The 61,606-nt window shown below is 28.2% G+C and overlaps 3 protein-coding genes across 8 annotated transcripts in view; all 3 read right to left on the bottom strand.

The window, feature by feature from the left end:
* LOC100164424 (cuticle protein 7-like) overlaps positions 1-1,620 on the bottom strand; it is a 10,676-nt gene extending 9,056 nt beyond the window's left edge. For both annotated transcript variants that reach the window (XM_008180865.3, XM_016801530.2), the window contains exon 1: positions 1,406-1,620. The gene's annotated coding sequence lies outside the window, so the exon portion shown is untranslated. The remainder of the gene's footprint in view (positions 1-1,405) is intronic.
* Positions 719-3,873, bottom strand: LOC107882621. Its single transcript, XM_016801231.2, has 5 exons — positions 2,826-3,873; positions 2,486-2,739; positions 2,104-2,387; positions 1,406-1,449; positions 719-829 (listed from the first exon to the last, which is right to left on the bottom strand). Exons 1-5 carry the CDS (start codon positions 3,684-3,686, stop codon positions 719-721), a joined length of 1,554 nt encoding a protein of 517 aa, XP_016656720.2. The 5' UTR covers positions 3,687-3,873.
* A 9,616-nt stretch (positions 3,874-13,489) lies between these two features.
* LOC100167991 (zinc transporter 2) lies at positions 13,490-55,969 on the bottom strand. Of its 5 annotated transcripts, none has more exons than XM_016801537.2 (7): positions 55,454-55,969; positions 23,843-24,078; positions 19,609-19,722; positions 19,147-19,447; positions 17,933-18,113; positions 16,244-16,484; positions 13,490-14,753 (listed from the first exon to the last, which is right to left on the bottom strand). In XM_016801537.2, the coding sequence occupies exons 1-7, from the start codon at positions 55,780-55,782 to the stop codon at positions 14,608-14,610; spliced, it is 1,548 nt and encodes a 515-aa protein (XP_016657026.1). In that variant the 5' UTR covers positions 55,783-55,969; the 3' UTR covers positions 13,490-14,607. The 5 variants fall into 5 exon arrangements, with proteins under 5 accessions (XP_016657026.1, XP_016657024.1, XP_016657031.1 ...); XM_016801535.1 differs by having other exon boundaries at positions 17,933-18,119; positions 55,454-55,966; XM_016801542.1 differs by lacking the exon at positions 55,454-55,969 and adding an exon at positions 32,121-32,137 and having other exon boundaries at positions 17,933-18,119.
* Between the last annotated feature and the right edge of the window lie 5,637 nt (positions 55,970-61,606).

Genomic DNA, 61,606 nt, shown 5'->3' with positions numbered 1-61,606 from the left:
ATCTGCCTTTGAAACAATATACTAGGAGCCTTCTATTAAATTTTCAAGCTTTTTTATCCAACAAATAAAATTTTATTGATATTTTTAGAAAAAAAACTAAAAAAAAATGGAAAATAAAAATGTCCGTAAAGAGCTCAAAATACATCAAAATATTTTGAAAATGTTATGGTGTATAGAAGATGCTAAGATAAACATTCAGTCAAAATTTCATGTATCTACGGTAATTTTTTTTAAAGTTACACCAAAAACCAAATTCAATTTTGTGAAAAATCGATTTTGCGTAAAAATTCCCGTTTTTCCTTAATTTTTCTTTTGTTTTTCCCGGCGCTTTTGAAAACCATTGGGAAATTTAAATTTTGACCTCCCCAATGCACCAACGATATTCACTTTCTGATCGAACAAGATACTGAAGTTGAAAATCGTAGCATTATTTCGACTACTTATCGTGTACACAGACACAAAAAAAATAAAAAAATAAAAAAATAAAAATACACACATCATTGTAAAATCAATACATTCATCGTTCCACTCAGAATCTAAAATGGTAGATATATATGCATACCTATACTGCCTATTAGGTAGATACTATATCGAGGCACCCACGAGTAACATTTTAACTCGATCTGGTACAGCGGCGTGGTGAAGTGAAATATTTTATCAGACAATTCATTTTTTGAATAACCTATCGCCCATTGACTACTTATTTTTGATTTTATTATCATTGTTTAATCCCATCATTTTCAGATGAAGTTAACTCGCTAAATCCTGCAGTACTCACCTCTTTAAAATCAACGAGCAACTGTCCTTCAAAATCACGGTCAATACGCCACTGTTATCAAACATGGTTACCAGTATTAGCCCGCATTAAATACCTATTCAATCGGTATACAATTATAAAATCTTTAAAATAATAAAACTAGTCTACTTTTAAGTTTTAACACTGGTTTTATGATTACCCATTATTGATGATTTTTCATTTTTCCGATAGGAATTTTCAATCTATAACTCACTACAAACATTACCTGAAATATTTTTTGATTGATGTGAATACACGGTGTGCGTGTGTGTATCCAGCAGGCATATCTCTGTCGGCTCGGCGAAAGTATTATTAGATATACAAAAATAAATGATAATAAAATTACAGTGGGTATTTTTTTTTAAATACATGAACGGTGAATAAACTATATCTTATTGTTTATACATTATTTAAATTCAAATTTGATCGATAAAAACCAACGAATGTTAATAGCGACTTTTTGTATACTAGATATTTAGCAATTACATTCTTATAAATAATTATAAACCTAGGTTACAACTTAATACCTATATTAATATATTATAAACTACAAATAAGTAAATCAATTTAATTTTGTCTAATTATAATTAACAATAATTATGAACTCACCGTAGAACTGTTGTAGAAGGCACTCAAGTTCTTCCTTCCACGGACTAATATAAAATGACTAAATATTGAAATAGGGGTATTCCTATAAATATGACGATTGACGGGAGTCTTTAGAATATAATAAATTTAGAATCCTATTTCCTAATTTTAACTTTAACATGCAGCTAATATTTAATAATACTAATCGATTTTCAAAACTGCTATGTTGATGGGTACAACACGATTGCGAACGTTTTACCTTTTTTATAACACGATTGCGAACGAATGGCGCTTATCAGAGAATTTGTTTTTTTAGCCGAAAAACGAACGATTGCGAACGTTTTTATAGACTACGTTGCCAAGTTTATATTTCTGAATATGTTTTGTTCGGGAGTTCAATTAAAACATTTTTTTTTTTTTAAATATAAACTATTGGTATTAATAATACAATTAAGACAACAACTCTTCGTTACAAACTAAAATAAAATTATACAAAATAATAAGTAATGTTTAAAATGTTGATTAATTAAAACTGTTTTCGTTGTATAAATATTAATAATACTGTTACAAAATGTACCTGTTCATTTTACGTTAGAAACTTAAAAATAAATAAAATAATACATACATACATAGATCTGAGTTCTGAATGAAAAAATAATATTATACATAATAATACACTCAAAATAATAGTTTTTAAAAAAAATTTTCTACATTTTTACTTTTTTTTAAATTTTTTCCCTGGTAGGAATTTCCAGTTTTTCTTAAATATAAAATTAGATCTTTGTGTACTTTATAATCATTATAATTTTGTAAAGTTGATTCACTTAAAAGTTTATCTTTTTTGGCCATAGGCTTATGTACATTGTTTTTAATAGAATTAATTATTGTCAAAGTTTGAGCTTGTGTTTCTTTTAAAACTGATATAACTACGTGTGTTGGAGGATGGGGGCAATAAAACTGACCATTGTACGTCCTGTGAAAGCTCTCTGGCCCATTAGTAGTTCTAAAAAATAATTATAAAAACTTAGAGATTTTGTATTAACTGGTAAAATTAAAGTAGGAAGGAACAAGAATTTAATTTAAAATTTTTTAAAATCATACCTTGGATTTACTGAGGGTTCTTGTGCCCAAAGATATGGGGGAAATAATGAATCAGGTGCAATATATGTTGATACTAAATAGTCTGTAAAAACATGACCTTCTTCTAGGCTGGGGCATTCGGCTATTAATGCTAAAAATGCATCTTCAATTTCGTCACTGGGTAAAAACGGTAAGCCAAAAAATAATTTTAGCCATTGACCTAATTCATTGTTGTTATCTTTGTATGCGTTTCTCAAATTTGAATCTCCATTAATCTGTAGATATTTTATTTTATTAAAAAAAATGTTTCAAAGTCGTAAAGAGTATTAATTTATAAATAAGATTAGATTTTAAATATTACCTTTCTCCACCAAGCTTGGCCTAAATGAAAACGGCATGTTACAATCATCACGTTCGGAAATATTTCTTTTGCAGCTTCATGAGCTCCAGATTCAAAATCCAAATGCAGTTTTTGAACATCGAAAGTTGAAGTAAAAAATCGTTGACATAGTTCCAAAAGATATTTCCACATATTCAAATAAGTTTCTTTTGTTTTATTTGCAAGAAAAAAATATACAATAGGCACATAAAAACCATTTGTGTAAGAATGTATGGTATAAAGTTGTAAAAAAAATTTTGGTGCGAAATCAAATGTACCATCTCCAAAAAACTCATTTTGTGTTGTCATAAATTTTAAATTTTCTTTTGTAGTTATACAAACAAATTCGTCATTTTCCGGAACAAAAACAAATTGATCTCCGTTAAATAAACAACAATTATTTTCCACCAGTTTTAGTTGAGAAATTGCTTCGTTTAATGATATGGGAAAAACAGGATACATTTTACGTCGCTTATCGTACATCGCTTTACGCACAGATTGTATATCACTATATATTATGTCAGTCGGCTTATTTTTAATTAATTCATTTCGTATAATTTTTAATGGCCTGGTAGAAATATTATCGTCGGCTTTTCTCTTACAATTCTCTCTCAAGATTTGTCGTTCAATTTTTTGTTGACTATTAACTAAATGTTTATGCTCACCAGTTGACTGATGTAGAGACTTCTTATCTGCAGTTGTTAGAATATTTGCAGTGCAATTTTTGTTTGTACAGATCCATTTAATATACCCATCTTTACGTTTTCTAACAAAACAGTATTTAAAATTATTTAAGAGAACCAACTCCTTGCCTTTTTCGGACATAATTATTTGAATTTCCATATTGAAGAGAACGAAACGAAACGATCACGATACGATTGAATTACAAATAATACTGCACGACTATCAGACTATACGAATTGAGCTGGTTTTCCATCAAATTAATAAAGATATTAATATTATAGAATATCTATAATATTATAGATATTCTACATCGTACCTATCTATCTTATCACCCGGCGTAATAGCAGAAAATCCTTATATTACTATATGATTATTTTTAAAATTATTATTTAAAAATTTGTTATTGGCACCAAATCTGACAACACCGCATGATTAAAGGCAGGTAAAAACGTTCGCAATCGTGTTACCGGAAAAGGTCCGTTCGCAATCGTTCCATTCGTATATTACCCTCGACGTGCGTGCCGAGATGGTGGTATAGCAGCAGTTTAAATAATTATCAACATCAATAAAAACACTATAATACCGGCTGGCGGCTACTAATTGTTCTTAATATCACTCGGGTACCCGGCGTAATATTACGTAATATTATAACGACATATTATTCTTAAACACTTGTAAATAATAATACACAATACCTACACTATAAAATAATATATAGTCACTATAGTGTATTTATAGTAGTAAAACTATTTTATGCATATTCTAGTAAAATGTAAATTATTAAGAATACCAATAATACCATATATATATATGGTATATTTTATTCTGGATTTCGCGCCGCTTTTTCGTTGCGCCCCTGGCTTGGGCCAGTCTCGCCAAGCCCTAGCTACAGCTCTAAGTATAGTGTTATTTTGTAGCCAGCATATAGTTACCAGCATAGTTACCTTGAAGCCAGCTAATAGTTTATTTTTTTAATTATTTATTATGAGATGTTCCTAGCCTAGGATATCTACTTATATGGATATATTAATATATTATTAAGTAAAGATTTGAGTTTTAACTATTTTAACATGATACAATAATATTAATGGTGTTTATACAATAATTATAGAAGATAATAATAGTAATTATATGTAAGTTGTAGTTCAGAATAAAGTAATAATATAAATGTCCGTTAATATAATATGTTGGATTTTTATCTATTTACGAATAGTTAACTAAGAAGGTCGTGAGGCCCCGTTTTAGTCGACGTTGGGGTAGTTCTGCGAGTAAGCTGTAGTATATTGAACTTGATGAACTGAGCAATGAGCTGTGGACATTTTTGGCTAGAGTTATGATGTAATCTTGAATTATGAAGTCTTTATGCAGGTTAGTATTTCTTATGAACCAAGGAGCATCTGCGATTATTCGGAGTAATTTTGGAAGATTTGTATTTTTTTTAAGTGGGAGGACGCTCGTTTACCCCAAATTGGGCAGGCGTAAACGAGTAGAGGGCGTAATATTTTTTTGATTATTAGAAGGGAGCATTTTCCGTGTTCTGTGGATTTTTCATTTATTATTGGGTATCGGTATACCATTGAAAAACGTTGGTAGGCTCAGGGGTTCAAACATGGTTCGTTATTTTTATTTTAACATACAATCATCAAAATCAGTATTATTATTTTGATTTGTTTTATAGGTAATCGTAATTAATTACTTCACAGTGACTTTTCTTACAAGTTACAAGATCATAAATTTGGATTATTTATTAGGTGGCTAAAGTATTAATGGTAAATTGGTAATTGGTATTCGATTTTTGACATTAATGTCTTAGGTATATGTATGGGGGTTAAAAAAATTGTGTAAAGTAAAAAGTGCAACGTTTTGTGGTGCTCTTCTCGCAGTGGGATAAACTTGAAATTTAAACCCTATATTGGTAGGTATCGCATGCAAAGTATGAATTAATAGGAGTTGAAATTCATAACTCTTCCTATTTTTTAGTTTTGAACATTTACATTTTATTTCGTTACGTAAATTACAATCATACTTTTCTTACAATATCATTAATTTGAATTCTTTATTAGGTGGCTAAGGACTAAGATAATACCTAATAGTATTTGATTCTTATTATAATAATATTGGAAATCTGTAATTAACTCAAATTAAAAGTATGCCTTAAATAGATACAAACCTATAATGAGATTAACAATTTATCAAAATATCTTGCAAATAGTTTATTTTAAATCATGATTATCAAATGATTCTTAAAGAATTTCAACTGTTAAATTCATACATTACAAACGATACCTACCAATATTGGAAACTTATGGTTCAAATGTCAAGTTTAAAAGTTAGTTCTAAGAAAAAATTATTTAGCTCTTGTAAATTAAACCAACATCAATAATTTCAATTAAAAGTATATTAATGCATATTTTACTAAACTTTAGACCATTGTTAATAAACTAGCGAACCAAAATTGATGATATGACTATCAACATTTTCAGAAAAAAATGCTTTACCAGAATCCATTAAAAAATATAGTAATTGACATTTGAAAAAATAAAGTTAATTTTGCTACTGGTACACCTGCATGTTTAAAAATTTTGAAATTGTTACAAAAAAAAGAAACACGTTTTTTGCGTTTTAACGAACTTCTATGTCATCGATCCATAATTGTTAAAAAACCCTGCGTACAATGACATAAGATACACCCTGTATAATAGTTCTTATATTAGCAATATAATATTTAAATCTATAGATTGAATTTGTTGTTGATTAAAAAAAAAAAAATAGTCGATAGGTAAAAGACTAGCTCCTTCAATTTTACATGACCCCCCCCCCCCCCCCAAATCAATTTTCTGAGCACGCCCCTGGGTAGGATTGTTGTAGTTTTGTCGAGATATGGCCATATGGGGCTTCCAAGTTAGTCTTTTATCTATCGTTACGCTGAGTTATTTGACTTTCGGCTGTCAAGGTATGTTTTCATTTTCAAATTTCTGTTGGGTGGGAGTACGGTAACGACGTAGACTGAATATAACGTCTGTACTTTTGGAAGCGGTTATTTTAATAATAGTAAATAGTTAAAATTAAATCATATAGTTTAACAATAATTTTGATGAATTAAACCTACGAATGTTCTTAAAATGATTCTCATTTCAGCGCAATCGGGATCATATCACATTGTGATACGATATAGTATGACACATTATTTAGATTAAATAATGAAGTCTAGATTTAAAATCAACAAACTTTTTTTCACAATTGCATTGATTATTTTTAAATTTAGAAGCATATTTACAAGATATTTTAATACAATATTGTTAATTTTAAGTAAATACGCACACATCAATTAATCATGTTGACGTGAAGTGGTAATTTTTAGTTGTAAAAAATATAATTGTCTAACCGTCGTATGACTTTTAAATTTAAAAACATTGGAAAAAATTGCAATTTGATATAATTTTGATATTCAAAAATACTTATTTATTAAAATTACTAAAATCTAAAAAAACATATTGAAAAATATTGATATAAGTAAGTGGCAAATGGCAATTATATCATGATATTGTTTATCAATGCAGTTCATAATATTGTTCATTAAATGAAGGTATTAAGTTTGCTTTTTAGCTATGATAGTTAATTAATAAAAGTAATCATTGTAATTGTGTTCATAAAAGTTTGTACCTATCATATATTTCAACTGAAGCCAAACATACAAAAGTAAAAGTAAGGCAGTAAACAAAAGTAGACAGTAGTTAAAAGTAGACAAATTTTATCTCAAGCAAAGTTGGCTATTATAAAAATTAATAGGTATAAGGATTCAAAAATTCTTTTTAACCGCAATTACGTTTTTTCTTGGAAACTAATAGAAAACAATAGTAGAAAAAATCATAACAGATCCAAACTAAAATTAAATATTTTCCAAACTAAGTATCTATACCTTAAAATAAATGTAAAATATTAAAATAATAATCAAAGAGTTGTAAAATATAAAAAAACTGGAAGTTATAATATGTAAAGTGAGTTGTAGATTTATCAATATAAAAATGTATAAAACTAATTTTATTCAATTTTCGTTTGTACATTCAAAAAATTATAAATTTATACAAAAATAATATTATTGGAAATGTATTTGAACATGTTATGTTGACCACTTCTAACCACCCTGGTAAACAACGGAAGAACATCGTGCTTGGCAGGATAGTTGCGCAACCATTTCCTTTAATGAGTTGTGATTTCGGACGGTTCTCGTCTCTCCAGATTCCAGAAGGTAAGTAAACACCTCGGGACGTAGCACCTTCTAATTCTAGTATAATATGAGACTATATAGATATTATAAATTATAATATAATGTTAATTAATAAATTAATAATAATTTATGAATTTAATTGTATAATAGATAATGTCGTCATATAAGGAATTCTATCAATACCTGAATAATTAATACAACATCAGCTGTTAAATATATATTAATTATTAAACTAATATGTAGGAATATGGAAAACAAAATAGTTTACAGTGCAATTAGAAAATAATATTACGTACCTACAATTACAATAAAAATCTGTTCCCTATATGTATTTTTTATTTGTGTAAACAATACATTTGAAGTATTGTACTTGAAGTAACTACTTGAGATTTTTAAGAAGATTTTACTTACGAAATTTAACAACGCTTTCGATGGAATATTTATTTCTGTAATTTAATTTTACACATCGATGTCCGAACGTTGATTAATCATAGCTTAAATTTCTTGTAAAACCATTTGTAATCGTGACTTATTACTATAATATTATATTTAATATGATAATTAATAATTAAAATACGTGTATTCAAATACCATAAGCGACAATACGGGATACTCGTCGTACTAAAATAGTGGCGAACAAATTGTTGTCATTTTCTCCCGATATTGTATATAATTTGCCTGTATTTTGCGATATTGTTCATGTGAATCTAAAGGAGTAAAATAGGCAACTATTATAACAATTTCGGAGGTAATTAATATTGTAATGTTTTTTTGATGTGAAACGGTTCGCCAGTTTTCATATGCAAATGTCCCGCATTATCATGTATACTATTTGATATACCTACTTATTTATATATAATCATTAAACGTACAGGATATGATGCTGTTAATATTTGTTATTATACCATAAAAAATCTACGTCCTACACGAGTAAAAACAATATTTTTCATTAGGCAGTTTTAATACTTAAAAAGTTATAGATATTTATTAATTTTAAATGGCTGTAAAGATTAGTGTAAGACACGCGTTCGACAACTGAAGTTTTGATATTTCAAATAATGCGTGTATATAATATCTCTCGTTTAGTTTCGAGTGCCATTAATTTAAACCTATTATGATGTTTCTCAAGTGTTTTCCAAATCGAATGACTACCTACATATTATTATACTGTGTAAACTCGATCCGATAAATATCATAGGTATAGGTACTTATAGTTTCCTCATATTATATAATATCGTCATATTTATACATACATAGGTATAATGTTTGATAATATTATTTATTTTCAATTAATAGATACTTAAATAAATGTTGAAGTTGTTAAATTGTTACTTCATATATTAAACGCAAAAAAACCTCGTGCGTGAAATGCATGAAATCATTAAATTATTCATGTAATCAGATTTAGGTTCCGAAATTATAGGAACGTCAGTTTTTTATAAATACTCAATATTTTATTATAATTACAATAATCCCCACAATATTTCTGGATATAATAAATAATTAAATCAACCGCTTAAATAATTTTATAAATAGCATAGCATCAAGTATGAAGTATTCCTAGTGGCTCATAAAATATAGAACTTAATAAAATATAAATGTATGGTATCGTGAGAAATTTTTAGAAATTTTTTTTAATTTGTATGTACCCAGAGGTTAAATTATGATGTATGTTGTAAGCGTTTAAATTATAATTTATAATTTTTACGGTTGTGATAAAAATGTAATGTTCTATAGGAAATGTATAGGTATGCGTATAGCCCTCAAATTGTATTAATTGTTTCAACGCTTAAATTGTAACAAATAAAATATTAAAAAATGGATTTTTTTTTTATAAATTTGAAAGTTTGATTCAAAAATGAAAACAAAATTTATTATTGATGGTGAGCCAATCTATATCGGTTCTTACAAACACATAAAAAGGTATTAGATTGTATTGGAGTACTGCTATCTTTCTGACATAGTTTTTATGGAAAACACTAACGAAAATATTGATAATGTTTGTTATTTTATTTTGCAGTCAATCACTTTTATTTGTCTTTACTCTTTCTGGTAAATAAATATACATATTGAAGTACTTATCCCGTTCGATCATTTGATATCGGTACAAAATAATATCGGTAAAGTGATCGAAACAAGTCGTGCATCATCTATCATTTATTTTACTTAGGAATTTAAAAGTATCAACGTTTGAAAATAATGAAAATAGGTATTGTATTATACATATATTGACAATTTATCGAATAAGGTACCTAAGCACTATTAAATGGATGATTAATATAAGTGAGTATTTTAATATGTATTAAATAATATATTATCTAAGGCTAAGGCTGGTTCTTACGACCTCCGTTTAAAGTTAACCGACACTTAACCGGCGGAATTCTGCCGGTAATAAAATCTGTTATCATCCGGTTAGCGTTAACCGACACTTTACCGGACATTGTAAGAACGGCCCTAAGTGTAACTTAAAACTGAAAACATTTTTTTTTTTAAATTGGTAATCAAAAATTAAGTGCTAAAATAAGTGTTTCAAGATAAATGTTGTGCAATCGTAACTAAAAAACTATAAAAAGAAAATATTTTTAAAAAATCATGTTCTTAAAAACTTATAATCGCGCTTACGAAACGAATTAGATTTAGATTATTTAATACAAAATGTTATAAGACATGTTCGTTAGATAAGTATAATACCTATACATATAATAAAATTAACTTAAATAGCTATGAAAATCTAAATTGAATAACTAATCAACGATTGGTGAACGTATGGTACACTGATACCTAACCGGTTGACCAGCCAGTTGTGACGGAAATCATAAAGAAAAAGTAATAAAAAACAGTTTGTTAATCAAACAAGTGCTCATATCTCACTTAAACTTTTTATTTTTATTTTTTGACAATGGCGAATAAGAGTGTTACTGCTTTAACAGTATTCTGATTGCTTACCATATTTGTATTAATAAATTAAAAAAACATAAATATTGTTATTAATAATAAATATTCAAATTTTAATAATTATACTCTTACTCTATTCAGGATAACCTTGCCCACTTTTGCGCTTTCAAGTGAGCCGCTTGAAGTGTTCGATTCCCTAGCGAGAATCAGCAATGGGTAGGTAACGGTAGGGGTTGACAACTTACAACCAATCACAGTGCACCTGAGTCATGACTATTGCCAGGGGAGTCGGACCCTTGTTGGGTGGCTCAGTTGAAAGTGCGAATGTGGGCAAGGGTATACAATAATTTTTTAATTTTTTTTTTAAAAAGTGAAATAATTACATGTTATAAGTTGATGTGTGACTACGTGAGTTTCTGAATTGGGCGGGTCACTATAAATTTCAAAGTACCTAATTACTAACCTATCAATTTGATTATAAAACATGTTAAAAACGGATGTTGTACGACAAATTCTACATTCATAATATAATAGATACGTACATTAAAAATCAAAAATAACTCGTGTACTTGTATACATAATTTTTTTACCTAAGATTTCAAAGTTGAAATATTTAATTGAGATTTTTCAACAGTATTATTGTTAAATTGATATAATAATTAGGTAATAAAACTTCCGCACAGAGATCACTCGTGTTTTCAGATTTGTCCTTAATATTCATTGTTCACAACACAAAAAACCAAGTTAATAACAATAATAAATTAGGTTAAAATAGTCTCAACGACTAAACAATAAATATATTATCTATAATATAATAATTTTTAAACGCAAATAATAAAAATCTAAATTTGAGAAAATTAAAATAATGTATCATATTATTTGAACAAAATTTCAACGACTTCAAAACGTATTCATTTTGGATGCTAAAATATGTAATAATAAATAATTATACGTTTTAAAGTACCTACCTATAATACTATATCGATACACTCTTATTATTCGGTGATTATACATACGCTATGGACAAAAGGCCAAAAATAATAGTGCCGTCCTATTAAAATGAGTAGGTACTCAGTACCTACCCACCTATACTGCTGATGGCCAACATTAATATTTACAACTAATACTCACACGCTGATTGTTTGTTTGTTTGTTTTATATAAATATAGAAAAACGAGTGTTTAGATATAATATATTATATTATATAATATGGGTGCGAATATTATTACAATGCGTCGCCGGACGTTGCGAAATGAAAACGAATCACTGCAGTTAGCGACTCGCCGCGGGTAAATACCATCGTAACCTGTAAAGGTCACGAAGCTCATTTTTTATTTCGAGTTTTTCGCCCGCCTTCCACGCGAAATCGTCCGGAACTAACCTGTCCTAGTCTGTCCTAACCTTCGTCTGTGTACAAACAGTTCCGATTAATACACGATAATACACGAGGCCTGCCCCGGGAAAATTGACGTCGACGTCAATAATAATATCACAGATGACGTCCGAACATTTGCAGCAAGTCGGCGGACCTTTGCAGCGGTGCCGTTGCGATTATCCGCAGCCACCGGACGCCGATCTCATAACGGTGGCGGCCGCAGTAGATTCCGCGGCGGAGGCGGAAGCGCAAAGGAAACGGCAGCAAAGGCACCGGAGGCGTGACGCGGAAGGAGAGGCGGCGCCGGAAAAGTCCTTTTGGAAACGGTGCACGACGGCTTTCGTGACGGATTGCGCGGCGCTCGTCAGACGCGGCGCCGCCCGTCTGTGTCCGACCTGTTGCGGCCGGTGAACAATATTATTCGTGTACAATATAATATTATACCCAGGTATAAATTATACGTTATTGTTTTAATTGCGGTATACCGCTCACGATTTATAAAATATTGTCACCTGCACTATTATACCGCGACAACCTGATTTTACTGTGCGTCTCTCATAACTGTATAGGTAATACGAGAAACGAACATTTTGCGATTTGTTAATTTCAAAATTGTTCTTATTTTAAGTAGGTGCATAATAATATGTACCTATAGTTATGAATTTATATGTGCTTACATTTGATACCCATAATTTAAAATTATTTTAAATTCTGAGTGGAGCGAGGAGTGTATTGGTTTTACAATGATGTAACCATTCCGAGTCAATTTTGTAAACTTTTGTTTTTTTATTAAATGCTAGTAGATAAGCCATTTCAAACAATAATAAATACATTATGCAATACGGACAGAAAAATAATATTATATCACATAATTGCATACGATTTTTGTCAAGTTTAAAAGTATAATATTCTAGATTTTAGCTATAGCAGCTCGCAAAGAAGCACCGATTGAGTATTTTTGGATTTTAAACACAATACTATAAAAAATAAATATTTTCTTTACTCCACTCAGTCATATTTAACATAAAAATGATCAGTTTAGTGTTTAATACTTACAACAGTATTTAAGTATATTATTTTTCGTTCATATCTTAATTATCTGTTATATACAACTTTAATATATATTATATATTTATAATAATTTTTAAACTGTATTTTATTTATTAATAGTTCTATTCCTCTAGAGACTAAAATTGAAATATTTAATTGCACTGCACGTATTATATTACGTGCGTATTAATGTGTATTGCTGTCATTAATACCTGAGCAAGCTTATTTTATTTTACACAATTATTAGATCCTAATTCTAAATTTTAACTTACAGTAATTCTATGTGTTAAGTTATAACTATCTACCTCATCACCACATGTTTATCTTAAAAGAGTAGGGGGTAATCTTTGTATATAATTTGTAAAGAAGAAAAATTAAATAAAATAAAAACAATTTTTTCACTAAAAAATTATCTTGTTTGTTTTATAATTTATATTTATATATTACAATAATACAGTACTAATTTTATTATTGAACACAGTGAATTTTTTTATATTAAATTATTAGTGAGTAATATGTATCATTATAAATAGTTTAAAATATAATATATTTAATACAATACAGTATTATTTTCTTTAAATTATTAATACAAATCGAATATTTATTTAATTAATTTGTACATGCACTAGGGTAGAAATAAACAAATTTGTTGGTATAAATTTAAGGATTAATCTATTTTTCAGTGCATTTTAATACCCAATGATTTTGTAAGGTCAATTTATATATTTATCATAATATGAAACTTTAAGAATAAAACGAGCGAATTTAAAATGTATTTAGGTACTTACTGGCTACTAAATAGGTTCATGACACGAGGATAAATTATTCACATTAATGTATTAGATTTTTTTAATTTAAATCTATTTAATATAGATATAATATTATTTAAGATTAAAAAAAAATAACTTAACATAATAGGTAGGTATTATGAAATAAACAATTTTTTAAATTCTATTATTTTAATTATTATTAAAAAGATATGGATTTGCTTATAAATTATATTTTACTAGATTTTTGAACTTGACAATTAGTTCTGATAAATATATTCATTATAGCATTGTTCGACGAATTTACAAGTCGCAAATTTATAATAAAAGTTAAGTATACAACCAAAACATTGAATTTGTCTAAAATTATAAATTTCAATCATAATTTTGTATAGTATTACTATTGATTATAAACACTAACTAAATAAAAATTATCGTTTAAAAATAACCAACATTTACTACGGTTTATGATCTATACTAATCGTATACGTCATATGATTTATATATAATATACATACACATAACCAGATAAAAATATGTATAACAATGTAATAATATATCATATATATATGGGTGATAAATACGTATAGGTATTTAGTATTCTCACGGTAGAGACACGATGGTTAAAATATATGTTTTATATACACAGTGTAATAAACAATAATAATATTATAATAGGAAATTATAATAAACACGTAAGGCGAAGATTTTTGGTTGGTGGAGGGAGGGTGTGAGGGATCCAGTTGTGGATGGGCAACCGTTTAATCAGCAAATGGGTGGCTGACATTGTTTGCAGTTCTCCATCTGAGTTTCGAACTCTTCGATTTGTAGCGTACAATCGAAGAAATTGTACTTTTTGTACATCCTGCGCGAAGCTTCTTTTAGTACTGTAGTAGTGTTCGCGCCGGGCCCTGTAAATAAATAACACACACACAGATGATTAATAAACTCATCCAGATGCGATTATAATACAGGGTGTTTCTGAAATGGATGAGGAAACTAGTATAGACGTACCCAGTGTGATGACCCAATAATGATATTTTTGAAATTTTTTTTTGTACCTTCAAAATCTGGGTTTTTTAAAATTATTTTTAGAACATTATCTTAAATGTGATAGTAAATACTCAATTTGTATCTTTTGTAAAATTCTCATACGAATCGAGGTATGTGTCGCATCATTTTTGAGTTTGTCACACGTTTTTCACGCTCGAATCGCCGGCTTAAAAAAAAAATGGTGTGGCACATCGATTGTATGAGAAAACTACAAGATAAACAATGGTGATAGTTATTTGTTGAAATTTAACATACATGATTAGTTAACACATTGTTTTACATTGTAAAATAATCATAATTAAATATTCTTTATTTTTAAAATCGACTTTAATCTACAAAAGTTGTTCAATGTTCACTTAAATACATTTTTCCATACGACGATGTAATGAAAGTTTTTTCTATCAAATTTGGTGTTTGGCGTATAATATAAGCTACATTATGTATTTAAAACTTTGTTAACCCTAATTTTGTTATTATTTTATCATTTTTATAAGTTGACAATGTAAAATAATGCGTTAATTAATCATGTATTTTAAATAACAACAAATAAATACCACCCGTGTTTATCTTGTAGTTTTCTCATATAAATCGATGTGCCAAACCATTTTTTTTTTTTAGTCGGCGATTCGAGCGTGAAAAACGCGCGACAAGCGCAAAAATGATGTGACACCTCGATTCGTACGAGAATTTTGCAAAAAAATACAACTAAACCATTTATTTTTACATTTAAGATAATGTTCTAATAATAATTAGTATAAACCAAGATTTTGAAGATAGAAAAAAAAAATTTAAAAAAATCTTCATTGGGCCATCACACTGAGTACGCCTATACTAGTTTCCTCATCCATTTCAGAAACCCCCAGTATATCATACTGATATATGGTAGGTATGTCGTGTACATAAGCTGTTCTCGACATTTTTGAGGCCACCACCCTCTATAATGTCACCAATACTATACTTTATTATGATATCATTAGTCATTAGAAAATATAAAGTGGATGTATTGGCGACCCCCAGTTTGAGAATCGCTGGACTGTATGTCCGTATATTATATTAGAACATAATATTATTCTTTGCAACGGTCACCGAGGAAATTATTAACCACATTAAGGGTCAGTTGCACCGTCTACGGTTAAACTTCGATTAAGCTTAATCAGCTGATAACAGATATTTAACCGGGCAAATTCGGCCGATTAAACTCCGGTTAACTTTAATCAGAGACGGTGCAACTGGCCCTAAAAGAAAAATCGAAAGTCTTCTCTCTATCTGCACCACGAGTGACCGTTACTAAACACTTATCTTATCACTACACGGTGTGCGCATAAACAACATCTATGATTATACTCACTGACTGCCAGATGAGCGGCCAAAGCAATTTTGTCTGGACTCAGAGCCCACACCCTGAGATTGTGCACCCTAACCACGCCGTCGATGCTCATGAATGTCTCCAGGACATCTGAGAAATTCACTCCTTTCGGCATGCCTTCCATCAACACTATCATGGTATCCCGGAGTATGTTGAACGTTGTGACCAACACTAATAATGAAAACAAGAACGTACATATTGGATCCACGATTTTCCAATCAGGCTGAAAAATTAAACAATTATTAGTATAGGTGTATAATATTTCTATAATATGTAATTTGCATATAATATTATATACTTATATTGTATATGCAATAATGAACATAGTTGGTGAGATGTGATTTAAAAATATAAAATATGTATTCTTAATTTAAAATATTTTAGTGTTCAAGTACTAAAAGTAGGGATGTACACTTTAAGGTAAAGATATGTTCGATACATTTGGTTACTTCTATTTTTATTAGGTACATAAATAAAAACCAATGAAAAGTTAAAGAATAGTGGATATCTATGATGTATTTTCCCTAAGAAAATTTAAAAAAATGCAAAAATGTAAAATATTTTTTAAATTCGGCGAGATGTGAAACGAACTTAGACGAACGAATAATGATCAAGGTGGTATCTAAGTTATAAGTAATGAAAAACCAAAATTCACAATGCAGAAAACAATAATTTAAGTCAACGATTGACAACTCCGTGAGTTATATATTAATATTTTACTGACGCAATACTATATTATATATTATACAATATACCTTAGCTCACGTACAAGGTTTAGGCGAACTGCGTGACGTATTAAACTATTCAAGTATACTGTATACATATTATTTACATTACAAACCCCGAAACGCACATAGGTACCTATACTCTTATATTATGCGTGAAATATATTGTGTAGTTAAATTAAGAGTTGGAAATTATAACGCTACCTGATATAGGTAAACGTTAAATGGGGAATACGAATGTATTACGAGTTCACTTTAATCAAATATATCGCAAACAAATCGTCCTTGTTGAATTAATTAAAAATTAATACGTTTGTCCATGTCGTCATGTCGATTCATACACGTTTCGTGCTAAACGCGGTATTAATGTCAATTTCTTGCTGCGGTTTACAAGAATGAGACTTACTAAACAACATTTTTTTAAAAACTTTTATCGCACAATACAATTGCGGGATGAATGGGTTAGGGGGGGGGATGAGTGTTTATCAAAAATAATATAATACAACTCTTTAACGTGACGAAGTATAATAATCGTTATTAGGCTTGTCGTACATTGCACAGGTATAGGTGTATTATATAGGTAGTTACGCATATCGCTTGGTATCTAATATTTTGTGGATCAGTAACATAAGACAAGTAGGTGCCTAGTACTTACAACATTACAAACGAATATAATTCAATATGGGTACAGATAGACTCAAAACTGTGCGCAAGCTGATAACAGTTTTTTTAACACTTTTACAAAATGCATGGTATAATTATCATTGTAATACTATCTGTATACAAAAATAGCCCAACGAGTTAGATAAGAGGATTAAAGAAAAAAAAAGAATCAAATACCGGCGAGGAATTTTATGTCCATTAAGTATTCAACGAGCGTTGAACATAAAACGTGCTGGGTGGCACGTTTTCGCTCTTAATATAATTTAGTTACCTATATACTTACTCTAAAGTAAACGATAACGGCGGCAATCAACACGCCAAGGCTCTGAATAATGTCTCCGAGGACATGTATATAGGCGGCCCTAACATTGATGTTGGAAGTGCTCCGGCCGGTCGCCTCGTCGTGGCTGTGCGACTCGATACTGCCGCCACCGTGAGAGTGCGAGTGCTGGTGAAGCGTCAAACCCATTCTGTAACAATATAAAACGAACGCAAACGTGCAAAAGCGACATTAAAATCGGATCACAGCTATTATAATATTGATATTATTATTATTACCTATACATTATCAATATTATCATATTCATACGTCATATTATGGCCGGGTCGAACGAACGATCAATAAAAATGTATTGAATCGATAGTGAGCTTAATGATATTCCCTTAGACATTATTTTTGGTAAATTATATTTGGAAAATTATACATTATTTTTTTACACGACTATATTTGTAGCATATTTAGTATATTTAGATTAAATACTGTAGGTAATAATAATGGTAAATATGCGTGAAATATCATCAGTGGCCATCTATTTGTTCAAATTATTTTTTTAAAAAAATTTTATTTTTCTTTACTTCTTAAATTAATATTTTTGAAATGTTGCTTGTGTAAATATTTTTCTATTTTTTTAAAATATAAATTGAAATTTATTATATATATTTTAAAGTAACTATCAGTTTTTAATACATGTCTTATATCAGAATATTATCTGCAGACAGTAGGAAAAGGAGATTAATAAACGCGTGCGCATACAAGGCCGAATCTATAATTTTTTTCAAGGTAGGTGTGGATAGTCTAGTCGAAGATATTTTTGACTATTTATTTCGTCATTATATAGATTGTCATCAAAATAAATCAAGGGGCTGATTCTCGTGGACCCCAGATAACATCTCTTCCTTGCACATTATATTTAATTATTTTATTCGATTGATCACACACGCGTGGAGAGCTACGGCATGAGACGTAACTCATACGACCGCTATGTGGCTAAAATATATTATCATATTATCGTATTGATCCCTTCTCTGACGATTGAACTACAATGTCTCTAAGCCCACGTGGCTACCGCAGCTACGATCATTCATATTTCAAAGATCACTTAGATCGCGATATATACAAGTCACGCGATAACGACAACGATAATAATTACTATAACATCGCATCGCCATCGCGTATATCGCGTATTGCACGTACGTATAATAATATTATATACTCACACCAAGTTGACGCACAGTCCGACGGCGGACGTGATGAGCATAATGTCGGCGTCGATGGTGTATGTCATGTCTCTGAGGCGTTCGACGGCCAAGTACAACAGCACGCCGGTGACCACCCAGATGAGGAGAACAGACGTGAGGGCGCCCAACACTTCGGCCCTGTACCATCCGAACGGCATCGACTGCGTGGCCGGCCTCGAGGCCACCCAAATGGCGCACAGCGATATCATGAAGCTGGCGAAGTCCGTGAGGAGATGTGACGCATCCGTCGCGATCGCCAAACTGCTCGACAAATACCCTCCTGTATGTTCACGAAATATTAATAATATTAGTAAATAATATTTAATATCGTACGATATGAATTAGTAAAATATCGGTGCAATAGTATATTATATGCACGCCGTATGCCTATATACACCATTCGTTATATATTAAGTATGAATAATTCCCGCCAAAATTTACCGACTCCCTCTCCGATCATGAACAGGAGACATAGTATGCTGGCAAATATGAGTTTTCGCCTGGCCTTCTGACTGCTCGACGTACTCTCTCGGTTCGGATGACAATGTTCATTGACTGCGAATTATAAAAATCGATTCGTTAGTTAGCGAAGTGTGTGGGCTCAATATAGGCCTATTATAATATAATATCGACTTACACTAATAATATTATATTCAAATAAATGTTTTCATTTCAAAATATCTCGTGAAACATAACATGGAAATAAGAGATCGTTTAATTTATGTATACACACCTATGTGTTATATTATATTTACTAGCAGATTAGGTATAATCTGTGGATATACAACGGGCTATACTTTGTGAGTGCAGTAATAATATAGCTTCGTGGGCAATAACACTTCATAGTGCCTAATTTAACCTGGTAGGTACTCGACCATGCAAATACATTTTTTTAATTTTTGGGGATACTTTTTATTTGATATCCAAAATTGGGAAAAATATAAAAAAAACAATATAAAGAAATATTACATATATAATATTTCTTTATATACAGAGCGATTCACCAAGTATGATCACTCCCCCTTTTCTTCAACAAAGCAGTTTTTAAAAATCTAATCTGATTTTTAAAATTTTAATAACTGAGAATCTACTCGTTTTAAAAAAAATATTCACTAAATAATTTACAGTAAACGAGGAAAAATTGAAAAAATTGAAAAAAAGAATAACAGAAGTTTTTTCTCCAAAAAGCATTCTTTATATAGTGCAAAGAATTTGAAAAATACCCTTAAGTATATATAAAAATTCTGATTATTTGATTAGAATTCATTACTAGACGATAAATGTGCGTGATGTGATCATTCTTGGTAAATCATCCTGTATTATATACAGGATTATAAATGTATTATAAATTATAATATTTCAAATAGTTTTTCAGCCTCAAGCCTTTAATGATAATTTACTTTTTCACAGGACTTCAATTTTAGATTCTGAGCGGAACGATATAATTAATGTATTGGTCTTATAATAATGTGTTTATTTTTAAATTTTTTTTTTTTATTTGTGTCTGGTCATCAGCTTTTAGGACAGTAAAAATGCTTAGATTTTCTTCAACAACGTCTTTTCTGATAGTAAAATTAATGTAGTTGGTACAGCAGAGCGAAATCCACTTATTTATTATTAGAGCTATATTATGTTGAAAATAAAATAAGTCTTCTTTATATGAAATAAAAATAAATAAACAAACAAATGTAATAGTGAAATTAATGTTTTGGCCGTTTATTATTATATTTTATTTCCATGCAAATTTTGCATGTTATTTATCATAATGACTGTCTAAACAGTTTAACTTCATTTGACTTGCTTGCGTGTTAATGTATAAAGCTGACTATTCTCCACGTAATAATGGATCGTCAACAAAAAGAATCACAAAATGCCTTTAAGCTAACAAAAATACAGTTGGAATTTCTAGGAATGGTAGCTAATACTGTACAGGCTGCAGCTATGCACAGAAATTCCATTGTGCTACCAAGAAAAATGAACGTCCCGGAATCTAATAAGACGAACAGGAAGTTGAGTGTTGGAGACAGTTCTGGACGACTAGTTCTGCAGCTACAAGTACCGAAAAGACGTAATGTTAGAGTGAAGTTGGCTGCAACACTGAGGTTGTCAGGAGCACTATCAACTGCTGAACTACGTCATACCTGTACGCTTTCCTAGACGTGTCGCAATAGATTTAATCGGAAAAAGGCGTTTTCGAAAAATTGCGATAACCGATGGTAGTTCGCCATGTTGCCGTCAGCCAGTCACTGCAGATATCGTACTGCAGGATTTACAACAGCTGCAGTCCACAGACTGTGTACAGTCTGCTGGCGTTGTAACGGTGGATATCCAACCTGTAGTCTTGCCTACAGTGATTTGTCCACGGAAAACCGATGACGATATTGTGAAAGATGAAAATGTAGACCGACCAGAAACAGCAATAGCTGTTCGTCGACGTAGGCCGATCTTATCAACTTTAGGGAGAAGACTCCTTAAAGTCGGTAAGATTTTATGTTGCTGGTGTACCTGCACAGTACCATCTAAGGGTACGGAATAGCTATGAGATAGCCTGCCTCTAGACGACGAGATATAGGTTAAGTTTTGACTGAAGGAAAATGTTCGGTTTTCATAATTATTATATTAACTATCCTGTGTTCCCCTATGTATATCTTGTGTATTACCTTTTATTTGTTATATATTGTGTTATTTATCAAGGTTATGACGTGTTATAATTATTATTTAAAAGATGTGTTAAATATTATGTTATTAACTGTATTCATTTTGCCATGTATTTTGTATATTGTTATCATAAAATTGTATATTGTTAATAAAAATTGCTTATTTACAGATCACTTATTAATTCAATTTACTAGTAGGGATATAAAATAAAAAAATTAATAACAAGTTGATTCTATAATAATGTAATTTACCAAAATGCAGATCTGTCGTATTGAAAATGTGCCGCAGTATTTTATCAAATTTTGAAAAAGTTTAGAATGATAATAAATAATATTGTGGTGTTATTTTTGACTTGAAAATCACACTAATAAAGTTAGCAGGACAACTATGACATACACAAATATGCAATACAACCAAGTATAACCTTAGTTATAAAATTTAACATTTTAACAACAAAATAATTGTCAAAGTTTGTTATTTTGACAGATATTTAAAATATCATAAGCTACCTTATGACAATAGTAAATTATAATAATACAATAATAAAATTACATTAAATTATTTGTATACAATTTATAATTTGATCTATAATCTTAAACATAATATTATAACATAATGGCAGATATGCATGGTTCAACTTTAAATAAATATGGTTCTAAAATTCTAAATGAATGCACAAAACAAATCAATATCATTTTATACAAAATACCTAAGTAGATTATTTAATATCTGTGTAATAACTATGAATATACATTATACGTATATAATATTATCTGTTATACAACAATATTGGAGAATAATATTTATACATTAATACATTACGAAATATAACGTTATAACGATTACTACTTAAGACTTACCATAGGTGGAGATCGAGGCTTAGCCCCAAATAATTTATTCGAGGCCAAAGATCCTCCAAAAATAAAAATAGTTATTTTGGAAAACTATCGATAATTGGACTACCTATTTTTTTTTTTATTTTTTTTTCTATAAAATATGTCAACTACATTTTATTCGTTGAGTCAAAAATGTTGAAAATTGAATACAAGACTCATAATATATTCTTATAATGGCATTTGATAAATATTAAATATACATATACACAATTTTTTTTGTGCTATACACGATACTCACACGACACACACACACACACACACACACACACAATACTATAATTTGTATATAAGATTTAGTTTGGCTTAGTTATACTCATAATAATATAATATATAATTTTTTAGTTCTCTATAATATATTATTATGTAGGCTTTTTATTCATTATAAAAATGGTGTTTCAATGAAAAATCTTATCACAAAAAAAAAAAAAAAAACAGATATAATATTACACTGTATTATCATTAATTTTGTTACATTCGTTTAATCTAATCTTTTTGTGTAACTGTATATTATATTAAAATTATACAGTAACCGCTATATTTTTAACAAAACGTTCAATAGTTTAAAGTGTTATTCAGAATACAACTCAATGTTATATTGGTATTTTTGCTACCGTAAAACATACATAAATTTGTTCACATAAAAATACACCACTTATTATCAGTGTAGGCAGTTACTGTAATATGCCTAAATTGAAGTATACATGTATATATATATTATATATATACATATATACATATATATATATATATATAGGTGATAGGACAATAAACGTTAAAACATCAACACTTAACGTGTTCACGTTTTAACGCACTTTCTACGTAGAAACAGTTTTTTTTATGTATTCATTATTCATACCATTTTGTTATAATATTATGATCAATTAAAAACAGTTTATTTCTATGAAACCAAAATTATAGTAATTATTATTATAATACTTAAGTGAAGAAATTTAATAAAATCGCGTCTCCGCGTAGTTTATCGATTTCTCATTTTTAATAAGACTGCAGTAGACGTTATTATATACTATATCCATCTGCATGACGTATATCATAAAATATTAAAATATCTAAGTACCTATGTAATATTATGTTAAATAGGTAGACCGTGGACGGACACTTACAGATTGTGATGGGCGGTTTTGCGTCTACCGGGTCGGGGATTTCGTGGTTGGAATTGCTGTCCTCGGTCGACACCTGTAGAATGGCGCAACAGCCGGACGGTTTGCCATGTATGCAGTACACTAATTTACCAGAACCGTTTGACGGTTGGCGCACAAAAGCTCCGGTCATCGTCGGTGTCGTGCTCATGAACACGACGTCTTCATTAACGGACCCGTACTTGGAACTTTCGCCTAACCTGCAAAAAAAAAAAAAAACAAAAAAAAAACGATAATTATTATTCTGCCACTGTTGACGCACATCGTAATATATCATCGTTTATATAACGATAGACATAAGTATAAGTAATTTTATAAAACGAAAATCCGTAAATATACAACAAACTTTGTTATAATAAATTACGATATATAAACAAGACAAACTCGTGTGCATAAAACGTATGCATAAAACGCAAACGGAAAATAATATTAAATATTAAAGCGCTCGCAGTCGTTCCTTACAGTGGAATAAATTCGTTTTCCATGGTGCATTAGGATCGACAATTCACTGTGTAAAACTTCAGCGAAACCGCTATATATTATAATAATTATGTTATTATTATATTATATTATTACAGCCAAGACCGAAGAACATCGATATACAACGATAGAACGAAACACTATGCGCACAATCGCACTGCTAATATAGCGTAGCAGTCATATCTACGTCATGCAACAATCGAAATTTAAAATATAATATTCGTTTCGAGACAAGAAAATACGTTCAACAAGTCCCATTTTTCAGTAACGACTATAATATTTACCGATGGAATTGGTCCGATAAGCACTCTAATATTGAACATATTATAATAAAGTGGAAAAAAAATATATTGAAATTGTTTTCCATGTTGTTATCTACACTAATTATGATGACACAACCCTGGAGGGGGTTTCGCTTCCACCCAACAACTACGTTGCCATTGCGCTCGAGATTTGAGATTAAAACGCACCTGCAGTATTATGGTATTATTACTATATTTGTTCTGTATTATTTGAGATTATTTTCATTCAGATCCGTATAAGTATAACAGCAAATAAATCTTTACAGTGGCACTCAGACATGCTTTTCTTGATGTAATATTTTAAGTAAACGCGGCAACGCATCACGTATTTTTATAATAATCCATACATGAAAACGGCGACACGAATAACCTTTGACTTTCATTATCAACACTGTTAACAATGATTATCTTAAAATGTAATGTATATAGAGGTACCTATTTAGTTTCTGTTTTTCATGTATATTATAAATTAAACAAATTCAAATAATATGATGTAGGTACCTATCTAACTATATAAATGTGAAATGAAAATCTCTGTACAGACTAAACTCTGGAACTACTTATCAGATCTTCTTGATTTTTTTTTAAATAAAAGAGTATTTCACGGAGAAAGTTTCTATGAAAGAAAATGTTAGGAAAATCCACCATAAAAGTAGGAAATCTGGATTCCAGAAAAAAATAAACTAAATAATAAAATAAAAATTTAGTTTATTGTTGCAGATTAAAATAATAATAGTGTATAATATATTGGTTGCTATTGGTTAATTGGGCATGTTTGTAACTTTTGTCAATATATATATATAAATGAATGTTTGTGGGTAAATTAGACCTCTGGGAAAAGAAGATAAGCTAATTTAATGAAAGGTTCAATTTGGTTATTTTTATTCATCGGATTTTAGTAACCTTAATTAGGTTAGGATAGGATTTTGTATTAATTGATTATATTAATCTACCGTAGATGGAATTAAGTAAAAACGACAAACTTAGTATAACTTTGATATTTAAGAGTTAAATCATACACTTACGTACAAACAGCACGGGGTCCACCATTTACCGCAGGTAGATTACCTACCTGATAGCGTACTGCTGCGAATCAGAATTTTTATTCCGGGCAACAAAAAAGTTAAGATACATTTTGAACACCATACACCGAATAACCAATGAATTATAATTAAATAACCAACTGAACAAAGTTTGTCATATAGAGTTGGTAGATTTGACGGGCAACGAAGTGCACGGGATCAACTAGTAAAAAATACTATATATTTTATATACTAGTATATACTATGTATATTATGTACGATACCTACAAACAGATAAAATAATGTCTAGTAAAATAAATTGTATGATTAATTGTAATTACACTATTATCATAAATTGTTTAAGCACGAGAGAGTTAAAGGGTGACGACTATGTAGGTACCTAATGTTTGTTTATTTTAATGTTTGAATTATTAATAACAAACAAAAGCTAGGTGTGTGTGTCATTGGTTGACAATAATATTGTGTTCAGGGATAAATTATAATTTAATAATTATTCGTAACACAGAAACGATTAAAAAATAAAAAGTCGACAAATGTTTTGCAATTTGTGTTTGACTTTGACAATGTCATAAATGTTATTATTGTATGTTACTAATAAAACGAACCAAAAACTCTAAAAATGTTTAAATAAAATAAAAATTATTAAATACGAATATTGAAGCACTTATTGAGTTATAAAGTATATTTAGCTTTTAGTATTTGAATGAACTTATTAAAATTATAACTAAACTGATTATAAAAAACAAAAATAACATATCCATATTCAAGATTTATGATACTATACAATATTATATATCTAAATAATACTTGTACAGTAAGTTGCACATCCTAAACAACTTAAGCCACCCCACGAAGACGGAGGAAGAGTTAGGTGAAATCACCACAGATGCTATTTATAAGTTTTACAACGCCTCTAGACTTATAAACCTATATTTCAAATAAACATTTAAAATTTAAATAATATGTATATGTATTATATACATTTGAACTCTAATTCGCTATTACGAACATTATGTAAAACGATATATTAAATTTAAATCAATGTAAAACTTTGTAGGCTAATTACCCTAATTTGTTAAGCCTATATTCCAAATAAAAAAAATAATATTTGTGTAAGGTATTTTATTTGGTACAGTGTTTTCTAAATTGTATAAATATAGTATTTAAAAAATAATTGAACTTTAAACTCCATCACAATGTATAAGTATACCTATCTATGCATTTCTAAAAAAAAAATAAAACTTCTAATTACTTATAACTATAACTTATAAGTTATAATTAAACATATAATTATTTAATAACTTTATTAGCAATCACCTAGTATAATATAGCAACAAATATTTAAATTATGGACTATGGTATAAGCTATTAAGTAGGTAAGTAATATTATAGATTAACATTATAATAAATCATCTTTATGGTATGCACAATGCACATACTTCTCTAATAAAAAAAAAATATCAGGTGTACAATAGAGAAATTATATGAATAAAAGTATTTGATTGGTATTATAGATGTATCAAATCGATACTTAAAGCCATACAAAAAATATTTTAGAGAAAAGTAAACGTTTTCATTTAAACTAACAATAGAGACCAGACATCCGTTTTTTGAAAATTGATACAAAGTAATGGGTAAGTAGGTATCTGACAACAATTATAAGGACCATAAATTTAAAATTAAAAAAACCATAATATAAATTACGCGTATCAGTGGGCCAGTAAATAAAAGTAGAAAAGCTCTCTGTAAAGCTAAGGCTTCAAACTAAGCTGTTAAATAAGTAGTTCGTAATCAAACAATTCGGAATCGATTAGTTCAATGATTAGATCGTGACACAGTGTATTCAGAATTTATTGTATTCGACATTGGATTTAATAGTCCATGATCAAACATTTCGACAGATATTTTTAAATTAACATCAGTCACTAACCTTGCCAGGAAACGTCAACGTTACGCTAATAATTTTCATTCGCTTAAAGATTTTCAAAGGATTTTTGACCACCTATAAAATATAAATAATGACACTAAAAATAATTTTAGTTTAATATGAAACTACAGGCTCAAGGGATAATAAGATGAATTATTGTTGGTCTTGTAGTGTTGTATACTTGTATAATAATATTATAATATCTGCAAATGAATATTTTATGAACGTTTTGTATTGAAAGTATTGAAAATGAAAAAGATATTCAGATTTAAATGCCGTATGTAGTGTTTCAGAAATTATTACTAAACACTAACAAAATATTCAGTAAACTAGTTACCTATATAATTACAGTGAAACTTCCATACAACGAACTTCCATTTAAAAAAATGTTCCGTTGAACGAAATATTTTTGAGAATCAGACCAAATTAGAACCAAATTTATTCAATTGTATTCAACAAAATTCTCTATAATACGAATTTTTTTAATGACCCATGAGACTTCGTAATATAGAAGTTTCACTGTATTTCACCAAACATGGTTACCCCTTTTTTATTCGATAGTTAAGTTATTCAAAATCTGATTTTTGGAGTTTTTAATATACTTTAAAACCATATTTTCAATTTTTTGAGATTTTTCTTACTGCTTGAGGAGTGGAGGTACAAACTTCTGTTTTTTTTCAAATGAGAAAACCCCTTTTCAACAGTAAATTATATGGATAATTTTTCTGAAATTTTTGACTTATCAGAATCAAAATTCGTACGGGTAGTTTTAAAATTTTTCAACTTTGTGCTCTAAGGATAAAAGATCCATGGTAATTGCCATTTGGTTTATAAGATAAAGGAGCTATAGTGATTTAGAAATTGTAGTCATTAATATTAATCTATCAATATTTATAATTTGTAAAAATGGACCAAGTTTAATAAATACTAGATCCAGTTTTACGTCTATTTTATATTTATGTAAAACTATTTTTAAGGACTATTATTATTATTAAAAACATTTTAATAACTAAGAAACTACACATTCGAATTTTGAATGAGGCGTACATAACAATTTTCAAAAAAATCACCCTCTAAATAATTAACAGTAAAAAAGGGGGAAGGGGTTGTCATTTGAAAACAGAAGTTTCTATCGCCACAAAAGTATAGGACACTTCTTAAATAGTACAAAAAAATGGTCTTCGAGTATTTTTAAGAATTCCAAATATCTAAATTTGAATAAATTTATTTTTAAATGAAAAAAATCGGGGGTTGAGCATGCTTCGTGAATCACCCTGTATATATGTGATGCGAAACTTATATTTTAAATTTAATCACAACAATAAATAATAATAAATTAGTATAATATTTTAGCATGCATGCTCGATTGGGAGGATGCGCAGAGGGACTCTACTATTTTTATTTTTTTTTGCATTCCCCGACTTTTTTTTTACTTGGACAAAGAGAGGCATCACAAACTAATACCCAATATAATTTTTATAAAAATTGTGCTCCTCTACTTAATAATTTCAATTCGAGTACTGATAATATTTGTAAGGCAAATAGGCAATAATATAGGTACATAGACAATATACACATAGGTATAGGTATAAAATACTAAAAATAAACTTTGATAAGACTTGTTTAAATTAACTACTAATACAACTGTTCCATAACACTCCAAATAACAGCAATATGACCGATAGTCAATAGCCGGTTATTAATTTTGAATAAATTAGTACCTAATAAACAAGAGTTATTATAGGTAATAGTATATTCATATACAAATTATTATTATTATTATTAAATAATTTTTAAAACAAGACTTTGAAACAGACTTTTGTTATATTAAATGTTATATAAAAGTAATATCATAATAATTATAATTATCCCCTATTAATTATTTCATAATTTATATTTAATATGCTTAAACAATCGTAAAATTAATACTAACAATTGTGATATTAAAAATATAATAAGACTTTTGGCTACCTATACAATAGACAATAGTTTTAATAATATTGTTATAATCATATCTCATAAATCATAATACATATTACTACATTTTAAATCGTACATTTAAATTAGTTATTTGATACAAACGACTTACGTATCTACTTAATAAATGTATATTCAACAAAGATGAGGAGAATATATCTATTTATTCATATAACTGAAAGTGAATTTAGGGCAAGTCCGTCCAACTTCCTAGCTTATCTAATAACAATATTATTGTTTCAGAGTTAATATTACGTTTATGAAAATCAATTAACAGTAATTAACAAACTACTAATTTTCAACTCTTAATTGTCAAGCTAATGAATACTGTGAGTGAAAGCCTGCAGGCGAGCACGTGGTGGGGACGAGGATGACCTCCTCCCTGAGCCATGTGAAATGTAGTTCTTCAGTTACAAAATATCCATAATTCTGAAGTTCTCATTTGAAACTGTTTTATAAAATATATTAATATTTAAACATTTTATTCAAGTAACTTTTTTGTTGGTAACTCTTCGTATGTTGTATTTTCAGCTGTGTTCGAATAAAGTATATAACTTTATTCAAACTTTTTATAAAACTATATTTAGATAGGTATTTAAGTAACTAAATTACTTAACACCTAGCTTCTAATTATTTCTTTCGTGACTTAAGGTATTGCTTATTAGATTAAAAACCTAGTTTTGAATTAGAATGACTAATCATAGACTTACTGGATTGGCACTTTTAAATAAACAACACAGCAATGAACACATATTAACGTATATTGTATTATAAAATGTTTGATCGTTTTACTGCAAGAGTTATGGATTTTGTTATTTAGATATTTTCTAGTTTTATAATATTGTATGTACAATTTGTACATCAAATAAATTATAATTTTAAATTGTATTTTCAGCAAGACATTTTTAAAATGTTTAATGTTTCTAGCTAAAAAAAATCAAAACGATACCAAACATATGGTGCTCTTTCTTATCAGGATGTTGTTTTTCGTAAAAAAACAATAATTTTCTTTTATTCTTTGAGTCCCATAAAAGTAATTATATAAGTATACCTACTAAAAAGTGATTGAAAATGTCATTAGAATTTTTCTATTTTTCTAACTAAAGAAAACTAGCAGAAAACTGTGACAATATAAAAGATGTTTGCATTAAAAGAAGTATGGGTGACTGATCACCGGTTTACACTCGCAGTCACAAATTACCACAAATATCCAAACAGTGGTATCTAACCACAAGCTATAATTATGTAAAATTTATCATGATATGGATTTATTATAATCACTGTTTTATTTCTCTTTATAACACCAAAACTTAAAAAAGAAATTTTAATTTTAAATAAAAAGAAAAAACACTACTTTTATAACAACATAATATAAAGTCATCGTGAATACTACTTAAGTAATTACAATTAGATTAAGTACAATTTATTACCTTATTATTTACTAAAAATATCAAATTGTTTACCTTAAAATTAATGTCATGCATTTTACAAGTTTTTTATTAGCAAACAATTGTTTAAGTTATTAAACTAAATACATAATATGTAGCTACGCAATGTGATTTGTGAAAGTATTAATCTTATTTCAAGATCCATCCAATTTACAAGAGCTCTCTGTATATAATTGACGTTTATTATAATACAATCTATATACATAAATATAAATATTACCAAAAGTGCCACTTCCTCGAAGTGTTTAAAGACTACTTAACCTTCAATGAGAGTCAAGGATGAACAAGTTATTTTAAACTAGTCTTTTAAGTTAAGCTAGTTAAAAATAATAGGTAAAATTATTTTAAAAGTACCAATAACCCAAAGTGATAAAAAACCTTATATACAATTTTCACCTTTTCTTTTTTCGGTTAAAACAATTAATATTGAATACAATATTTTCAGTTTAGTTTAATATAGAAATTTTTATTGAAAATATATTTCTAGTAATATTATATACAGGTTTAAAGAAAAAAAACTATCAAGTTTGAAATACGATAAAAAGATTTATATTATTATTAATTTTTTTTTTCAGTTAATCGTATAAATATAATATAATATAATACTATCTGAAGGTACTAAAATATATGGTAGGTACACATTAGTTTATATATTATGTGTGTATAACAACTGCAGCTGTTGTAGTAACTAATGGTAATTTTATTGATCGTTATTTTGTTGTCTATATGAAAATAAGCAATAAAATCGGACAGCTACATCGATAACATAATAATTGTACATTATAATTATTAATTATTGATAGTCACATACACAATATTGTAATATTATCGATCAATAGTGATAAAATAAACAGTAAATTCAAAAAAACGTTAGAAATCGAGTAAATAAAAAATAAAAATAAGACTCCACCGTATATTTTTGCAGCCCTGCGATAAACACGATCTGCAGGTGCCTTATATGTAAAAAACGGACGATAGTAAATTAAAATATATGAATTGCCAGTGTTTGTTTTCGATTTTATAATATATTATTATATGTTTATACAACAGTTTCTGTTTACTTACATGGATCACAAGCGGGTCGTGTATTTTTCGAATAAAGTCATAGCGGTATTATGTCAAAAAAAAAAAAGAAGGTGTGTGTGTGTGCTGTGTTTCCGCGTACCTACACAGTACACACATTATAATATAATATAATATTAAAAATAAATTAAAGCACTTTCTGTGAGTGTGAGTGTATAGTCACGTATTAATAACACGATAGACTATACAGGTGCGATAAACAAGCGAAAATAGCCACCATACCGTATCCATGCATTTTATTATAATATATGTGTACATATTATTATAATATTTATTATCAGCAAACAGGCCTAGGTCCCACGAATTTATAGTAATAATGTACTCGAGAGATAGAAAAAAGAACCCGGCGGATGGCAACGACTGGAAACAATATTATAAAATTATTATATCATAAATCATATTAGTTTTGTTAATAATAATATAATATTATGATTTGCCGGTCGCCGCCAGACGCCAGTATTGTTGTCATCCATTTTTTTTTTTTTATTATGAAAACACTAGAACAGCTATTTATGAGACTAAAATTAAAATGTTTGCTTAAAATATTGAATAACAGTATAATTCTATAATAATATATTGTCCCGAAATACTACAAAACATACTTTTAAATAAATTAAATTAATAATTGTTGAATGGCTAATCTCTCTGTTTTATATATACAGAAACTGAGTAGGTATATATGATACTTAATTCTCCATCAAATGTATTAATGTTTGCTCGCTGTATACAAAATACAGATTATTTTAATAATATAATATTATGTTTAACAGATAGTATGATATAATATACTATATAAATATAAGAATGATATAATAATCACCATTGTAAGAAATGTTTGACTCGTTTAATCTACAATAGCCTATATAGGTATTAGTTCATCTTTTTTTTTACATTTATATACAAGGTGTAACAGAAAGGCCGGACAAATGTGAAATGAAAACCTAACTTTTGTTCTAATCAATATTTTAAAATTTGTTTTTTTCTAGCTTATAGATGCTCACATTACGGTATAATGAATGTGTTATTTGTATTTTGAGTCACTGAAAATAAAAAATTATATGGTTTATTAAATTTTGTTGGAAAAATTCAAAATATTCAATAATTTAATCTAATATTTAAAAAAAATGTATTTTATTTAAGTCAAATAGTTTATTTTTTACAACTTTTTCAAAAATCAATATTTATTAGTTTTAGTAAAGTAATTTGAAACTTAATAACTTTTTTCAAAATATAATTTTTGATAATTTTCAAACATAAGTAAATCTTAAATAATTTATCATCCATATAATAATAATATAATATAATTGTTCCATGCTTTAACTTGTATCAATTTTTTATTGTTGATTTTCAGTTTTTTCAGTTACACTCTGAATCTATCTACCGAGGTAATTAAAAATGAATTATCTTCATTTTGCTGTTACCTAATGTGTATAACAGAAAAACTTTTTGTAATTCGAATTTATTCCCGTAATTAAAAAATTATTATTATTATTTTACACAATATAATATAATAGGTAATATAATAATAAACAACAGTATATAGATATGTTCTCGCTACTAGCCAAAATTGGTCTATATAGTCATTTTCTCTAGGGTCTTACCTTAAATAACTTCCACCCTAGCTCACCAAAAAACCGTTTACAATTTATGGTCTTTGTTCAACCCATCTTATTTCACGAATAAAAATAATTTATTTTACAATGCATTTGATAAAAAATTAAAAATATCAATAAGTAGGTACCTAAATATGGGTACACCACACTGGATTTTTTGAGGTTATAAACTTATTATTATAAATTTATTATTATTAACTGTATTTATTTGTCATACAATATTATGTGTTATATTTATTGCACAATAGTCAATATAGGTATAATATCCATTGTAAAGGGAACAACGTTATTCAAATATATTCATAGAGAAGGAGTACTATAGTAGCCACTATAGTGGCTATGTGAATTTGCTTGAAAATTTAAATTTATAAAATGTACTGCCTTTAGAAATTAAGCCTCCCCCGAAATTCATATTTAAATCTCCGTCTATAAATGCTCATCACGCCCCTCCATACGTGTCCGCATTATGGTGGCCTGTAAATTATATATCGCAACGTCATTCCCACTAATAGAGACGCTAGAGAGTATAGGTATAGGTACCTACGTAAAGAAATCTTTTTGGGAATTCGGCCGAAGCCATTATTATTTGGTCAGTATATTATTTTGTATAATGGACACTGCGTCTGATCTAGTTACCACGACCGGATAACCCGTCGTCGTCGACGTCTCTGAACACATAAACGGTAAAAAATAAAATATAAATATGAACTAAAGACGAAAGTACATTATATATGTATATTATATAAATATAATATATACAAATACGTATATACATATAATAGTGTACATTGGCGTTTGATTAGACGCGGTTTTCGGACGGTGGTGGACCTGGCGTTATACAAACATGTAAGCAAATTAAACGGAATTATAGGCGTATTCAAACGATACGGAAAAAAAATGAGGCAAGTGGGTTAATAATACAAAATTATCGGACGTCGCAAATTCGAGCGCTGTCCGGATAATGAAATATTATCGTGATTTATAGATAAGTAATAAATTGACCGGGGAGAAAGCTATAATAATATTATAATGGTACTATCGTAAATATTATTTGTAATTTAACTAAAAAAAATATTCACCGCACTACTACAGGGTATCCAAGTATTACCAGGTTAATTAAAAACAAATTGAATAGAGGACAGTAAATAAATCGAGAAGCAAAAACTACTCCTGATCGCTAATTATCGATTAACAAAGCTATCCGCGATAAAACAATGATCATATACCTAATTCAATAAAAAATTATGGTTTCCTCTACCTTAGCTATCATGCCTTGACAGACAAAAAAACAGATGATTCTGCATTAGCTACGGAACTTCTATAATTCATACTCTACCTATTGCAATATATATTTAACCGTGTAACATTTAATAAAAGTTTTGTACATAGTAATTTGTTAGTTGTAGACAGCAGATTTAAACTGTGTAATATGGACTATATGGAGCTATTTAAAAATGTAAACGTACAGAAGAGTACATTTATAAAATATATATGAACATTAAAAAAAATATGAATAATTCAGGAACACGACTTTAAATAAATTATAACTTAAGTATATACCTACTTACTTCAAATACGTTTCGAGCTATAATTATTATTTCATCAAAATATATAGACAGTACCAGCTGTTATTACTTTTAAATTGTAGGTACCTATACATATTATATATTGTATACCTACAATTTAAAATATATAAAATTAATATATAATATATATGGATAATATCGTAACACGCAATTAATATAATATTTTCTTATAATCTTCCAAGTTATATATTAATTTGTTAAACTGTAATTGTGAGTTATTGATTTGGAACTCTGTATGCTTAACAATACTACCATTAAGAAACCATGTAAGACTATTATTGAATAAAAGTTTGTGTATGTTAGAGATAAACACATTTTTTTCTACTTTTTCCTAATTTTTTTAAATATTACCGGGGAATATCTACTTTTGACTCACCAAATTTTAAATTAGATCCAATTTGCTGTCATAAACCTGAGAAACCTCTCTCGAAGATGATTATCTGTTATTTTTTTACTAGAAAAAGTGTCTTCAGGCACAAAAAAAACATTCATCATTGTAAAATCAATACATCTCAGAATCTCCACTCTGCAGAATCTAAAATGTATTAATAAAATATGTTTTGACATATTTCATATTATTTTTTGTTTAATCAAGTCAAAATTAAAACACAATAACAGTATATGAGAACATAGCAAGATAGGCTAATAATAATTATTATATGAACTGAATAATTACTACTACCTAATACCTATACTCTATAGTCACAAGGTTGCACAATAATATAAATACAGTATAATATTTATTATTATCTGGAGTATTAGCTAGCACTACTGTTATTAATTAAATTTATTTTTCTTCAGGCGTGCATAACGCATACCTACCTAACTATATTATCAGCTATTTTTATTTAATCAATTAGAAACAATGAACATTGTTCATTTAGACAACATATATTATAAAGAGTATACTTATTACGCCTACAGCCGATTTTATCACTGCATAATGTATAAACTAATAACCTGTAATATAAATTATTATTGAAAACATCAATTTTGTTTAAAATGTAAGTACAAACTTATAAGTCCATCGTGCTGTGGTGACGTATATGGGGGGGGGGGGGGGTACAGGGTCAACCCTAGAAATTTCGGTCTCATTAGTTATTATACGTTGTTATACGTGTCTGAGCGGGTTGATAGTAAATAGTATTTTAATACGAGAGGTATTTGCCATGTAAACAGAAAGGATATTGCTCCCTCACACATAGAAAAAACGATTCAAATCCGCCACTATGGTATCGTCAATCGTGTATGATAATCACAGATGGTTATATCATTGTTTTCCAACTTAAAAATCGCACAGAATTTTCAAGGAGGTCGTGAGATTCAACTTAATTAAAATCAATTTCGAAATAAACACAATGATTGTTTTTTACATTTTTAAATAATATTACTTTTTATTATTCATGATACCGCTTAAAATACTGAGGTTATCAGCTTATTATGTAATATAAAATATATCATAAATAATTATATACAAAATACAAATAGAATATCAAAAAATCAATTATGTTCTGTTTTTGGTTAATAAAATAATATATTATAGATCATCATTTATTCGAACGATGGTTGTGATATAAGTAAAATAAAAATCAAAACTACTGAATTCCAGTATTTCCAATATTGCCATATTAAAAATTTCTTACTAGGTACCTAGCTAAAAAGCGGGACTTCGAGGGAAAAGGTTGAGATCCCCAGATAATGATCGCATATAAATATAAATATATATCTCAAAACAATAAAGAGAAATAAAAGTATTTAAATTAAGTATATTAATTCATTTAAAGATAAAAAAAAGTTAAACCGTTCAAAATCGTAAAATGTAGATTGATAATGAGTAATGACCAATAAATACTTAATTAAATAAAATAACTAAATTTGAATCATAATCACAATCATAGGCTATTGCCTATGATGTATATTATGTTTTTTCTATATTTTAATATTATAACCCCGTGCATTATATCCCATGGGATATTTTATATTTATGCTTAATGCACAAAGCCATAATTAAATAATAATAGCATCAGTTAGGTACTACTTTTTTGAGCCGTTTTTAATTTACATACAAAATATATAGTATTCACCATGCAAGGTCTTTACAAACAATATTCTACTCGGGTATTTTTTTAAATAATTGTACGGAAATATTAATTTATCTAATGCATTTTTTTTTTCTTAAACATTGATAAAAACATCTGGCTATCTTAGAATTTAGTAAAGTGTAACTAATCCCGCTTTAATATGTCGAGTGACGATGAAATATGCCTATTTAAATTTAAAGTTTTGAATAAAACCACGTTATTTTTTAAAGATCTTATAAATAGGCAATATCTAATAGCACCATAGCGTGTCAAGTTAATCAGTGACCAGTGTTATCAATCATTAGAAACGAATAAAATGAGTAGAATATAGGGTGATGATTTAAAAAAAAACTTAAAAAAATATTTCTACGCCCATTTGTTATCCATATTACTATAAAAAGAAAATATTAAAAATGTGAATATATATAGGTGCCTATATAATTAATGTTAAATTATATAGGAAATAAATTAAATTAAAACTGTTTTAGTCTTCTAAAATATTTTTAGATTGTCTTTTTAGTTGGATCCAATTAATAATTATATGTCTAAGATAGATTTATATCTGTGAGATTTTTTGTAATTTGAAAAAAACTCGAAAAAAACATACAATTTTTTTCAAGAATTTCATTGTAAAATACTAAAATAAATATAATTAAAGGTATAATAATTTATAAAATAAAAAATGTGTATTATTTTAATTGTAGTATAAAAATATAAGAACTGTAATATAAATGATAATACTTGAATCCCTTAACACCATTCAATTTTGTATATCAACATAATAAATATCACTCACTAGGGTAGGTACCTACCTCATTAAAACACTTTAATACATACAAAGTGGTCGATCGTAGGTACTAGTGTCACAATCGATCAATTAAAATTTAAATTAATTCCTATTTCCTTAGAATTCAGACCTAAAAAGATATCGAAAGGTATAATTACAGTAGTGTACCCTGTATATTTTATGAAAATGTCAGTATTCAAATATATGATTGTAATACAATAGTTATGACTTGATACTGTTATGTATGTTATGATAATGTACTAAATAATTTAAGTCTCATATTACAAGTGAAATATAACTAAATTAGTATAGCAAGTTGAAACAATTTAACTTATCTAACAATAATACAAGTACTTAAAACAATATCAGATTTTCAAAGCGTATATATAATATTATATAAGACAGGATAGTCATTAAAATAGGGCACGTAAGACTATTGTACAATAAGATAGGTATACCTAATATATGCGTGTAATTAAGAACAGGGATTATACGAAACAAAAAAATCTCGTTCAGACAAAATATTTCATTTAATAGTTTAAAGTAAAAAAAAAAAAAAACATTTTTATAAAATGTATTTAAGATTTCTTTGTGGTATCAGCGCATACGCTTTTATATGTTCCTATTACCAAAATATTATTATTTTTTCAGTGTTAATAACTTAGGATTACCGATAAGTTCTTTTTTTTAGATTTTTATGATAAAAGGCTTACAATTATACAATTATGTAATATATAAACTTAAAAAAATATTTTGTCTAATATAATATTATGGCTATTTATTATAAAAACTTGAGATACAATCGTAATATAAAATACATTTTAATATTATAATTGCTAAATTAAACTGTAGTATATAAATTATCAGTGAACCATAATTTAATGAACTAATATTTTAAATTCGACAATTTTACTTTATTTATAATTATATTGTTTAAGGAGAGAGTAAATTTACAAATGCAAAAAGTTGACACTCGTTCCGGATACAAAAAACTCTCTACTTATTATTATCAACAAATATAGTCAAATGAAAGAAAAAGTAATCTGTAATCCCACTACAAAGATACATAAATAAATCACTTAACTTCTTCCTAAAACAGTTACTAGTTTAAATCAAATTCCAAACTGTGAAAAAACATAGTTTATTACTTATTTTCGTAATAACACATGTTACGTCACAAAGGATAACATAACATTAATAGAACATAATATCAAAATATTAATTGTTTATAGTCCAACTATTATTTATAAAGCAAATAATTACTATCTAAGTACGTATAATATATCTGAATTCCATAATAACAGGAAACCAGAATACATTTTAAATACACAATAAAAATTGTTATGCAACACGTTTTGTCCATCTTTGAAATGATAAGTATAATTCTTTTTTTATTCCAGTAGAAATACTCAATTCCAAAATTTAAAATACATCAGAATAATGTTTGAAGTATTAATAAATAGCCAATTTTAACTATTTCTAAATATTTTAATCTTTAATTTATAAACTGATTTTGTTATGATAGTGGCTTAAAAAAAAACCAGAATTGATCGAAATCGTTTTCAACATTTTAATAATACTTAGGTATGAGGGTTTTTAAAATAAGTGTGTTTAGATATAGTCTGATATAGATGTATAGTTATAATATGTTATTTGCTTTAATGTAAAAAAAAGTATCTCAAATTCTCAACCTCACTTTTAATCGTCAAAAGTTCAAATAGATATTTACTATTTAGCTAAAAGCTTTGTTCTAATTAGAATGATTACAATATTACCAGTTACCACAACATAACCATACTGCATTGTTATACCTAGATACCTTCGCTCTTCTTCCCTTATATGTTCTATTAGTTTTGTATTATTGTACCTAAATTAATTAATTATGATAATACAATAATACAATTACACCCATACAGATTACAAACAGACTAATGTACGGTTTGGTTTATAGTAAAACATTTAAATTAAATTATATTAAACAATGTTTAGTAATTTTTTTATGAATTTAAATTATATATATTTATTTTCGTTCATTAATTAACAGAACGATTTATAATATTTCCGATTAAAATATTGGTGTTTACTTCGAATAATTTATTCTCATGCAACTGTAAAAATTATGTTGTCACTTTTTGCGAACCATATTATAACATTGTATTTTATTATTTTAGCACGACTGTATGTCGTTTTATCGAGAAATTCATTAAAAATAATTGTAGCTTTAATTCTGAGAAAACTGAAAATGCAACAACCCCGTATGACCACAGACTCTACCTATGCCTATATGTCTGTGGTATAACTATTATGAGCAAAACTGTTGATAATATATTTGAAACATTTGACGTGGAGTAATTTCGTTTTTGTCCTCACAAATATTTAACCCTGAAATACCTTAAGTTATCTAGTCTGGATAAAAAAAAATGTGCCGAAAGCAAAACGTACGCTGCACAGCACGCGGGTTACAGCGGTGACGCACCTGTCGATAATTATATATATTATCGGAAAAAAAAAAAAAATCACCAAAAGACTTACTCGCGTAACAGTTGCAGGATTCAAACGATCCACACGGGATGCGCACACGGAGTTTCGGTTAGTTTTGCAGCGAATATAATCGCACGTCCACGTACCTATATAATATTGCCAATGAAGTAATAGTATCCGAATATTAAAATCGTGTAGAAAATAATATTATATCGAATAACGCGAAAGAATAGATAATATTATTACTTGTTTGCGAGCGGCACTGCACGCTACGGCGGCGCGGTATTAATCAAACATAATGATAATAATATATAGGTAGGTACACTGCGACGGGAAAACCGAACACAATTCAAACGACAAAATATAAAAAAAAAAAAACGTTTAGGTAGGTTAGTGTGTAAATCGTAACAACGACAATAGTAGTACAATATAAAGCGAATTCGCCGACGGAAGAGGTGCGCGACGGCGGACGACAGTCGAATGAACGGGCGGCGGTGCTCGCATACCCATTTAACCGAGTGCGCGCTGTGACAGTATACGCTGTGTGTTTTTTTCCGCGACGATTTCTCTTCCCACCACGTGTGTATAATAAACGGTTTTACAATATTATAATATATTGTGTGTATATAAATCACTATCGTCGTCGTTGGACTGTGCACGCGGCGTCCATCCCCCGACGACGACCGGAACCCGTCGCGTATAGTAAACGCGCCGATTACATATTCTAAATAACTGTTATGGTATGACCGCACATATAGCTGGTATGATATATATAAACATACCTATAATATAAACAGGTAAAGTGAGATAGGAGTCGGTGTTGTAAAGTATTCGAATATAATGTAGCGTTTTAATCGGTTTTGTCTTTTATAGATTCTAAGCGGACCAATGAATGTTTGGTATTACAATATTAATTTTTTTTTTGTATTTTTTGAGTGTGCCTGTCATTAAGTTTTTGAGTAGTATAAGTGCTTGTTCTAGGGTAGAATATCTATATTGTACTTTAAAGTGGTATATTAAAACAAAAAACGCCTTGTATTTTCCAAATTTGATAAATTGAGTAAAAACAAAAAAAAAATTACGCAACACTAGTTTTTGACAAAATGTAATATAGTTTCTGTTGTTATTCAAAAATAAACAACCGTAGATACTTGAAATATTTACTGAATATTAACTAGTAGTATCTATATTATCTATATTATTATTTTGATATGTACCTATGTAGGTACTATTATTATTATGAAAATGATAAGGTCTTAGAAATAAATGTATCCAAATACCTATGGCATAATATTATAGTCAATAAAAATACGATGATGCTATCAAACGCCCCCCCAAATTGCGCACATTTGAGATGAATATTATTCAAATTCATATTCTTAAGAAAAAGCTGTCACGTTTTTATAACTTAACAATATTATTTGTAACCGAAAACAATTGTATGCCTGCTACGTATACATTATAATGACCATTATGATGGCATGATTTAAATAATCCATCCCGTAAAATGAAGTTTTAATATTTTATACCCTATTTCTATAAAAACCCTGACATTTAAAATGATAGTTTCAAAATATCAACAAATTAATTTGTAAACATAATTAATTCTTTTATAGAACTTTTTTTTATGTATTATTTTATAACGTGCCCATAACATAATATATAATAAAATTTTAAAAAATATATTAGTTTTTGCATAAAATATTAAAACAATTATAGAAGTTACGCGAATCCACCAAGGAGAGAGTAACGGAAAGTTCAAATTAATGATATTGAACATAATATAAAATGTAAATAATAAAACTCAATTACATTTTTAAGTGGGTATAGGTACTCTTTATTCTCAATACCTTTATAATAAAAGATTTGCACGAATGTGCATCACAGAAAAAAATTATTTTAATCAATTATGTATGTGTAACTAGTTTACTAGTACCTATAACTTAACCCAACTATTTAGGACTTTTCGTACGGACTATGATGGAGTGTGTGTTTTAATTCACAAGCGACGTCGTATAGGTTTATTATAATGATGTGTACACTTTTATTATCAACCACCATCACCGCCTCGACATAGTTTAAGATTTTATACTCCCGTGCATGCCTGTGTAGGTACCGTTTTTAAAGAAAAAATTTATTCGATAGTGTTTGTCACGGTCGTCAAGAGTCAGGTTTTAACAGCAGCTACAATCGCCACCACTGAAGAATGCTTTCCGCGACACGCGTTTATAATAGTATTATAATTTTAATACGCAGAGGTATATGTATTTTATTATGATTATATAAGTATGTGTATATGGGACAAATTCACGTATTACGTATATATTGTATACAGGTATTACTGTGACCGACATTTTCGTATCGTTATCTACGAAAAATTAATATTCAGCCGCGCACGTGCACCATAATAATATATAGTCATAATACTGTGCATAGATGCGGTATTACAGTATTTTGAATATTATTATATGAGCAGAAAAACGAAGTTTATTCTAATTTCTAGGATAGGAACGCTTTACGCTTAAAACCAATTAATCACCGAGTCCGCGAATTTGTGAGTGCGGTACCGTTATATACAGAATGATTCATCGTGCATGCACATTGCACACCCCCACTATCGCCACTAAAATTCATCGATTTAACGATTTTATTTAAAAAAAACTGTTAAAAATCATTTGAAAAGTTTGTATCACCACCGGACACTTCAAACAGATATAAAAAGTATCTGAACTATAGGATTTTAGTATAGGTATATCTAAAAAAAATACAACAAACATTGAATTGTATTCAAATTCTACATGTGTAACAGAATTTGAATATTGTATGTTGAAGGATAAAAGGAAGTGAGCATGCTTAGTGAATCTTCGTATACATAATATAATACGCATCGTAGATAATGTGCATGCATAACAGTTAACACAGTCACATAATCAGCAACGTGACTATTTCTCATTAACATTTTAAAAATTCCTCAGACACAAAAATTCAAAGAAAATTAGACAATTTTCTTAAAAATGAACACTAAATTCTAAAATCACAATAGAACACAATCAAAAATGTTTTTTTATTTTTTCTATCAAACAAACGTATTTATAATTTTACCTGTATAAAATATAGAATAATAAAAATATTCATAAGATCAAATTATTTAAGTTGATACCTATAGGTAATAAAATAATACATAGATATTTGTAATTTAAAAAATAATCTAATAACACTATTGTCATTAAAGCTTAAGACCGAAAATAAACTATTTAATGTATATACATATTACATTTTTGGTTCAGTTATAATGTGTAATTTAGAATGTAACCTTATACATATTATAACAAATATCATTCCATTTTTTGAAACATTGAAACAATTGAAAATTAATAAACGCATAGATAGTCTAAAAGTGTATTGACGTTTACATACTAAGTCACTATGATATACCTACAACTTACAAGACGAAATAATTAAAAATGGCTATTCAAAACAGTAAAGACAATAAAAAAAATTATGTGATAAAATTAACGGCAATATATTAAGTCGTATACGTACATTTAGGATCACAAACACTCATCAATATTAAAATACTATAAACAGAACTATAAATGAATTATTAGGTTTTTAACTTTTATGACCTAAAAAATAAAAAAAAAAATAGAAAATACCTACATAGAATTTATAAATTTCATACACACCACCACGGCACTATATTAAGAGAGGCATATACAACGATAAATATGACAACGAAATTTTCACACGGTCAAATAACTATCTAATAGTGGTTAAGCGGCGAGATAATTATATTTCGAAATGAAAAGGCTTAGTATAGTAGATATTTATTAGGAAATGGTTAGATACAATTTATATTAGTCAATCCTATATAATATATAGTTATTAGTTACATTGCATTATTTGTTGGAGAATAAACAAAACATACGCATACATATATATATATATATTATATACAGCCATATAGTGTCCACAAGAAAGAGAATCAATTTGAATAAGTCGTTTTTCCTTTAAAAACGTGATAGTATTTTTCTCCGACTGAATAGTTAAATTGAAATTTTTGGCTGACATAATGCAGTGTTTGGAAGGAACGAGTTCCAAAAGGAACGGATTCATGGGACGAATTCCTTTTTATTAAAAAAGAACGAGAAAATGAACTAGTTCTTTTTTTTAAGTAAAAATAACAAAATTGTTCGTTCCTTTCTAGTTCCAATAATTTACACAGATAAGTATGTAAATTCGAAATCAAGATATATTTTTTTAATGTGTATAATGTTTATTCCTAATTAGTGATTTTTATCGAGTATCGACATACGTTAGCCAAAAATTTAATTTTGAAGAAAATTTCAAAATATATAATAGGTAATATATTGCATAAACATATAAAATATGTACCTACTTGTAGTTATATATTATAAATTAAAAGTAAAGAAGTATGCATAATACGAAAAAAAAACTTTGATGATTAAATAAGAATTTTTATTTTATTTCGAACTAAAAAAGGAACTCGTTCATTTTCCAAAGGAACGAATTCTTTTTTTTTTAAAGGAACAAGGAACAGAATGAAATTCCTTTTTTTAAAAAAAGAACGAGGAACGGAACGAATTCCTTTTTATAAGGAACTCGCCAAACACTGTCATAATGTTATACATAACACTATATTATCACGTATGTACTACACGAACTAAACTGTAACTGATCATCGCATACGATTACGATTATAGTCACGATTACTTCTATAACCTGCAGGTTAGGTATTATATAAGTATTAAAATAAAAGCGGACTCTGATTAGGATAAATTTTAATCGTCGTCACCACCGTCGATTCGGTGTGAAATGTAAATTCGCACTGTCAATACAATAAGGTCATAACACAATAAAAGCAATGTTCATATCAATATAAAATTTAGAATAAAATTACAGTAACAAAAATAATGTAAAAGGTAGATACATATTAATAATTTTGTTGTGATTATAATCAAGTGATTTTTATTTTTGTAAATATCTTTACTTTTGTATAATTTGAACTTAAAAGAACAAAAGTTGAAATTTTTCTAGTTTATTTACCTACACTGCCTTATTAATTGATTTTAATATTATTTTGGCCGTAAAAAAAAATGAACGAAGTATTAAAAATTATAATTTAATTAATATAATAATATTATTAAATATGTTAATGTTGATCTAAAAAATACTTAAACTGCAAAATAAAATAATAGCATAATATAATATTTAGTTTATAAAATGAATAACTTCAGTATCTTGAATGTTTGATTATTTTTACAAATATTGACATTGAATTATAACAATTTGTATATTAAGTTATTATTACTACAAAATAATATTATAATAATATCACTTTTTGCATAAAAATAAAAAATAAATAACATCTCTTCAATGTCTTAGTTTCCTTATTTTTAACAATATTTACATTGAATCATAACAATTTGTATATTAAATTATTATTATTACAAAATAATTTTAATTTAAAAAAAAATAAAATATCACTTTTTGTATTAAAATAAAAATGTAAATAACATCTCTTCTGTCTTTGATTTTCCTTATTTTTCAAAATAAATATTTTGTCTTTAATTTATCAATATTTTCTACTGTGGTTGGGAATTAATCATCATAGAGAGTAAAATTAATATTTTTACTTGTAGAAGTTTATTAAAAAATATTTTAATAATGTATACATTTTGAAACAGTATGATGATGTCAATTTAATAAATCAATACAGTAATACACCATGAACATAAAAATCATAAATTTCTAGTTGTGGCCTTCTTGTATTGACAGTGCGAATTGAGCGTTTGAGCACTTTATCATTTTCGTTTTTTTTTCAATCTTTTTTTTACCTAAAATTGTAAACACGTTATTCTGGCCTATAATAAAAGACACGTTTGGACGCAAAACTGTAGCAATTTAAAAATAATCTGCATTATTATAAAAATAATAAATAAATTATGAAAATATATACATACCCACTGAAGAAAAATTGAAGAGTTGGGAAAATTATCAAATTGAAAAAAATGTATTGAATTATACAAAAATACATAAGACAGCGTTTTGTGACAAAAAACATAAATGAATCATACCTATATTAATAAATAGAAAATATCTCAAATTTAATTAGGTAAACACATTGAAATATATGTAAAAATGAGGACAACATTTTGCAGGAAAAAATTAATTACCCACATAAAAAAAATTAAATAAAAATATCACCTATTATCTCAACTAACAAGTACAAATGTAAGTAGGTACTATACTAAAAAGTATACTCATAAATAAAATTGCAAATATATTTTTGGAACACTATAGCATTGAGCCAACCTCGTGCAGGTGTCTTCTGGGTAACGCTAATTGGCTAAAAATTATATACGCACCCAATCGTGCTTATATTATTATGTATATATAAATCTAAAATGTATGAGTCCAAACGTGCTAGTATGTAGGGAAATATTACGCCCAAACGATACATATGGATATACGCTCTAACGTGTTGTTTTTTGGAAAATACGCCCAAACGTAATTTTTCCCAATAAGTCGAATGACTAGGTAGATGCATATTGCATGTTGGACGACAAGACAGTGTGCGGGAGACAGTATGACAAAAATACCATATAATAGTTGTATACTATAATAGTTCTGTACTGGACTAAATTTGAATAAAATAAGTTTGCAATAAATTGTAATTTTCGTTTCTTTAACGGGTTTTTTTTTTATTTTTATTATTAGCTTTTAGTATGATAATTATTAAAGCTAGACAATTATTAGATTTGCATAATATAATAATATTCATAGATTAGAGCAATTAATTAATAATCTTTAAAGACTTATAAAGTGTACAAAATCCATTTTCCATATTTTGCCATTTAGTTGGCAAAAATTCAATATCTAGAAAAGCATGCATAACATAATATGATGTAACTGTTTATGTACGAAGTTAAATTAAAATTTCTTATCCTCAATTCGTAATCAATAAATATATAGTTGTCATTTTTATTCATCGACAGTAATATTGTATGTGTCAATCACATTGCGAATAGCCAGGAACAGTAAGATTATGAGGCCACGCTGGGACATTGGCGACGAGTGCACGATTGCATAGAAAAATAACAGTTATCCTTCAATATTTGTGATAACCTTGTGGCTTCACCTTTACGTAGGCCATACTAGGCTAAGACAAAAAAATTAAAAAATTAGCGGCAAATGTATTCTGGTAAACAGTTTATTCATATTTAGTACAAACGCGTGTATAAATACAATTTGTATATTATTATAGGTTTAATAATGAAAAGACACGTTGAACTTATTCGAGGACAAATGCAAATATTATTTTGTAGTTAAAAATGTATAAAATGTTCAACTTTTGTATCAAAGATTTGAAAATTTAAAACAAGATTCCACGTAAGTAATTAATTCTGTTACCAAAAAATCTAAAAAATACAAAATCACAGTTTATTTTAAGTACAAATTTGGACGAAATTATATATTAAAAACCTTATAATATAATACAAAATTTTTATAAGCGTTTGAAATTCATATTTTTACAACATTCGATATTCACTCGATTTCTCACGTAACGATTTTCTTATTTTGTTGTAATTAAAAAACGAATGACTGAAGATACTTCAAAATTTCACTGAATGTTTATATTAGTATTTTCTATATACGATAAAATTTTTAAAACAACTTTACTCTTTTTGAGCTGTTTACGGACATTGTCAGTTTTAAATTTTTTTAGTTTTTTTTTCTATAAATATCAATAAAGTTTTATCTGTTGGGCCAAAAAGTATAAAAATTTAATACAATGCTCCTGATATATTGTTACAATATCAGTTGAAATATATTAAAAATACATAGTCACAATTTTTTTTTATAAGCATTTAAAAAACAAACGTTAGCAAAATCCAAGCATTCCAAAACATTGGAAATTTGAGGAAATTTACAAACGCACCTCCTTACGTCTCAAATTTTTCCCTCCATTCAGACCTAAAACTAAAAACAATAGCTGAGGAATCCAAATGTTACTATAAAATATTCCACAACCATCTAAGTACTCATCCTAATCCACTCATCAAAAAATTGGCCTCCGCTACCATACCATACCATACCCCTAAGACGTTTAAAGCGCAAGTGGTGTCGTGATTTGTTACGGTAAAAAAAATCAAAAAAAAAAAAAAATCATAATAATTATTAAGTAAATAATTAATAACCATAGAAAGTGTCATCAATGGGTGGCTCCTTTTATCAAATTATTTCCTGTGAACATACTTTTAGCATATATTCTTATTGTATTAATGATACAGATTGTATATTACTTGTAAAAATAAAAAAAAAAATAAGCATTTAATGATCGAATTTTGACAAAATTTATCAAATTTAAAATTGAATAATTATTTTGTAGTTAAAAATGTTTTAAATGTTCAACTTTTATATCTAAGGATTGAAAATTTAAAACAATATTCCACGTAAGTAGTTAATTCTGTTACCAAAAAATCTAAAAAATACATAATCACAATTTTAAGCTCAAATTTAGACGAAATTACATATTAAAAAACCTGGAATAACTATTTTTGTTATTTTTTTGTGATAATATAATATTATTCGTGGGTACTTGAAACTTCTAAAGTATACTATTATATACCTATAATAGTACCACGGTTTGTTGTTGATGTATGACGCGTTACCTAATGAATATTGTGATATGAATAATTTGGAATTTATTATAGGTACCTATTATAGGTCAATTTTTCTTTAATACCATAGATAAGTATATACTATGTATAATATGTCTTATACCTAGACTGACATACCTTCTCCGCTCAGAATCGTTTTTCTTATACAATGATATTATTATATCATTGAATTCAAATTTAATACCATCCATTATACAGTGAACCACTTGTAACCTACTGTACAGCAGAACGACATCCACTTACCCACCTTTTTTTTATTCATGATAAATTAATTTGAAAAAAACTCGACTATACTCGAATAATAAAAAATACCAAACATTAAAATATAATTTTACTTTCATAGAGTGTAAATCACGAACCATAAAGACAAGACAATAAGACTTTCGTTAGTATAATGAAAACAATTTAGGACAGAAAGATACTAATTTTAACTAAATTAAAAGAGTTAGTTATATAGGTACATTTGATAGTGCACCAAAGGACTGTTATTATTAAAAATTATAGATAAAGAAATTATAATACCTTATTTGAGATTTAAATCAAGAATATAATTTAATTGTACTGAGAAAGAAAAACTATTTTAACGACCAAGTATAATAACGTGAAAACGTAGTTGTGTGAACATAGTTGGATTCTCGGAATCATGAGACGTTTTTTAAGATAGTACCCATTTTTTTTTAAATATATAGCTGGTAACACACTTCAACTCTTGTTTTCACTTTGTTTAGAATAATATTGTCTATTAAATAAAGCTATAGACTTAATCAATATTATAAATTCATTTATAATTAAAAAATATTGTATTAAATTACATTTTTCCAACACTTTAAGGATCCTTTATACTCGTGAATAAATTAGTGGTGTATCTACTGATGGGGGAGGGGGGGGTATGGATGTCATATAAGTCCGACAAGTTACAGCATTATCAAATAAAAAACCAAGGAAGTCGATCTGATGTATAGAAGGTTTCGAGGGTAGGTATCTATCTCATCATTGAGGTTACTTTAATGGATGTGTTGAATTATAATTCAATTATTATAAATCATTGTATATGTACGAAAGACGAGTCTGACTTCCAATCAGTTACACACCGTATCCTCTATTCTAAGGATATTTTATAATTTATTTATATTATTATTAATAATTTATTTTTCTATTCGTAAACCTTGTTGAACTAATTTAAAAAATAATAAAATACATAATGGAGGAAAACTTTCTAGTTTCTAAGATTAATGTTTTTGAGTTACAAGCTAAGACATTTTAACTAAAATTTTAAGTGGTAAAATTGTTATTAAACAAAGTAAAATAAAAACAAAAAATTGTGCCAATATATTTTTGATATTTTTAGAATACTTAAGACCAATTTATACAGAACTTTGTATCACATTTTCAAATTGTAACTGTTAAGATTGAACATTTAATTAGTTACAACTACGTAATAATTTGGAAATGTTCGTGATTTTGAAAACATTTTAACTTCAAACGCTTATAAAAAAATGTGACCGTATAATTTCGATATTTTTAATTTCTGTAAGGACAAACATTATGATAAACGATGTAAATAGTTCAGATTGTTTGGCGTATAAACCAAAGTATTTAAATTAATTTAAATACTTAATGCAAAAAAAAAATTTAAAAATATCAAGCGTATACCTATTACCTACTTATAAATAAGCCACAAAGTGCTAAACTATTATTAAAATTATATCATGACCAAAAAATAATAATATAAATTATTTGTGAAAATTATTAATCACTACAGCAGTTATTCATTTTTGAATTACAAAAAAAATTATAAAATTGATTTTATTGAAAACTGCCATTTTTATATTAAATAATAGGTATATTATGTTCCCGTCTTTCAATATTTTTTAATAACCCAAATGATGATGATAGACAAAACAACAACACACATCATTGTAAAACCAATTGAAACATGGAACCGCTCTAAATCTAAATCAACTAAATCTACCTAGTTTTAAAAGATTTTGAACAATATTGTAAGCATTTAATTAGATATTATGATACTATTTTGTATCCATAATATTATAAACTTAATCAATAATATTATAAAATATTATGGTAACAATTCTACAAATTTCTGACCTACATTAAACCTGCGTTATTATAAAATATATATAAAATAATATTTTATGATTCAGGTTAGGTTAACTACCCAACAATTCGTTTCCATTATAACATGACACCGAATAAATTGTATATACCACACGAGTACATTACCTAGACACTCGGCGCATCGCAACGCAAATATTTACGTAATATAAATTCTAAAATACGTACCTATACGAATTCATGGTCATATACAGTAATAAATTATTCCGGACATATTTTGACCATGTAGGTAGGTATATTTTCAAGTACCTATACATTTTACAACAAAGTTATGAATTACGGCTCAGCGATATATTATGATAATTCCTCTTCTTGACAAAAACCCAGCTCACAATAATTTCTTTTCTCGAGATTCCCGATATAAAATCCAGTACCTAACAAGTATCGTAATGTAGATTTTTACTCGTAAAATTGCATTATCTTACATTTAAAATCAACATAAAATTGCACTACCATTGTTCGCTTACTGTTATAAACAACTACCAGACATGATACAGAATGAATTTTATTTTATTATACTTAGATTTCGGACTGGTATACCTAATAGTCGTGTATTATTTTTCGTTTGTTAGATCGAAGAACATTGCATTTAATGGGAATCACTGCGAAATAAAGAGAGCAATTCCAACGAAAATTACAACGCTATAATTTATCCAGAATAACTACATTACATAGTGGTTGGGTTCTACCACTGGATAAGTTTTCCCCTCTCATGTAAATATTTTAAAAGAAAAAATTTAAAAAATGATTTTATGATAAAATGTATGTAAGTATAGTAAACATCTCAGTTTTTTTTTAAAAAAAGAAAGGTTATAAAAATATAATTTATAACGCAAAAATATAAAGTATAAACTGTAAATAAAACATAACAATGTATGTATAATATAGGTACCTACATTATTATAATTTACTTAATCATAAATCATAATGTTGAATTGAATAATAATATGATTATATGAACACCACTCATATGAATTACGAATAGAATACGATATACTTTAATGCGAGATAATTAATTAAACAAAAAGATTTTAGAAAATTATCGTTGCCGATTGAGTCAAATTCTTTTATAAGAACAAAAAAAGGATAAATAATGTAAAAATGAACAGATTTTTAAATGCACTATATAGGTAGATGTTGGAACCTATAGTGCGAACACGACATTTCTTTCGGGCCTCAGAGAACGATGCGACGTAGCTTTATAACATTACCTATATTATTATGTACTTATAATACATGTTAGTATGTTACATTATTGCGTCATAAATGTTGTACGAGTAAATTATACATACCTAATATTATAATAAACATACCTATACCTACGAGTTATACAACTCCACATTGATTTGTGTCATCGGTCCCCTACTCCAATACAATATGTTGTACCTATCTATATGCGCAATGAATAAACGGTATTAATAAAGTAGTTAATAAATAATATTTCAAACACGAATTGTATCGAGTATAATATACAATATACAAACCGGTCTTAAAGACAGTATAGATTTATCTATATTATGATTCGTGGATGGATATTATTGTATTATGATTCGTAACAAAATGTATTATTTTATATTCAATGGAAACGCACTTAAAGTTCATTGCCATCGACCATCTATAATACGCATTTTAGTATGGTATAGGTATCTGTTTATTTATTTTATTCTCATTATAGGTATACTTATTGTATTTACATAATATTATACACCATTAAAGTTGATTGATTATGCACCTATCTGTCCTACTAACTCTTAACTAAAAAAATTATCAATACAAATTATGTCCATACGATAAACTACTATTAGCATAAAATGTAGGTAATACCTATAATAGGCTATAAGTAATTAAAATATGGTTACAATAACCAATAAATCCTTTTCTACTGACTGAGAAAAATATTGTTTGAAAAATAAAAATATACACATAATTTTCTACAATTTTAGAAAATAGAAACCTAATTTCATCTGAATAAAGTTTAGAAGTTTAGATTGATCTTAGCTCAGCTACAAAAATTTATTGAGTGAAATATAATACATAACAAATCCGTAAATTAAAATTATGCATTTTAGATATTAGTAAATTATGTGCGAACATTATTACTATACTGCTAATAAAATAATCCGAATAAAAATTCAACAATTAATTAATGAAATTAATAATATTTTACACTTTTATTGTTAGAAGTTAGACTACTTCAGAGTTATTTATTTATTTGATATCTAACATCTATTATCTACGATTATCATAAAATACGCCAACGTATTTAATAAATAAAAATATAGTTATCAATATTTAAAAAAAAACGTGATCTAAGTAAATAATATAAGTATACGGCGTACAGTGTACACATTATTATTATAACAACATAATTTTATATTGCTATAGGTATGATACAATAATAATAGGTACCTACCTTGATAAAATGTATCAATTGACATGTTAATTTGCCCCTATATATGTTAGAATACTAAAATCACATAAAAACTGAATTTTTCATGATGCAATGTCTTTATTCTATAAAATACTTAAGCATTTTATAATTTTATAATTCTATACTAAAATAACCATATTAAAAAAAAAACTTAATTGTGAAGTATGTCATAAATTACAAAAATATATAGCTAGTTACGTTATATCAAATATATCAAATTGTTTATAGAAGGATATTTATATAGCCCTAGGTTCTAACCACTAGGGTAGTAAGATATTATACAATTATTATAATTTAAAATACAATATTGCAATTAGGGGTAAAAGGAGACTTATCAAACTCACTGACACTTTAAAGCATTCGCATTCTTAATTTATTATGCAATTTTCATGTGATTTTGAGTAACTCCTGAAGAAATCAAATATAATATAGTAATTGGAAATAGTAATGTAGCATAACTCTTTATAAATACATCATAATGTTCTGGCTCGCATCTTAAATTATACACACGAAAATACGTAATACGTGCGGTAGCGTATTTCGTTCATTACGTTTTACACAACAGTGTACACATTAATAGAAGAAGAATTTAAAAGGTTATGAATGTATTTCTACCTATTGTATTATCTATTCATACCCACGTGGCCACGTGTCAATTAAATTAGCAATTTATTCATATTCATGTAATAAATATTATATGTTAACATTTTTCTCTTAACGGTTGAATATTATACCTACAATTTTTGTGGGTAAGTACACGTTTTTAAGTTGCTATGTTTCTACTGCTATTATTAATTGTTCTTATATCACACAGGAATAAGTAAGAATAACTATTATCGTCTCTTGAACAATAATTATATGCCGTGACAAATAAATAAAAAAATCGTTCTTCGCATTGTCACCATAATATCATGTAATAGTACCTGCAGCTATCATAATAATATGGCTACATAGTGCTATACTGCTATAGGTAGTGACTTTGTAAAGGTAACCAACACAATGTAGCACGACACAAAGTGCAACGTCGCGCGTAATTATTTATGTTTAGAGCAGCATCCGCAGCTCACCATTGATTATAAATAAATACCCAGCCCGCAGTGAACAATCCGTAGCTTATTTTTAAATCTGTGGCAGCGGTGACTTTGACAAGTAGGTACGAAATACAAAAACCAAAAACGGGATTCCGAGGTATAAAATTGAAACAAGCGAACGTGCAGGTGACTGCAAGAGGATGCATAATTATGCATTATATAATATTATGAATGTGCAAAGTGCATCTCGCTAATATCATATAATAAAATCGTCAATGGTCGTCAAATAATTTGACTTAGTAAACGTTACAGAATTGGTTGAAAGAAGTGGCGGTATTTCGGTGTGGGACAAACATTTTTCGCTCATCAAACCATCATGGACGATGTTGACCGTGACTTAAATAAATAATAATATAATAATATATGTTATAGCGACCGGTTCGTAAATTCGGACGAGATTTACTTGCCCGTCGACGACGACTCTGTCCACGCCGCGGTCGTTGCAGCTTCCCTCTTCGTCACGGTACGTAACCCTCCGAGTCAGCAGTGGCGTCCGATCAGTGGCACCGTCGACGACGATGGATACGGCCGCGTCCGTGTCGTCCGTGTCGTCCAAGTCGTCAAACGTCACTCCTCCAGCGCCGACCGACGTCGCCGATCCGTGGTCGTAGTGCTGTTGTTGTTGTTGTTGTTGTTGTTGTTGTTGTCGTCGTCGTCGATCGGAATGGCCGTTACCGTCTTCTTGGGTGATGGTTGTGGACGCAGCGGGAGGTGCAGTCGCGTCGATGACAGACATTTTCGCCGACGAACACCGGCACGAAACGATACGATGTATAGGTTAGGCTACAACCGGCTGCAGCTAATAGACGCCAAAATCCCGTTCGAACGCGAAAGTAATATTGTGACAATATAATTGTATATTAAAATAATAATAATTGTATTGTTATTGTTATTGTTTCCGTATAATAACATAAACTGCGACTGTGGATAAAACATATTAGTGTAATATAATGTGTAACAACAATATCCGACGGACGAATCGCGTGTCAGAATGTGCTCTGGCTCTTATCACGGGTTAATAGTTCCCCGCGATTGTATAACATTTACATTGGTACTTACAACCTAACATGATATTATTGTATTATAATAAGTTATTGCATGACGTATCGAGGTACCTGCGGTTCGACGAACCGCGTTGCGAGTTCGATCATTATCGCGGTAATAATAATGATAATTATTATAATAAGTATAATCCTAACACCTCGCGGGCCACCCGGAGGTATAGGTACGTGCAGCAGGTGTCGATGTGTTATATTTGTACAGCTGATATTTTGTGCAGCGTGCATAGGTACGCGCATTTTTTCCAACGTACGCTGGCCCGCTCGGAAAACTATTTCGTAGCGCCGCGGGCGGGCGACCGGCCGGCAAAATAATAGTAACGTTAATTGTACAGCTACGGCGAGAGCTGGTATTTTACCAAGGTAACCGATATAGGTAACATAGGTAATCATTATTATTAACTAACTGTAATGTGGTACCGTAGACTATTATATAGTCTATACTATTAAAGTTTATCGTCGTCAGTGGCTATAGTGCCTATTATAGACACCGATATACAGCAACACGGCCACACTCGTGTTGTTGCCCGCGTCGGTTTTACCTGTCGGGCGGACGCGTCAGCGTGTGCCGTGGTCATCGAGCAACACAACGTACCCGGCTGCGGTAAGCGGTTGCCTAACCGAACGGCGAATACGTAACACGATCTAGGACACAACGATGTAGGTCCTATTCGTTCCTGCCAAATCCAATTCTATACCTACCTACCGTTTTTGTCATTATTTCTTATGTTTTTTTTAACCAAACCTATTTCTCATTACCCACAGTCACCGCGAGAAAGCAGCTCTCAGTTAGGGAGTTTCCCGATTGCGTCCGGTATCAGCTGGTATCACCCGAATGTGTAGCAAGAAAAAAAGTTGATATTTTTGACGTAGCCCAGTATTTATTTTGAGCACATCTGATTTTAAATCAAAAAAGTGATTCCTAAAGAGCATAGTATAGACGCTTAAAAATGCAACCTATTTTTCGAAATAACAATCGAACTTCAGAAAATATGTTTATTTTACTACCACTTTTAATAGTCTTTATAGTCATGCAAACTAGAATATATTTAGTTTTTTGCGAAGGGCGCCATGGTGACATGTGTGAGAGTTGAATCCGGCGGCGTGGTGGTTGCCCAACGTGCCATTAGGTACAGCGATTCTCGGAAACACACACTTATGTTCATTTCAATCATGTCTTGTGAATTTTCTAAATATAACTCCTTAAAACATGATACGCTGGAGCCCTCTTAATATTATATACCTACGTATATATTTAAAACGCCGTCCTCGTCCTGAGCACAAAAGCTCACAATTTTATTAGTTTTACACAGTTCGTTTATACAAGGTTTTTTTTTAATTTAAATATATTTGTAAATTTGTAATGACTTGTTACTAATAGTATGCATAATTTATACTTTTAAGAACAACATTATGGAGAACGATCAAAAGAGATTCATTGAACGGGGTTCAGTGGTGAACTGAAGCGCTCAACTTTGACGCAGTTCCGTCAACTTTTCAAAGGGGGTGGTGCCACCCCATGACTGTGGTGCAGAATTACATGTTAAAGCCCGACCTATTGGCTCTTTTGATCACATTTTATTTACATCATAACTTTGTTATAAGTAAAAATAGGATGATGGTGGTGGTGGTGGTGGTGGTAGGTACTTAATTATGAAAATGCGTCATTTAAAATTGAAGTTCAGTCCACCACTGACGGGGACACGGGGTTCACATAAAGGAAAAGGACTTGATGTTTTCACCAATGGTGGTAATTGGCAAGGTATTTACTAAATAATTTTAAGGCCTTTAATAGAGAAGATGCTAAAATTTACCTATTTATCTTTATTTTAAATTTTTGCTTTCACCAAAGTACCAAACCTATTTTCTAAGGTTTCTAAGATTAGAAATTAAACTAGAAATTATGTTTCGTGTAATAAACTCGTAGTGTATAAAATACAAGTGTAAATCATTTTCACTGGTATAACTTTAATATATTTTTTGATTTATTATAGCCTACCTATAGCGGTAGTTAAATATTTCTAAGAAAAAAAAGTGTAAAATATGTTGTATAAAATGTTTTCTTTATAAATCATTAAATCTGATTTTCTGTTTTTATATATTTTCAATTGAGTTATAACATTATTTTAGCATAATTTATTAAAATAATATAAATCTATATTATGTAGGTAATATATCATAAAAATTTTAAAGTTAAGAATTTAAAAAAAAATGTGGTATTGTGGAAGCTAACACGTAATCATTTGTTGTCTTATCGGTATAGTATTATGTTATAGCCTTATAGGTATACTTATATTATGTGTTCTGAAATAGTTTTTTTTTTTCATGTATTTCTCTTTGTGGATTGTTTAATTTGTACATTGTTTAGGAACTAGGAATGTTAAATCATAGAATGTACACTATGTACTTAATAATTATAATAACAGTCATACAATACGGAATACCTATACATTTAAACGACTTTGAAATCAATAATAAATGTACGATTACTGGTGTGATAAAATATTATATTTGAAACAAATTATTAAGACTAAAAACTATTTTCCTATGAGTCTTCTATGAAAGACCTCTCACCTACCCACAATCAACCCAACACTCATTGTACAGCAATTTTACTTATTGTAAAAAAATATTTTATAGATTGTGTATAAAAAAAATTAAAGATAAAAAAATCATTTAAAATATAAAATCGTCATTATCGTTCTTATACCTATACAATTTTCGTTATCTAAATACTACAAAAGTACAAACTGTAAATCGTTAATTGATGTCGATCCAATGTTAAATTACTGCTTTTTATCATCTTCTTTGTACCAGTACATATAAATAATTAATAACTCAACACATTGTTCAAATACGTAAGTTTTATTGTTTTAAATTCAGATCAATTATTTACATATATTAGATTACTACCGAAGACTTAACAGTTTACACGATACAATTATAAAAAGTGGGTGTCGCTCTGCTGTACAGAAGGTTACAAGTGAATCACTGTAATGGATGGTGTTAAATTTGAATTCAATGATATAATAATATCATTGTATAAGAAAAACGATTCTTAGCGAAAACGGTCAGTAAGCCTATGATATTACTATGTATATTTAATGATATTAAGGTGGATTAAGATAAATAATAATACAGAAAATAATAAAAAATTATGCAGGTAGCCAACATTTTGCTATATCCTTCAAAATTTCATTAAATGGATCGCGGCCTTTTAATTTAATTTGCCACATAAACTTCAATAAAAAAACTTTATTCTGTGCGAATAATATCATGTTATCATACAGTATTGATATGATAATTATACAAACATTGACCAACACGCATATGGTGGCTGACTTCAACATCGATTATCCTAATGTAGACAAGTTAGCTATCTAGTATTTTATATCTGTGAGAACATCGAAAACACGGGAGATTTAAGCGGCGGGCGTCATCTAAACCTGAGTGGAGGGGGGAATATTTTATTGGCGGAGGTTAACTAGACCAGTACCAAATTTTCAATAAAAGTTGAACATTTTATAAACTTTTAACTCCAAAATAATTATTACATTTTAAATGTGATAAATTTGTCAACATTTGAACTTTAAATAAAAAAAAAATTGCTTATGTATTTATAATATTTTTCAACTGTTATTGTAACAATATATCAGGAACCTTGCATCAAATTTTCACTCTTTTTTACCCAACAAATAAAATTGTATTGATATTAATAGAAAAAAAACTAAAAAAAATTGAAAACTGAGAATATCCATAAACAGCTCAAAAAGAGTCAAATTATTTTCAAAATTGTATAGTGTATAGAAAATGCTAATATAAACATTCAGGGAAATTTTCAAGTATCTACAGTCATTCGTTTTTTAATTACAATAAAATAAGAAAATCGGTACTTGAGAAATCGAGTACCTACATATAAATGTTGTAAAAATATGAATTTCAAACGCTCATTTAATTTGAGTTTCTTGTGGACATTTTTTTTTTTTTTATTAAGATAGACAAACTTATGAAGAATCTTGTATTATATTTTCAAATCTTAGATTTAAAAATAAAAATTTTTATAAATTTCTAACACAAAATAATTTGCAAATTTTCGTCTTTTTTACGTATTTTGTCAATATTACAACTTTAAATGCATATAAAAAAAAAATGGGACTATGAATTTTTAAATTTTTTCATCTGCCTTTGAAACAATATAATAGGAACCTTCTATTAAATTTTCAAGCTTTTTTAACCAACAAATAAAATTTTGTTGTATCCCGTATATGGCCCGAATCATATATGTATGTGGTCAAAATGTATGAATAACTTTTGATTACGATGTATTTTTAATTATTAATTAATAAATGTTAATTACCAACCATTCAAAAACTGACAAAAACTGGTTGTTATGAAAAAAAGTATTCTAATAGTATTAATTACTTTTTAAAGTATTCGAAAATATGTATTCTGAATATATTTCTTAAGAACTATTCGAATGCGTATTCTGAATACCTTAATTCTCATTTATTCGAATATGTATTCCGAATACAAAATAAAAGTATTCTTTACAAGACTGCTAAAAGATGATGATGATAGACACAAAAAAAAAAAAAGGTGGGTAAGTGCATTTCGCTCTGCCGTACAGTAGGTTACAAGTGGGTCACTGTATAATGGATAGTATTAAATTTGAATTCAATGATATAATATCACTGTATAAGAAAAACGATTCTGAGCGGAGACGATTTGTCAGTCTAGTTATTAGACATACATATTATAGGTATACTTATCTATAGTAATAAAAAAAAAATTGACCTATAATAGGTATCAACAATAAATTCCAAATTAATCATATCACAATATCCATTAGGTAACGCGTTATACATCAACAACAAACCGTGGTACTATCATAGATATATAATATAGTATACTTTAGAAGTTTCAAGTACCCACAAATAATATTATAAAATCACAACAAAATAACTAAAATAGTTATTCCAGGTTTTTTAATATGTAATTTCGTCCAAATTTGAAATTAAAATTACTATAAAAATAAACTGTGCTTATGTATTTCTTAGAATTTTTGGTAACAGAATTAAATATATACGTGAAATCTTGTTTTAAATTTTCAATCATTAGGTATAAAAGTTGAACATTTTACAAATTTTTAACTTCAAAATAATTATTCAATTTTAAATTTGATAAATTTTGTCAAAATTTCAACTTCAAATGCTTATAAAAAATAATTGTGCCTATGTATTTTTAATATTTTTCAACTGCTATTGTAACAATGTATCAGGAGCCTTGTATTATTTTTTTACACTTTTTGGCCCAATGAATAAAACTTTATTGATATTTATAGAAAAAAAAACTAAAAAAATTGAAAACTTACAATGTCCGTAAACAGCTCAAAAAGAGTCAAATTATTTTCAAAATGTTATCGTATATAGAAAATGCTAATATAAACATTCAGTGAAATTTTCAAGTTTCTACAGTCTCTTGTTTTTTAATAACAACAAAATA

The sequence above is a fragment of the Acyrthosiphon pisum genome, chromosome A2 (genome assembly GCF_005508785.2).
Source record: "Acyrthosiphon pisum isolate AL4f chromosome A2, pea_aphid_22Mar2018_4r6ur, whole genome shotgun sequence".
Lineage (NCBI taxonomy): Eukaryota > Metazoa > Arthropoda > Insecta > Hemiptera > Aphididae > Acyrthosiphon > Acyrthosiphon pisum.
This window is presented reverse-complemented; position numbering and strand designations above follow the sequence as displayed.

Bases quoted from the DNA above. Each gene is read 5' to 3' on its own strand.
- LOC107882621 (XM_016801231.2), bottom strand. From the start codon at position 3,686: ATGGAAATTCAAATAATTATGTCCGAAAAAGGCAAGGAGTTGGTTCTC. The intron at 2,388-2,485 runs GTATGATTTTAA...ATTATTTTTTAG, and splicing joins GAACCCTCAGTAAATCCAAG to AACTACTAATGGGCCAGAGA. The intron at 830-1,405 runs GTGAGTTCATAA...GTTTGATAACAG, and splicing joins CCTTCTACAACAGTTCTACG to TGGCGTATTGACCGTGATTT.
- LOC100167991 (XM_016801535.1), bottom strand. From the start codon at position 55,782: ATGTCTGTCATCGACGCGACTGCACCTCCCGCTGCGTCCACAACCATC. The intron at 24,079-55,453 runs GCAAGTAAATCT...TTTTTTTTGCAG, and splicing joins GACAGAGTCGTCGTCGACGG to GTTAGGCGAAAGTTCCAAGT. The intron at 16,485-17,932 runs GTAAGTATATAG...TTAATTTTTCAG, and splicing joins CCGTTATCGTTTACTTTAGA to CCTGATTGGAAAATCGTGGA.